Source organism: Salmo trutta, chromosome 8 (genome assembly GCF_901001165.1).
Source record: "Salmo trutta chromosome 8, fSalTru1.1, whole genome shotgun sequence".
NCBI lineage: Eukaryota > Metazoa > Chordata > Actinopteri > Salmoniformes > Salmonidae > Salmo > Salmo trutta.
The window spans coordinates 39,932,224-40,004,312 of NC_042964.1; the positions used below are offsets into that span (position 1 = coordinate 39,932,224).

The 72,089-nt window shown below is 42.1% G+C and overlaps 2 protein-coding genes across 2 annotated transcripts in view; one reads left to right on the top strand and one right to left on the bottom strand.

Moving 5' to 3' along the window:
• LOC115198910 (leucine-rich repeats and immunoglobulin-like domains protein 3) overlaps positions 1-1,008 on the bottom strand; it is a 20,656-nt gene extending 19,648 nt beyond the window's left edge. The window contains exon 1 of the mRNA XM_029761319.1: positions 535-1,008. Within this exon, the coding sequence (XP_029617179.1) occupies positions 535-737 (203 nt within the window). The 5' untranslated portion in view covers positions 738-1,008. The remainder of the gene's footprint in view (positions 1-534) is intronic.
• Positions 1,009-31,534: 30,526 nt separating this feature from the next.
• Positions 31,535-53,198, top strand: LOC115198911 (monocarboxylate transporter 2). Its single transcript, XM_029761320.1, has 5 exons — positions 31,535-31,751; positions 45,933-46,184; positions 50,196-50,339; positions 50,683-51,492; positions 51,952-53,198. Exons 2-5 carry the CDS (start codon positions 45,968-45,970, stop codon positions 52,224-52,226), a joined length of 1,446 nt encoding a protein of 481 aa, XP_029617180.1. The 5' UTR covers positions 31,535-31,751; positions 45,933-45,967; the 3' UTR covers positions 52,227-53,198.
• The last annotated feature ends 18,891 nt before the right edge of the window (positions 53,199-72,089 follow it).

Genomic DNA, 72,089 nt, shown 5'->3' on the forward strand with positions numbered 1-72,089 from the left:
ATGATGCTTGCAACGCCGGGGTTGTGGGTTCGAGTCCCACAGAGGAGCAGTACGGGAAAAAGTACAAAAATGTATCAAATCGCTCTGGATTACAGCGTCTGCTGAATTACAAAAAAAACGAAATGCTTGCACCTTGGAAAATGGAGTGGCCTAATCTGCGTCATTGCGAAATACTTTCTAAACTCCAAATCAATCTTTGGGAATAAAAAGTAAGGATTTAGGACTGATTTCCCTTCCTTGTCGATGTGAAGGGAAATAAACTTTGTTTTCAAACGGTTTCATTCTCTTCGAATCGTCAGTAAGCAACAATTTAACAAAGTTGGCAACAATGTAACAAATCACGTAATTCTCTGCATATGTGTAATTTATCTATTCAAGTATTCCATTCATACACTTGTTGTAACTATGTTAAACCCTGTATCTATCAAATTACTCATTTCAAACAGGTGTGAAAAGTAATTAAGATAGCTGTTCGTATACATGGGTAGTGAAGATAAAATGGCAAGTCAACAAAAGCTCTCTAAATTGACTTACAACTGTACGGTCCATTCGGGAAGATTTTCAGGAATTCCACGCCTTTTCAACCGACTGCAGTCCAACAGGTCTCCAAAACATGTGCATGGAGACGGACACGTCCTTGTGTTTTCATTATATCCAAGTATAAGTTCTATTCGGGAAAACAGTAAGAAAACGACCGCATACATCGCAGCGTTGAGAGGCTGCATAGATGCGGACATTTTAGCCACACTTTTAGCCACACAAGCCCTCCCCAAGTTTTAGAGAAAAGCGCGAGAAAAATCCAATATAGTAACAGTTACAACCCAAGGACAATGTTGTACGGTTTAGTCAGAGGTTAGTCCTTAAATCCAATTCATCGTCCGTATTCCTTTCACACTATGAACATGTAAAATATTTTTACGGGACCTAAACTTCTCCATACCTCCGTAAAAGTTGTTGCCTGTACTAGCCTACTTTTTTGCCTTGCCCACGCAGCAGCCACTACTTCCAAGGCTCCCAACAGCCTGCCTCTCTATTGGTTGTTGGAGTGATGCGCACCGGGAGGGGAGTGTAGATAGTAGGCCTATCTTTTTTTAAATGTATTTAACCTTTATTTAACTAGGCAAGTCAGTTAAGAACAAATTCTTATTTACAATGAAGGCCTACCAGGGAACAGTGGGTTAACTGCCTTGTTCAGGAGCAGAACGACAGATTTTTAACTTGTCAGTTCGGGGATTCGATCCAGCAACCATTTTACAATTGTTCCAGTTGAATTTTATTCAAATTTTACACCGTAATGTTGATGACACAAACAGACTGCTTATTGTTTAATGGAGACATTTCACAGAAATATTTGCTAGTGTGTGTCAAAGACAGTCTTACCACAGATAAAACTAAGGTTTTTGCGAATGCATGGCCAAAGGTCATTTGTTTTTATGACTTATTACTGGTTGTAAATTCGCGAAAGCTTAACAATGTGTAATCGCTGATAAATGATTACATCAGCAAGATGAAGGCTACTTTCCCCTCTCTTTGCTTATTACCATGTGAAATACAACAGTTGTAAAACAGTACAGTGAAATTCTCACCTTGAGAGCTCTTTCCAACAATGATAATAATGTAGATAATAGAAAATAGAACATAAAATAAAAGTACGAATAAAAACCACACAAGAACTACAATGAGAATTGAAGAAACTCCTGTGTCATTATTTATTACCATGTGAAAGACACATCATGACACTTCATGGCCCATTGTAATGTATCGAGCCTTTCTGTAAGCACAGTGTGAAAGAGCAGTTTCCTGTAAATTCTCTTTTCTGTTGTTTCTCTTCGGCTTATCATTCAATCTCCCATGTTATTAGGTGTAACTGTGGACATACTGTAGGTGTACTTTGGCTAGGGTCTGATACCAGTTGGTTACATTTCCATGAATTGCAGTTCACTCCGTGAGATCCTTGAGGCAAAACAACCTGAATAATGCATGCTTCTAATAAGTCCTGATTGCTTGCAGCATAACTGACTATTTCCTCCCCCATTTTTGCCCAATTACAAAAAAAAACCTCACCCCAATTTCGTCCGAAAATTGCACATCCTCTGGCTATCCCAAGCTGGCTCAATCTGTCCTTTTTCCCCAAAGTACCTCTTGTTTGGAAAAGACATTGTATTAGCTTTTCCTCTCCATCTCACAATGAAGGTCATTAAGTTGAGGCATGTGTATTGTTGTCTTTAAGCAGTCTCTTGACTGCTTTATTGCATCAATAATTGAAACGGCAAGGTGTGAGACTTGTCCTTCGGCCCAGTTGCCCCAATTAGCTTAGTCATTTGTATTCAAAATGGGTCACCTGGTCAATTGAAAATGAAATTGGCCTCTAGAATCCGAATACAAGCAAACTGGGGCACAGGAGAATCAATTCTCATTGCTGCCAGTACAGCCAGAGAGCAACTTCATTATTTTATTCTGTGCTAAAACTTCAGCAACAAATTAGGAGCTATCTTCTTGGACTGTCCTGTTAATTATTATTATGGAGTATGGAGACATACTCCAAATTCATAAATGTCTAAGGCACATTAGAGGTGTGGGTTGCCATTATGTAAGGTGCTTATATTCTGAATAGTTTGCAGTCAAATTGCACAAAATAAATGCTGCAATTTAAGTGAGTATCTTTTTGTAAGGTGTTAAGGTATGCACCTTGAATAAGATAGGATATACACATGGTGTGTTGGCAATTTAGAATGTGAGAAGCACAGATAAGACAGTATTGGTATACCAATCATACCAGTCAATCCAATGCATAGTCAAGTTTTCCATTAAAAACGATTGATCAACGATAATTATTGGATTGTACTAGAACTAGATATAATTATTGTCCCCTTTAACATATAATTAGAGACTCAACTCAGTTTCAACCATCTGTAAAAGTTTATTTGTGATCAGTATTGAACAAGTATGTAATAACCTGAAAAAAAACGGTCCTTTATCTAGAACCAGTAGTTGTTTTTCATCAATCTGTTATAGCCAATGCTCGAATAATGACAACAAAAGTATTGTTGTTCTGTGTCTATGTGTTATCTGTTATTTTACCAGCAGCAAAAACAGTCTTCAACACTTCATTCCAATACATTGAATTGGACTAAATCCACAGACAACCGCACATTTTCTAGAACGTCTGACTTAGTAATAGCACTCTGGAACAATCACAGTGTGGGAGTTTGGGGGTGGAAAGGCATGCCTATCTGCATGACCGCCGTGATTTATTAGGTCCCTGGGGACCCCTTCTGGATTAGGGGAAAGAGGGGAGGAGGGGGGGGGGGGGGGGGGGTAGGCCAGCCAGGCCTGGATGGTGGGTGAAATGCCCTAAGGGCCCTAGGAAGTCCAATCCCTGATCAGTTGATTGCTTCCTCATGCTTCACCAGCCTGCAGTGGTCTCACTCTCAGACTGAGAGCAAGGAGACGAGAGCAACAACAGCAGTTGTTAAACCAACCAACCCACACTCTTTAACATAAAAACCACTGGGTGAACACGAACCGATACATGTCTTTGCATGTCTCCACAAACCTTTATGAAAATCACCTGCCAGTGAGAGAGCAAAAGAACATTACAAAGACAGAACTTTGTTTGTAATCTGGCTGTGTGTCATGCGAGTGACATTTATTGTGACACATTCCCAAACAAACATTCGAGACACATTCAACAAAGTCGCACAATTTTCTGCTGTCTGGAGAAGCCCTGAAGCGGACCCTCGTTCAGCTAAAACACATGCCAGCTAAAGCATTCCCTACTTGGTGAAATCATATTTTCTCTTCTTTGCTGCTGAGTTGTTTGGCGCCCAGATGATGGATGCTTCGCTGGCCACGGAACATCCACCGCACCCCACACAGAGGATAGCTTTGAGGTACTCTTCTCTTACGTGAGAACTACAGGTCCATCAAGTGTGGTTTAATAAGACAAGTGTCTGGAATGTAAGAAAATAAAGGTGTTGAAGACCTGGTGAAGTCCTCGGAAGCACGTACAGAGGTTGGCAGTGGACCCTCCAAGTGGCTAGGTGCCAGTCATTATACTCAGAATAGTAACATAATTAAAACATGTCTACCCAGCATGCCTAGCTCCAGGTATCAACGTTGGCCAGTAAAAACATTGAGGAGGGTTGACGGGTGTGTGTGTTTGTGTGCGTGCATGGGAGGGAGGGGTCTCTTTACAAGCAACAGAAGGCAGACACTGTTTATACATATTTCTTTACCCAGAGTCAGAATGAGGTACTGTGTCTGTATAAACCTGCAGTCTACTCCATCTAAAATGTCAGACACAGTTGCACTTGATAAAACTTTAATTTGGGTTGGGGGAGGACATGGAAAATAGTTGATAGACAGCATCCAATGGAAATATAATAAACAGCAGTTAAAAACAGTCATGGGAAAATAAAACATTTTAGAAACAGTTTCACCTCATAATGTGACTGAGTGACTAAAATGTGACTGCATATGTTTGTGTCACATTGAAAACGGATCTTTAGCAAATGAGATTCTAACTGAAAACTGATGCATCATGCTTCTGAGAGTGAAACCAGCCATTGGAATGTGGAGCATCTAGACACACATCTAGACACATACCAGGTTTATGAGACCTCGTCTCACCTCAAAAGTCTTGACTACCAAAATGCACAAACAACATCACTTTTCCCAGACTCCTCGGCTCATCGACTCTTTACCACAGGCAAGTGTCAGAACAGAGTGGCCGTTGTCAAGGTTACACACACAAGCCTCCTATCCCCATGACTGTGTGAGGTTTCTGTTGATGGGTGGCTGAGTGGGTGCAAAAGTGGTCTGTGTTCAGGTCTGAGTTGTGTGGCCTTTGCCAATTACAGGTCGGATACCCCTAAACAAAATAAACTTTGTGCTGACTGGGACGTGGCATAAAGAGGGCAGTGTGCTGATGCATATTTCATGGTCAGGGATACATGCCTCTTATAATTAATGAGATGACACCCGTGGGCATTGAGTGTGGTCGCCAGTCGATCACCCAGCAATTTGTCAACAAGCCCTCGCTCACCCTATAACCCATAAAGCCATAGTACCACTTTCTCTGCATGCATAGAGGGGATCCGAGTTTGATCCCAGGTGAGGTGTTTTTAGTGGATAGAATTCCCACAACCTGTCCAATTTGGGACTCTAAAAAGAAGTGTACTACTGTTAAATTGTGGGTCCTAGTAGCTAATGTCTGTACATTGAAAGAACGCTAGTGGAAAATTGTATTAATGTTTTATGGTTCAATGATAAAAGTCCACAGCCTCATGTCACTATTGATTATAGATATGTAATTATCTAGTTGTCCTCTAAAGCAGTATTTCAGTAATTTATAACAACTAAAGTAGGTGGCATTACAGCAGTAAGTAAACACAAGTCATGAAGTTTGATATGGGGGACAGCTGTACTAAAAGTAGATATTGTCCAAATGTAGTCACTACTACACTGGGATTGCAGGATATAAGGCAATCACAGACACTGGGTGCGAGTACACATTATGACTACAGTATTGCTGGTGAAGGACTGCCCTAATTCCTGCCTCAATCAATACCTCACACTGTGGGAGACAAAATCTAATGACATTTCCACAGCTCACAATATGATGGTCACAAACTAACCCATTGTAATCACTCTTACTTGTGTGTGTGTGTGTGTGTGTGTGTGTGTGTGTGTGTGTGTGTACGTGTGTGTGTACGTACGTGTGCGTGTGTGTGTGTGTGTGTGTGAGTTGACAGGGCCTGGGTTTCTTATTAATTGTTCAAAAAGGCAATGAGAAGAACAGTGGAGACATGAGTTCCCCAGATGCTGAGTTTTCCCTCTTGAAAAACTGCTGAGCTGAATAAAGAGCTAAAGGACCCTGGCTGAACCTCTGCCAACGATGTTAACACTGAACGTCTGAATGGAATCCAGCATTATTAAAAGATGACTCGCGACATAATCTGAAGGAAAACGATGACGCATCGCTGATGCCTTCTCATATAGATGGGAAGAGCAGAGATAGTTTTACAGTGGAGCTCGGCATCTGCACCATTCATCACAAAACCATCTGTGTGTGAGTCCCTCACCATGACAGACAGGGCTGTGTGACAGTTGTCAGGCAGGATGTGGCTGTGTCTCATATCTCATTTAATTGTCCCCATAAGGCTTGCCTGTCCCCACGAACAACAACTGTCCCCACAAGTCAGTGTGAAATGTCCCACAGAGGTCATCTGTCCTGTTTACTGCCATATATGAGAGTACTGTTTTTCATAGTACCATGTAGAATAAGGTTGTAGACCTCTCCATGCTCTGGCAGCCCTACCTCTTATAACCACTGAACCCAGTAATAGGGATTGTCTCAAATGACCTATAATTACTCCAATAAAACATACCAAATTATATAACATTTTTGACGGTCATGACTTTTATTTCTTATAAATCCAGACCAGAGGCAGCAAACTTCTATGTTGACAACTCAAACAAGGACATTGATAGCCTAGATGGATGAAGACCCCCTGATTTTGTTTGCAGCTTATCTTAAATTACATTCCCTTGGTGTTGTTTATCTCCAAGTTAATAATTGTTTCACTCTCCCACTCACCAGTACAATGCAGTGGGTCATAGAATCACAATGTATTTGATACAGAATCAGGTACCTGACAGTTCATCCGTCTTATAATGATGGGTAATGCAATATTTTTAGTCACAGGAAATGAGCCTCTTTTTCTGACAAATAGCTTCTGGGACAGTCAGTGGCTGGAGACTACATTTATCATGTTTCAGACTAATACTTGTAGTGTGTAGACATGTATCCATCACCATGAGAAAATAGTCTTCAATGGTGGTGATCCATAAAAGCTGTCCTACTGTAGTTTGTTGTGTCTCCTGACAGATATGAAGTGAAAAGGTCCAACCCTTTTTTGTTTGTTGGTCAAATAAAGATAGAACAACGGCTACAGCAATTGTGAGCATTTTACAATATATAGGGGCTTATCCATAAACCAGAAAACAGCGGTGGTTTGTTTGTTTCTGGTGCACTTGGCCAAACAAGGAGGCGTCAGTCAAGTCAGACAAGATCTCTCTCCTGCTGGGCCATTCGCACATGAGGAAACCTCCCCTACCAGGAGAAATCAGTAGTGGAGTCAAACTCAATGATAAAGAAACACTAGCTGTTCCAACAGCACAGATGAATCCCCACTGGCGATCTGAGCCACACAGGGAAGAAAAAAAGGGGGTTGATTTCAATTGTAAATAGACAGCTAGTATTTTCTGTGAAATAAATAAAAATGCAGCCTCAACAGCTCAGGACAGACTCAAGAAACTACACACCAGCCCCACACCAGCCCACACCACCAGTTACTTTTTTTGTTCAAGCAAAGCACCTTTAATTATTCATTTTATTGTTAATTTATTTAAGTGAATATTTTTAACATTAACAGTATGACAAGAAAAAACTAAAATTAACCCCAAAAGGAATAATTTGGCGAAGGGTAGTAAGATCCTGACGTCCAAAACTAAATGCAGCAGAGCAACAAACAAAGAAATGATGATTGTATGACCGTTTAATAGGTATTTGACTAAAACCTGCATTACCATTATAGATTCCAGTATCATCGAAGACAACCCTGGTAGCCCATAGCTGTATGTAAACACTGTCTCCCACCTCCAGCTTCACTACGGCTGTGTTACTGTCGTTGTCACGATCTTTGGTGCTTTACCAGGTAGACGCAGGTAGCCTTTCTTCACCATAGACACGACAGATGGTTAACTTCCTTGGTTGTACATGGTGTAACGCTGTGTTTCCCAAACTCGGTCCTGGGGACACGAAGAGGTGCACATTTAGTTTTTTGCCCTAGTACTACACAGCTGATTCAAATAATCAAAGCTTGATGATGAGTTCATTATTTTAATCAGCTGTGTAGTGCTATGGCAAAAAAAACAAACGTACACCACTTGGGGTCCCCAGGACAGAGTTTGGGAAACGCTGGTGTAATGGAAGAAATATACCCCTTTCGCCATGGCTGTGAAGTCGCCTTTAGCAGAGTTGTAGCCACTGCCAATGTTGGAGAATACTCGCTTGTACTGTAAATGGATATCGCTGGAGATCGCTCCAAAGGCCCAGAACCACACTTTAAACCCTCCTTCAAAGTTTTCAGTTCTTCCTCTTGAACTTTGTTCACACGCCTCAGCTCCTCTACAGCTCCCAGTTTCTGGTCCATGGTTCCCAGTTTCTCCTTCAGCACAGCCAGCTCTCTGATCAAAGAGCAGGGGTCAGGCTGGCAGACAGACAAACTGGTTCCAGGCCTCTGGTGAGGCAAAGAGAAAGCATTAGTAGGACTAAAACTTCCTTCAATCTTACAATGGGCGGCAGGTAGCCTAGCAGTTAACGTGTGGGCCAGTGTCGATCTGCCCTTGAGCAAGGCACTTAATAACCCTTTGACGTCTTCAGGTACTCTGTGCAGTCCATTATGTATTTCTCTCTCTTATATAGGGATGTGAAAGGAGGAAACTAAAATAAGAAAAAATGGGAATTGTTATTGATTGGAAAATAGGTCAGTCCTCGCTTGGTTGTGGAAACTTTACCAAACTTCCCAGTCATCATCAGCAGTGATCAGCAGTGGGGTCGTTCCACCAAATTAGTACTTTTTGCATCCCTTTGATATGTTAAATTAATGTTCAAGCCTGTTATATTAAATGGAGTGCCCTTTAATATAGAACACATGGAAAATTCAACAAATATATCTTTTTTATATGAATAAAGACTTGCTAAAGTGCCAGAATTCAGCATTTTGATGTCCCTCTGTACACCCTCTGTGACTTCTAGGAAGATTTTAACCCACTTAAACCAAAATGTTCCGCTGTCTCCTAATTTTTCCTTGTTAGCCTAAGGTTGTTACATTGTAACCAAATAGTAATAATAAAGGTTATACCCCATGGGTTTCACTTTACATGAAGTTACATGCTCCTGGGTAGGTACATGATAATTAAGCAAGAAGGCCCTCGAGGGTGTTGTATATGGCCAATATACCACGGCTAAGGGCTGTTCTTACACACGACGCAACGTGCTTGGATATAGGCTTTAGCCATGGTATATTGGCCATATACCACAAACCCCCGAGGTGCCTTATTGCTATTATAAACTGATTACCAATGTAATTAGAGCAGTAAAAATGAATGTTTTGTCATACCCTTGGTATACGGTCTGATATACCATGGCTGTCAGCCAAACAGCATTCAGGACTCGAACCACCCAGTTTATAATTACAATTATATCCCACGTAACTACATTGTTCTTACTTTACTCTTGACTCGGTATAACCTTTGAGCCAGGTCATAACATAGAAATAAACAAATAGAAAATGACTGGAAGTTAATGACAAGGTGTGCCTTGTTACAATTGTTGTTGCCAGGTAGTTGCACCTTGTAGTTACATGTAACGAAGGTCACATTTTGTCTTGAGTTATTAACATGATAATTTTACAAGTGACTTTCAAACGTGTAATTAATGAATTACATAGTGGAACAACATTAATTACATAGTGGAATAAGAACATGTGTAATAACATCAGTAATTACACACGTGGAATAACCTTCACCAAGTGGATGTGTAATGACACAGTGCTTGTTCCAATTGTCTAATAACCCATAGCGCTACAACCTTATTACCATGTAATTACATAGTAACACCTATGTAATTAGTATGTCGTTATTACAGTAATTACTGTGTAGTTACATAGTAATAGGGCAAACTTAATGTAAGGTTTTGTGTTCTTTCTTACGAAGTTACACTACCCAAAGGATACTGATTTGGTGGAATGACCCAGTGATCAGTGAATTTTGAAAGTGTGCTGCATTATGGTTATAAAAGCCGCATGTCAACTGCATGAACTTTACCAGAACCGAAGGAAGGTCACGCAGTTTTTGATAGTCATAGCAAGTCCCTGCAGCCATCACATGCATTGTGGGAGGCAGAGTTGTATCATTAGGGTGTTTTTCTTGACACACGTGAACGTGACTGAAACAGGAGCAGACTTTCTGCCACAATCTTCAAGGTATGGCGGATTCAAATAAACAGGATATTTGAGAAACCTTTCTAACCTAGTGATTTGCCATAATCCATCCATCCATGTCACTATTTCGCCTATGCATGCCAGGATTCTGGAATATTGTTCCACAACCTAGTATAGAAAAGAATGTAACTGCGTCTATGTGAGTCAGATTATATTAACATGACAACAGAGATTTACATGAAATCATCCCTTTAGTCCTCTAACCAAACTGTATAGTCATGCACTGTTCCATACCATAGGTCTAGGAGGAATCATATCCCCTTTTCCATTGTGAGCACATATGTCCAATGGCGCAAACATGTGGCAAACACGCCTATGGTCAAAACAGGATGTGTGCTTCTATAGAAAATGTGATTCTTCATGTGCTGCTATAGAGGGCCTCCGTTCTAGAAAGTCTTTAATGTGAAGTAAAGTACAGTACCGCAGGGAACCTGACAGCCAGGATGGATCCACCAAAATCTCCAGCTAGCTGTCACAGCTGAGAAGGTCAATATTAGTACCATGACAGAGGTTTTGATCCTGACATACTGTACCTCCCTGTCTCAGTCCAGACTGATTCCAGGTCTGCCTATACAGTGGACCATTGGAGAACGTTTTTCAAAATCATTGGTCTCTAAGGTTTTTCCAAAACTATATCACCCTGATAAATTTGATACTATCTCCAGGTTTTCAAGACAAAATCAGTTAGATATTCGCTGTTTAGTATAATTTGCATTTCAAAGACTTGAAGACAGGCATGCAACCCCCTAACACTCAGGTCAGCATTGTTAAGGGTGATCAGCAGTGTTAAGGGTGATCAGCAGTGTTAAGGGATGTCAAAGAAAACAATGTAGAGTTAATAATATGTAACTGATTTCTAATTTGCAAGAGGACCTACAATAGGTATAGCTGATGCATTTCCTGTGAATGGCGACCACAAGGTGACACATAAGGAATGTGCTATCAATTACAATACATCATTAAATGGAAAGGGACAAAATAACCATGCATAACTCGTTTCACAGCCCAGTTCCCTGTGTAGGTCGAATACAAAGAAGATACAGGGAGCTTGGTGAATTGAGGGCAGGGAAAAAGACAAAAGGCCTTACCACCTCTGGAAAGCAAGGGGGAGAGGGGGTGAACTCCACAGCGACAACACCTATAGGGTTCCCTGTGGAGTGCTGATTATGCACCCTACCTCCCCCTCCTCTCTTCCTACCTCTCCTATCCCTCCCTCCATCCTGAGCCTTTGTTTGTAGGTCAACCGTGCAAGGCTAGTGTTGTTTATTCAGGGCAGCATGGGATACCTCAGTAGTAATCGCACTACTCTTTGTGTGAGGTACAAGGAACTTTAGCAAAGAGGAAATAGATTGAAGTTTGTCCGTAGAAGGACAGAAACTGTGTGTGTATATGTGTGCACATGAGTGTGTTCGTGTGCATGAATGTGTGTGTGCCTGCCCATTTCTGTCTGTGTTATGTGAAAGCATGGAAAGGCCCTGGTCAGAGGGCTTGGTAAGAATACACCTGCTCAAGACAAAGGAGATGATTGTGGATTACAGGAAAAAGAGGACCGAACACGCCCCCATTCTCATCGACGGGGCTGCAGTGGAGCAGGTTGAGAGCTTCAAGTTCCTTGGTGTCCACATCACCAACAAACTAACATGGTCCAAGCACACCAAGACTGTCGTGAAGAGGGCACGACAAAACCTATTCCTCCTCAGGAGACTGAAAAGATTTGTTATGGGTCCTCAGATCCTCAAAAGGTTCTACAGCTGCACCATCGAGAGCATCCTGACTGGTTGCATCACTGCCTGGTATGGCAATTGCTCGGCCTCCGACCGCAAGGCACTACAGAGGGTAGTGCGAATGACCCAGTACATCACTGGGGCCAAGCTTTCTGCCATCCAGGACCTCTAGTGGTGGTGTCAGAGGAAGGCCCTAAAAATTGTCAAAGACTCCAGCCACCCTAGTCATAGATTGTTCTCTCTGCTACCGCACGGTAAGCGGTACCGGAGCACCAAGTCTAGGTCCAAAAGGCTTCTAAACCGCTTCTACCCCAAAGCCATAAGACTCCCGAACATCTAATCAAATGGCCACCCAGACTATTTGTGTTGCCCCCCCCCCACCCACCCTTTTTACACCGCTGCTACTCTCTGTTGTTATCATCTATGCATAGTCACTTTAATAACTCTACCTACATGTACATATTACCTCAACTAACCTGTGCCCCAGGACATTGACTCTGTACCGGTACCCCCCTGTATATAGTCTTGCTGTTGTTATTTTACTGCTGCCCTTTAATTACTTACTGTTATTTTTTATTCTTTTTTTTTAGCTTCATTGTTGGATAGGGGCTAGTAAGTAAGCATTTCACTGTAAGGTCTACACCTGTTGTATTCGGCGCACGTGACTAATACAATTTGATTTGATTGTCTCCTCTCTTCCCCCACCATGTCACAGGGGGAGGCGGTGAGGTAAGAATGGGGGAAGGGGAAGCCCTCCATATCTCCATTCCACATATCAACACTATAATACCCCCAGCTGCAGCTTCTCAAAAGGGTCACCAAAACACCCAAGGTCTTTTACACAGGTACACCTGCCTTTGTGGAAACAACGTGACAACAGAAGTAAACATGAAGGTGTTGAGAGAACCGCTTCCTACGGTGGTCTTATCAGTCACTGGATCAAATGGTGTCTAAATAAAGCTTAAATTAGAAGTACAGTGCACTTAAGCAGTACTCTAGCAGGCTTGCATATTTTGAGTTGATACAGTAGATGGTACAGGCTGAGAACATTTGTCATGAGTAGCACTGTTGCTTTAATACTGTCTATGTAAAGTTGTAAGCAACAATTGAACAGAAGATGACGCCGATAGACATGGCAGCTATGCTTCTAGCTCCCTGGGAACTTTGCAGTAATACATTTCTTTGTGTTTGTTATATATTTTTTACAAGCATTTCGCTTCACCTGCAATAACATCTGCTAAATATGTGTATGTGACCAATGAAATTTGATTTGATTGGGATCTTGATTTTCTTCCTGGTTAGTTGAAGCCCCCATGGGATGTTTCTAGTGACTAGTGACCTCTAGGGGCAGAAGTTAGAGATGAATTGACTTGAAAGTCTTGGGACAGTAGTACACTACCATAAAATCAACCAAGAGTGATATCATCTAACATCTGAACTGATTAGTAGATTGAAAGATAGAATGGATGGGGCAAGTAAAAAGAGAAGTTATCTACAGTCAATATGAAGCACAGCCATTAAGAATTTTCTTTAGGGGTATGTGCTTAGCACAGCAAGCACTGTGGTTCAGCAATCAATTTGCTAAAAAAGCAGCACAGACCAACTTGCAAAAACATCTTGGTTTGGAAACTTCAAGACAGAAAAACTACAAGAGGAGAGTATGAATATGGATATGTAGTATGAATTCTACATGTCAAAACAAATATAAGTACAACCAACGCAATAAAACTCACATATTGCATGTTGACCTCACAAAACCTGCTCCTTTAATAATAGGTATTCAGTTAACACAGAACCCAAGTTGGTAACTTACTATAATTTACTCTTATACATTTGTTATTACATGGTTATTACTAGTAACAACATTGTATTCCAGCATTTACTACACATCAGCAGACCCTTCATGTGCTGGGCAACACACATATTCATTGACAATATTGCCACCTGGTGGTAATCAGTTGGCATCAGTCATACAAAGAACAGTGCCCATGGCAACATGGCCCATGGCAATACATACTATTACATAGATTAGCCAATATTGATTATTTAAATAATTCATTTCAGTGTGCCTTTAGTCTATTTTCACACAGTCTTTGAATATACACTGAACAAAATATATACTCAACATGTAAAAAGTGTTTCCATGTTTCTTGAGCTGAAATAAAAGATCCCAGAAATGTTGCATAAGCGCAAAAGCTTATTTCTCTCAAGTGTTGAGGGAGTGTGCAATTGGCATGCTGACAGCAGGGTTATGGTATGGGCAGGCATAAGCTACGGACAACAAACACAATTTCATTTTATCGATGGCAATTTGAATGCACAGAGATACCGTGATGAGCTCTTGAGGTCCATTGTCGTGCCATTCATCCGCCGCCATCACCTCATGTTTCAGCATGATAACGCACGGCCCCATGTCGCAAGGATCTTTACACAATTCATGGAAGCTGAAAATGTCAGAGTTCTCACCAGACATGTCACCAATTGAGCCTGTTTGGGATGCTCTGGATCGACGTGTACGACAGCATGTTCCAGATCCAGACAATATACAGCAACTTCGCACAGCCATTGAAGAGGAGTGGTGCAACATTTCACAGGCCACAATCAACAACATCCTGATCAACTCTATGGGAATAAGATCTGTTGCGCTGCATGAGGCAAATGGTGGTCACACTAGATACTGACTGGTTTCTGATCCACACCCCTACTTTTTTTAAGGTATCTGTCACCAACAGATGCATATCTGTATTCCCAGTCATGTCAAATCCATAGATTAGGGCCTAAAGAATTTACTTAATTTTATTATATGAACCGTAACTCAGTAAAATATTTGAAATTGTTGCATGTTGCGTTTATATGTTTGTTCTGTGAATTTCACTTTCTGTTTATTTTCTGATTGCATGCACCATGGCGACTAGTTTACTGTATATTATGATGGTGTTTTCCCATCAAAGAAGGTGCTTATCTTGAACGTTTTTCTGGTATTTTTCTATCTTGGTCCAGTTTAAAATACACAGCCCTTTGTTGTAACTATACTTACTACAGCAGTGAAAACCTCATTTATTTTTTGGGGCTTTCACTTGAAACTTCTCCTATACTTCATAGAAAGCACATACTAGTTGGATGTTTTTGTTTGGCTTTTGCTACAGCATACAATGACATTCAAGACGTTTCTGTGCTTCCAACTTTGTGGCAACAGTTTGGGGAAGGCCCTTTCCTGTTTCAGCATGACAATGCCCCCGTGCACAAAGTGAAGTCCATACAGAAATGGTTTGTTGAGGTCGGTGTGGAAGAACTTGACTGAACAACACAGAGCCCTGACCTCAACCCCATCAAACACCTTTGGGATGAATTGGTACGCCGACTTCAAGCCAGGCCTAATCGCCCAACATCAGTGCCCGACCTAACAAATGCTCTTGTGACTGAATGGAAGCAATTTTCCAACTACTAGTGGAATGCCTTTCCAGAAAAGTGGAGGCTTTTATAGCAGCAAAGGGGGGACCAACTCCATATTAATGCCCATGATTTTTTAATTAGATGTTCGACGAGCAGGTGTCCACATACTTTTGGTCATGTAGTGTATAACATCTTCAATAATAGGGCAAGTCCAAAAATGATGTTTGATGGGCTGTCTCGAAAGACAATGTGGATGACTGAAAATAATAATTATGTAACAATATTGATTATAGAAACATTGGGTATAATACAAGACAAGGTGGGCAAATATTTGTTTTCTGATACGGTGAAACTTTTAAACTGCTGTGAAGAAACAATGTTTTGTGGTATTTACCATCTATCATGAAATTGGGAACCAAACTAATAATTGCTGACTGGCTTATGGCACACGAGAGACTGGTTTCAGTTCAAGATACAGAAAAAGAAAATATATCTGTGACAAATATCATTTCCTGAAGAACGATATCACATAGATTTGTATCAGTGACTGCAATGTTTCCTGCCTGTTCATACTCTTGCAATTTTACCACTGTCTATGTAGCCTAACGTATAGCTCCAGTGATGATGGAAGCAATGCACTCAATGAATTTAATCTATCCTGCCATGACACTGGTGCTACAGAGAGCAAACATCAATCACCATAAGATGCTAGGCTATTTATATCACCCACCACCACCAACTGTAACTCTCTTTCTCCCCACACACAGTGACACCTGGGCCTGTGCAGGAAGCATCTCTTTGTCACTGACATGTCATGCACCAGTAGCTCTCTATTCGAGTGAATACATGACTCCGTTTGTGGGATACTTCTGTAAAAAAACAGCCTGGTTATTACAAGAAACTAGAGTTCATTGCCTTCAGAAATGTATCCTGCTCAGTGAGAATTCACCCGTGCAGAAGCCTACAGGCTAAGCAATGTGCGTGGAATATTCCTATGTCTAATATAATAGTGGGAACAATGACAATAGATTTTGATTGGATGGACATTTGAGAGTGATTATGAGGCCTAAGGGGGTTCCCCAAGTCAGAGACAGAAAGATAGACCCTTTAGGCTTATCCAGAATCTATCAGAGTACCAAGCGTGTACGTGTACACACAGCAGTGTTTTAGAATATTGGACCATTGGCTTTCATATTTTTCTAATTCTCAGCGCCGCTCAAGCAATTTCTCCAACTGTCAACATATTCAAATGAATAGAGGATGTGTCACCTGAGAGAGCCTTTTTATGTCTCTATTTAGGTTTGGTCAGGGTGTGATTTGGGTGGGCATTCTATGTCCTTTTTCTATGTTTTTGTATTTCTTTGTTTTGGCCTGGTATGGCTCTCAATCAGGGACAGCTGTACATTGTTGTCGCTGATTGGGAGTCATACTTAGGCAGCCTGTTTTCCTTTGGGGTTTTGTGGGTAGTTGTTTTCTGTCTTGTGTGTGTTCACCTGGCAGAACTGTTGGCTTTCGTTTTCTTGTTTGTTTTAAAGTGTTTCATTAAATATAATTATGACCACTTACCACGCTGCATCTTGGTCCCCTCTTCCAGACGATCGTTACATGATGTGTACCAGAGACATGTTGGTTGGGAATTGTAGGGAGGTGCGCCTCTGTCTGTGTCCCCTGGGGATGGTGCTCTCAGAGCCGCTTAACTATGTCACAATGGGACGCCTGACTATCACTTCTCAGGATGGATGAATAAAATGTACTTTTATGTCCATGTGCACAGTGTAAAATTTGTGCTTGGATTAATGTAGGCCTAATTACAGTTTGAGACAAGCGCTGTGTGTCACGTTCTGACCATAGAAAGCTTTTATTTTCTATGGTAGAGTAGGTCAGGGTGTGACAGGGGGTTTTGTGTAGTTTATTTATTTCTGTTGGTTCTAGTCTCTTTTTTCTATGTCAGTCGGGCCACTCTGGCTGATCCTGGCCGCTGGGGCAGTCTGGCAGCTCTGGGCAGTCTGGCAGCTCTGGCAGCTCCGGGCAGTCTGGCCACTCTGGCTGATCCTGGCCGCTGGGGCAGTCTGGCGGCTCCGGGCAGTCTGGCCACTCGGGCGGCTCCGGGCAGTCTGGCCACTCGGGCGGCTCCGGGCAGTCTGGCCGGCTCGGGCGGCTCCGGGCAGTTTGGCCGGCTCGGGCGGCTCCGGGCAGTCTGGCCGGCTCGGGCGGCTCCGGGCAGTCTGGCCGGCTCTGGCGGCTCCGGGCAGTCTGGCCGGCTCTGGCGGCTCCGGGCAGTCTGGCCGGCTCTGGCGGCTCCTGACTAGTGGGTGGCTCTGGCGACTCCTGACTAGTGGGTGGCTCTGGCGACTCCTGACTAGTGGGCGGCTCTGGCGACTCCTCACTGACGGGCGGCTCTGGCGACTCCTCACTGACGGGCGGCTCTGGCGACTCCTCACTGACGGGCGGCTCTGGCGACTCCTCACTGACGGGCGGCTCTGGCGACTCCTCACTGACGGGCGGCTCTGGCGACTCCTCACTGACGGGCGGCTCTGGCGACTCTTCACTGACGGGCGGCTCTGGCGACTCTTCACTGACGGGCGGCTCTGGCGACTCTTGACTGACGGGCGGCTCTGGCGACTCTTGACTGACGGGCGGCTCTGGCGACTCTTGATTGACGGGCGGTTCTGGCGACACTTGACTGACGGGCAGTTCTGGCGACTCTTGACTGACGGGCAGTTCTGGCGACGTCGGACTGGGATGACGCACTTGAAGCCTGGTGCGTGGTGCTGGTACTGGACGTATCAGCCTGGGAACATGCACCTCAGAGCTAGTGCGGGGAGCGGGAACAGGACGAGTCAGACTGGGCTGACGCACTAAAAGCCCGATGCGTGGCGCTGGTACTGGAGGTATCGGCTTGGGAACACGCACCTCCAGGCTAGTGCGGGGAGCGGGAACAGGACGAGTCGGACTGGGCTGACGAACTGGATGCCTGGTGCGTGGTGCTGGTATTATCTTCACCGGACAGCTAGCACGCACCTCAGGACTATTAATAAACGCTACTCCAGGTGATAACATTAGGACACACTCTGTAGGGCGAATGTCGTGCCTAAAACACCAACACAGTAGCTCTCTCATCCTTTTCTCCTCAAATTTTCCCATCAACTCCCTTATAGTCTCTGTTTCTCTTTCCTCCACTTTTCCCCTCACTAGCTCTGGTTCCATCCTCGGCTCCGCCGATCTGTCCGTGTGCCCCCCCAAAAACAATTATTGGGGCTGCCTCTCCGGTTTAAACGCCAGTCGCGTTCCTCGGTAGCGTTCCCGGTCCTCACCGAATTCCCCTTGCTCCTTCCTCTGCTGCTTGGTCCATTTTTGGTGGGAGATTCTGTCACGGTTGTCGTTGGTTAATGAGGACCAAAATGCCGCAGGTATGTGTATGCTCATCTTGACTTTTAATACATTTCAAAACGAACACCAAAATAACAAAAAAAGAGAACGAACGATCAACAAACAGTCTGGCAAGGCACAAGGCTAAACACAGAACAATCTCGCACAAATACACAGACAAACACACCCAACTAATATAGGACTTCCAATCAAAGGCAACACCACACAGCTGCCTTCAATTGGAAGTCCACCCCAATTAACTCAACATAGAAACAGACTACCTAGACTAAACATAGAATACATGAATCTCAAACAGTGCCCAAAAACCCCCGGAATACTAAATCAAATGCCCTTACTACAAAAACACCACCCTGAACCACATAAAACAAATACCCTCTGCCACGTCCTGACCAAACTACAATAACAATTAACCCTTATACTGGCCAGGACGTGACACATCAGGGGTTTTGTCATTATCTGGCATGTGTAGTGGTGCCTGGAGAAGTGGGTATACAGTACCGTAATTATGCAGTTTCATGAGTTACTATAGTTTTTTCAGATTTAACTTTCAAAATCACACTTATTTATAGAAAAACTACTGTCATACGCGTCGTTGTAGGGAGCAGACCAAACTGCAGCAGGTATAGTGAACATCTTTTTATTAGAAGGAAAAACCAATATTTTGGTACACAAAACAAACGACGAAAAACAGTCCCGTAAGGTGCTCAGACTATACAGGGAAACAACCACCCACAAACACAAGAGAAAACTAACCCACTTAAATATGGCCTCCAATTAGAGTCAACGACAACCAGCTGCCTCTAATTGGAGGTCTTCCAAAACCCCAACAATGAAATAGAAAAACTAGAAAAACCACATAGAAATAGAAAACATAGAACATAAACCAAAAACCCCAAAACACACTAAACAAACACCCCCTGCCACGCCCTGACCAAACTACAATAACAAAAAAACCCTTTTACTGGTCAGGACGTGACAACTACAAAAATGTGATGTTCTAAGTCCACAACAATGCCCAAACTACATCAGGAGACCATTTGTTATGACTGGGAAAAATCTATAAAAATGTTTTGGGACGGTGTAGTTGCTCTTTAATTCAGTTGTGTAGATGTTTGGCAAGTGATGTTTCTGTACTGTGCAATGTAGTCCTACAGTGCACATGTGATGGCAGAGTTTGCAAAGCAAATGCCCTCACGATTGATACAAATAATCATAATATCATTCTGCCAGGTAGACTTTGTAGTCAACATTTAATTGGGAAGGTTTTTTGGAATAGCCTTCAAACATGCATGATGACTGAATTGCGCATGACAAAGATCAACCAAGACTTGGCAAATTTGATGTGTTGTATTGTCTCCTGACTATTATTTTTTTTTGAAAAGGCAGTAGGTAGTTCCTGGGATCTAATTGGTTGATCTAACGTGCCTACTAGCTAGCTAACTGTGTGTAAATTGTTTTGACCCTCTGCAATGATTTGCTAATGTCAATGGCAGCCCACGAGGAGATTAGCATGGCTACTACTTCGACTTCCACAGCCAAGCTAGCTCACCATCGCCCCACCTCGTGAGCATGTCATCACAAGTCCAAGACATGCGAGTGTTCCCCACTACAGTGATCGATGGAAAGTGTGGTGTTTCTCATGGAAGTGGTATGGACAGTTTTATTTGCAGTTCGAAAAGGGACGCTGTTTTCTGTAACGTGTAGACATTTCCCAGAGGCCACTATGGAAGGCTAATTTGTTAGAGACGGATATAATGATTGGAAGTACCTTCGCGAGGCATGCGTCAAGCACCAGGCTAGCCAACCCCACTCTTTTGCACTGGATCAGTTTGAAGGCTACAGCGCAAATCATCGCAATCAAACCAGGAGTAAATCAACTTTTAAATCAATTTAACCGGGAGGTCATGGACTATTCATTTGTAGAAAGGAATTGTGATCATTCCAAAGCAAACAGGACATAACACTATGTGGACATTAGGAGAGTGAAGAAGCCCTTAATTAATAAGGGCAGTAACTTTTGGAATTATTTTAAATATATAAATATGATTAAAAAATATATAAATCATCTGACTGAGCTCCAGACCCGATTCCAGGAGGATAAATATGGAATAATGAGAGCAGCAACTGCCTGTCTGCCAGGGTCTAGGACTTTTGCATTGAAATAATCACTGTTGGCTCCATGTAATCACTATGTAGAGTTACAGGCTGAATTCAAAATGGATGAAATATATATTTCTTTTTACCCATCTACACACAATCCTCCGGAATGACAATTTGAAAACATGTTTTTAGAAATGTTTGTAAGTTTATTGAAAATGAAATACAGAAATATCTAATTTACATAAGTATTCACACCCCTGAGTCAACATTTTGTAGAAGCACCTTTGGCAGTGGTTACAGCTATGAGTCTCTAAGAGCTTTCCACACCTGGATTATGCAACATTTGCCCATTTTATTATTTTCAAAATTCTTCAAGCTCTGTCAAATTGGTTGTTGATCATTGCTAGACAACCATATTCAGGTCTTGTCATAGATTTTCAAGTAGATTTAAGTCAAAACTAACACTCAGCAACATTCACTATCTTCTTGGTAATCAACTCCAGTGTAGATTTGGCTTTGTGTTTTAGGTTATTGTCCTGCTCTAAGGTGAATTAATCTCCCAGTGTTTGGTGCAAAGCAGACAAACAGATTTTCCTCTAGTATTTTGCCTGTGCTTAGCTCTATTCGGTTTCTTTTTTATCCTGAAAAACTCCTCAGTCCTTAACAATTACAAGCATACCCATAACATGATGCAGCTACCACTATGTTTTTAAATATGGAGAGTGGTACTCGGTAATGTATTGTATTTGCCACAAACATAACACTTTGTATTCAGGACAAAAAGTGAATTGCTTTGCCAATTTATTTGTAGTATTACTTTAGCGCCTTGTTGCAAATAGGATGCATGTTTTTGGAATATCCTTCTTTTCACTCTGTCAATTAGGTTATTATTTCTCCTAATACAGGCATTCAACTCTGTAACTGTTTTAAAGTCACCATTGGCTAGGGTTGAATATTTCTCCGGTATTTTACAAATGTTCCATGCCGAGAATAAATCACTTAACCCGGTATTTCCCGCCAAAACTGTAAGTGTCATTCAAAAGCATTATAATGCATATAAATGTCTGGATTTGATAAGAGCTTTGATCATCATGAAAATTTCAAACCTGATACTACCTTAGCCTGATGAGCCCTATATTAAAAACATTTCATGAGCCCTACGTTAACAACATTTAATGAACCCAATGTAACGTCTGCTTCCAACTCACCCTCAAACACGTAAATCCCCTGAACGCAGCTCACTTTCCAGCCCACACTCTCAAACGCCTAGATCCCCTGAACGCAGCTCACTCTCCAGATCCCAATCACATGAATTCTAATTTTTATTTAATTTTTATTTTATGTTTATTTAACCAGGTAGGCTAGTTGAGAACAAGTTCTCATTTACAACTGCGACCTGGACAAGATAAAGCAAAGCACTGCGACACAAACAACAACACAGAGTTACACATGGAATAAACAAACATACAGTCAATAATACAATAGAAAAAGTCTATATACAGTGTGTGCAAATGAGGTAGGATAAGGGAGGTAAGGCAATACATAGGCCATAGTGGCTAAATAATTACAATATAGCAATTAAACACCGGAGTGATAGATGTGCTGAAGGTGAGTGTGCAAGTAGAGATACTAGGGTGCAAAGGAGCAAAATAAATTAAATAAATAACAGTATGGGGATGAGGTGGTTGGATGGGCTATTTACAGATGGGCTATGTATAGGTGCAGTGATCTGTGAGCTGCTCTGACAGCTGGTGCTTAAAGTTAATGAGGGAGATATGAGTCTCCAGCTTCAGTGATTTTTGCAGTTCGTTCCAGTCATTGGCAGCAAAGAACTGGAAGGAAAGGCAGCCAAAGGAGGAATTGGCTTTGGGGGTGACAAGTGAAATATACCTGCTGGAGCGCGTTCTATGGGTGGGTGCTGCTATGATGACCAGTGAGCTGAGATAAGGCGGGGCTTTCCCTAGCAAAGACTTATAGAGGACCTTGATCCAGTGGGTTTGGGACGAATATGAAGCGAGGGCCAGCCAACGAGAGCATACAGGTCGCAGTGGTGGGTAGTATATGAGGCATTGGTGACAAAACGGATGGCACTGTGATAGACTGCATCCAATTTGCTGAGTAGAGTGTTGGAGGCTATTTTGTAAATAACATCGCCGAAGTCAAGGATTGGTAGGATAGTCAGTTTTACGAGGGTATGTTTGGCAGCATGAGTGAAGGATGCTTTGTTACGAAATAGGAAGCCGATTCTAGATTTCATTTTGGATTGGAGATGCTTAATGTGAGTCTGGAAGGAGAGTTTACAGTCTAATCAGACACCTAGGTATTTGTAGTTGTCCACATATTCTAAGTCAGAATCGTCCAGACTAGTGATGCTGGACGGGCGGGCAGGTGTGGGCAGCGATCGGTTGAAGAGCATGCATTTAGTTTTACTTGCATTTAAGAGCAGTTGAAGGTCACGGAAGGAGAGTTGTATGGCATTGAAGCTCATCTGGAGGTTAGTTAACACAGTGTCCAAAGAAGGGCCAGAAGTATACAGAATGGTGTTGTCTGCGTATAGGTGGATCAGAGAATTACCAGCAGCAAGAGCGACATCATTGATGGATACAGAGAAAAGAGTCGGCCTGAGAATTGAACCCTGTGGCACCCCCATAGAGAATGCCAGAGGTCCGGACAATAGGCCCTCCGATTTGAAACACTGAACTCTGTCTGTGAAGTAGTTGGTGAACCAGGCGAGGCAGTCATTTGAGAAACCAAGGCTGTTGAGTCTGCCACTAAGAATGTGGTGATTGACAGAGTCGAAAGCTTTGGCCAGGTGGATGAATACAGCTGCACAGTATTGTCTCTTATCGATGGCGGTTATGATATCGTTTAGGACCTTGAGCGTGGCTGAGGTGCACCCATGACCAGCTCGGAAACCAGATTGCATAGCGGAGAAGGTACGGTGGGATTCGAAATGGTCGGTGATCTGTTTGTTAACTTGGCTTTCGAAGACCTTAGAAAGGCAGGGTAGGATAGATATAGGTCTGTAACAGTTTGGGTCGACAGTGTCTCCCGCGGCAGCTTTCAAATCTTTGGGGATCTCAGACGATATGAAAGAGAGGTTGAACAGGCTAGAAATGGGTGTTGCAACAATTTCAGCGGATAATTTTAGAAAGAGAGGGTCCAGATTGTCTAGCCCGGCTGATTTGTAGGGGTCCAGGTTTTGCAGCTCTTTCAGAATATCAGCTATCTGAATTTGGGTGAAGGAGAAATGGGGGAGGCTTGGGCAAGTTGCTGTGGGGGGTGCAGGGCTGTTGACCGGGGTAGGGGTAGCCAGGTGGAAAGCATGGCCAGCCATAAAAAAATGCTTAATGAAATTCTCAATTATCATAGATTTATCGGTGTTGACAGTGTTTCCTAGCCTCAGTGCAGTGGGCAGCTGGGAGGAGGTTCTCTTGTTCTCCATGGACTTTACAGTGTCCCAGAACTTTTTGGAGTTTGTGCTACAGGATGCAAATTTCTGTTTGAAAAAGCTAGTATTTGCTTTCCTAACAACATTTGTATATTGGTTCCTGACTTCCCTGAAAAGTTGCATATCGCACGGGCTATTCGATGCTAATGCAGTACACCACAGGATGTTTTTGTGCTGGTCAAGGGCAGTCAGGTCTGGAGTGAACCAAGGGCTATATCCGTTCCTGGTTCTACATTTTTTGAATGGGGCATGCTTATTTAAGATGGGGAGGAAAGCACTTTTAAAGAATAACCAGGCATCCTCTACTGACGGAATGAGGTCAATATCCTTCCAGGATACCCAGGCCAGGTCGATTAGAAAGGCGTGCTCGCTGAAGTGTTTTAGGGAGCGTTTGATAGTGATGAGGGGTGGTTGTTTGACCGCAGACCCATTACGGACGCAGACAATGAATCAGTGATCGCTGAGATCCTGGTTGAAGACAGCAGAGGTGCTAGCGAATTTAATTTTGAAATATAATAAGGCCTATTTGTCGAATTACTAGGCTGACGCATATATACAGTTGAAGTCAGAAGTTTACATACACCTTAGCCAAATACATTTAAACTCAGTTTTTCACAATTCCTGGCATTTAATCCTAGTAAAAATTCCCTGTTGTAGGTCAGTTAGGATCATCACTTTATTTTAAGAATGTGAAATGTCATAATAATAGTAGAGAAATTTCTTTCAGCTTTTTTTTCTTTCATCAAACTCCCAGTGGGTCAGAAGTTTACATTCACTTAATTAGTATTTGGTAGCATTGCCTTTAAATTGTTACCTTTTGTTTAACTTTTCAGGTAGCCTTCCAAAAGCTTCCCACAATAAGTTGGGTGAATTTTGGCCCACTCCTCCTGACAGAGCTGGTGTAACTGAGTCAGGTTTGTTGGCCTCCTTGCTCGCACACACTTTTTCAGTTCTGCCCACAAATTTTCTGTAGAATTGAGGTCAGGGCTTTGTGATGGCCACTCCAATACCTTGACTTTGTTGTCCTTAAGCCATTTTGCCACAACTTTGGAAGTATGCTTGGGGTCATTGTCCATTTGGAAGACCCATTTGCAACCAAGCTTTAACTTCCTGACTGATGTCTTGAGATGTTGCTTCAATATAGCCACAATTTTCCTCCCTCATGACGCCATCTATTTTGTGAAGTGCACCAGTCCCTCCTGCAGCAAGGCACCCCACAACATGATGCTGCCACCCCTGTGCTTCATGGTTAGGATGGTGTTCTTCGGCTTGTAGGCCTCCCCCTTTTTCCTCCAAACATAACAATGGTTATTATGACCAAACAGTTCTATATTTGTTTCATCAGACCAGAGGACATTTCTCCAAAAAGTACAATCTTTGCCCCCATGTGCAGTTGCAAACCGCAGTCTGGCTTTTTTATGGCGGTTTTGGAGCAGTGGCTTCTTCCTTGCTGAGCGTCCTTTCAGGTTATGTCGATATAGGACTCGTTTTACTGTGGATATAGATACTTTTGTACCCGTTTCTATCTTCACAAGGTCCTTTTCTGTTGTTCTGGGATTGATTTGCACTTTTCGCACCAAAGTGCGTTGTCCCATGGTGTTTAAACTTATCTACTATTGTTTGTACAGATGAACATGGTACCTTCAGGCGTTTGGAAATTGCTCTCATGGATGAACCAGACTTGTGGAGGTCTACAATTTTTTTCTGAGGTCTTGGTTGATTTCTTTTAATTTTCCCATGATGTCAAGCAAAGAGGCACTGAGTTTGAAGGTAGGCCTTGAAATACATCCACAGGTACACCTCCAATTGACTCAAATGATGTCAATTAGCCTATCAGAAGCTTCTAAAGCCATTACATAATTTTCTGTTTAAAGGCACAGTCAACTTAGTGTATGTAAACTTCTGACGCACTGGAATTGTGATACAGTGAATTATAAGTGAAATGATCTGTCTGTAAACAATTGTTGGAAAAATTACTTGTGTCATGCACAAAGTAGATGTCCTAATGAACTTGCCAAAACTATAGTTTGTTAACAAGAAATTTGTGGAGTGGTTGAAAAACGAGTTTTAATAACTCCAACCTAAGTGTTTGTAAACTTCTGACTTCAACTGTACTTTTCATAATATTTCCACTGTTATTAGCCTACCTCCTCTTTCTCTATTGTTGCTTCATTCCTTCCTCGCTTTCAACAGTTAAACTAAATATGTTTCATTGTCCTTATCTTAATCATTCGAATGACTTCTCTTCACGAAGATTGAATGGTTATGGGTTTGAATAAATAACTGCTATGGCCTACCGCCATCGAGTGTTCACTCTTCTTTCAAACTACACGCGTGTTCTATTGGCTGCTGTATTTAACATTCAGCAAAAAGAGCTTGTGCAACAAAAAAATAATGCCCAGCAAGCTATTCCAGTCTAGCTTTTCTTGCATGGGACTCCAAGCGCTAAGGAGCGTTTTTTAAGGAGAGGCCAGAGGCAGAGACTATAAGTTAGAATCTTATTATGCATAACCCATCATTAATTAGTAAAATATAAGGCAAATACTGCATTGAATTTATTACCTGGAAGAGGTAGGCAAGGACGTCTACAGTGCATTCGGAAAGCATTTAGAACCCTTGACTTTTTAAACATTTTGTTACGTTACAGCCTTATTCCAAAATGGATTAAACTGTATTTTCCCCCCTCATCAATCTACACACAATACCCCATAATGACAAAGCAAAAACTGTTTGCAAATGTATTAAAAAAACGGAGATATCACATTTACATAAGTTTCATACCCTTTACTCAGTACTTTGTTGAAGCACCTTTGGCAGCGATTACAGCCTCGAGTCTTCTTGGGTATGACGCTACAAGCTTGGCACACCTGTTTTTGGGGAGTTTCTCCCATTCTTCTCTGCAGATCCTCTCAAGCTCTGTCAGGTTGGATGGAGAGCGTCGCTGCACAGCTATTTTCAGGTCTCTCCAAAGGTGTTAGATTGGGTTCAAGTCCAGGCTCTGGCTGGGCCACTACAGGACATTCAGAAATTTGTCCCGAAGCCACTCCTGCGTTGTCTTGGCTGTGTGCTTTGGGTTGTTGTCCTGTTGGAAGGTGAACCTTCGCCCCAGTCTGAGGTACTGAGCACTCTGGAGCAGGTTTTCATCAAGGATCTCTCTGTACTTTGCTCCGTTCATTTTTCCCCTCGATCCTGACTAGTCTCCCATTCCTTGCCGCTTAAAAATAACCCCAGAGCATGATGCTGCCACCGCTATGCTTCACTGTAGGGAACGTGCCAGGTTTCCTCCAGACGTGACGCTTGGCATTCAGGCCGAAGAGTTTCATCAGACCAGAGAATCTTGTTTGTCATGGTCAGAGTCCTTTAGCTGTCCAAGCGGGCTGGCATGTGCTTTTTACTGAGGAGTGGTTCCGTCTGGCCAATCTACCATAAAGGCCTGATTGTTGGAGTGCTGCAGAGATGGTTGTCCTTCTGGAAGCTTCTCCCATCTCCACAGAGGAACTCTGGAGCTCTGGAAGAGTGACCATCAGGTTCTTGGTCACCTCCCTGATCAAGGCCTTTCTCCGCCGATTGCTCAGTTTAGCCAGGTGGCCAGCTCTAGGAAGAGTTCCAAACTTCTTCCATTTAAGAATGATGGAGGCCATTGTGTTCGTGGGGACCTTCAATGCTACATAAATGTTTTGATACCCTTCCCTAGATCTGTGCCTCGACACAATCCTGTCTCGGAGCTCTACGAACAGTTCCTTCGACATCATGACTTGGTTTTTGCTCTGACATGCACTGTCAACTGTGGGACCTTATAAACTGTAGACAGGTGTTTGCCTTTCCAAATCATGTCCAACCAAGTTGTAGACACAACTCAAGGATGATCAATGGAAACAGGATGCACTGGAGCTCAATATATTTTATATTTGAGATTCTTCAAAGTAGCCATCAATTGCCTTAAAAGACAGCTTTGAACAATCTTGGCATTCTCTCAACCAGCTTCATGATCTAGTCACCTGGTGTGTTAATTGAAATGTGGAATATTTGGTGGCATTTATTTCCTTCTTAATGCGTTTGAGCCAATCAGTTGTGTTGTGACAAAGTAGGGGTGGTATACAGAAGATAGCCTTATTTGGTAAAAGACCAAGTCCAGATTATGGCAAGAACAGCTCAAATAAGCAAAGAGAAATGACAGTCCATCATTACTTTAAGGCATGAAGGTCAGTCAATCTCGAAAATGTCAAGAACTTCAAAGATTCTTCAAGTGCAGTCGCAAAAACCATCAAGCGCTATGATGAAACTGGCTCTCATGAGGACCACCACAGGAATGGAAGACCCAGAGTTACCTCTGCTGCAGAGGATAAGTTCATTAGAGTTACCAGCCTCAGAAATTGCAGCCCAAATAAATGTTTCAGAGATCAAGTAACAAACACATCTCAACAATTTTTCAGAAGTGACTGCGTGAATCTGGTCTGATGAGATCAAATTTGAGATTGTTGGTTCCATCAGCCGTGTCTTTGTGAGACGCAGAGTAGGTGAACGGATGATCTCTGCATGTGTGGTTCCCACTGTGAAGCATGGAGGAGGAGGTGTGATGGTGTGGGGGTGATTTGCTAGTGACACTGTCAGTGATGTATTTAGAATTCAAGGCACACTTAACTAGCATGGCTACCACAGCATTCTGCAGTGATATGCCATCCCATTTGGTTTGAGCTTAGTGGAACTACAATTTGTTTTTCAACAGGACAATGACCCAACACACCTTCAGGCTGTGTCAGGGCTATTTGACCAAGAAGGAGAGTGATGTAGTTCTGCATCAGATGACCTGGCCTCCACAATCACCCAACCTCAACCCAATTGAGATGGTTTGGGTTGAGTTGGACAACAGAGGGAAGGAAAAGCAGCCAACAAGTGCTCAGCATATGTGGGAACTCCTTCAAGACTGTTGGAAAAGCATTCCAGGTGAAGCTGGTTGAGAGAATGCCAAGAGTGTGCAAAGCTGTCATCAAGGCAAAGGGTGGCTACTTTGAAGAATCTCAAATATATTTTGATTTGTTTAACACTTTTTTGGTTACTACATGATTCCATATGTGTTATTTCATAGTTTTGATGTCTTCACTATTATTCTACAATGTAGAAAATAGTAAAAATAAAGAAAAACCCTTCATTGAGTAGGTGTGTCCAAACTTTTGACTGGTACTGTACATATCTCCCTGGCATATTACATAATTTATGCAGCAGCATACGATATATTTTTGGACTTTGTTGTACTGTGCTCACTTCCTTCCAACCACTCATTGTTGAATTTGCGATTTCCAACTTGTGTAATGTTTACGTCCAATGGCCGATGAGCACCGATACGTTTTATCTATAATTTCTCTACATTATTTATCTTCATATGACAAGGATTGAAAAGGATTTGCCAGTAGATTGTCAACTTGATTCATGATGAAAGCTACTGTACATATAATGTGATTTGATGTTATCTTATCTGTGGCCAATGACCTTGAGCCTTCTTGGATGGGCACTTCTAATGTAACTCTATGTCAGCACCCAAATGGCTAGAATTTTCGAGGTCTCCCCTTAGACTTCGCAGTGACGTAGTTTCCCCATGAGTGACAGAACACTGAGCCAATCACAGCGCAATGCTACGTATTTTCTGCTGGCTTGCCCCACCACCACAGAAAGCACTGAGCTGGGCTGAAGCACCTGCATTTTGGAGCTGCCTTACTCAAGAAAACAAAAAAGAGACCATGTTTGTATGCGGCTTTATTAACTCAATGATATACACTACCGTTCAAAAGTTTGGGTTCATTTAGAAATGTCCTTGTTTTTGAAAGAAAAGCACATTTTTTGTCCATTAAAATAACATCAAATTGATCAGAAATACAGTGTAGACATTGTTAATGTTGTAAATGATGTAGCTGGAAACTATCTACATAGGTGTACAGAGGCCCATTATCAGCAACCATCACTCCTGTGTCCCAATAGCATGTTGTGTTAGCTAATCTAAGTTTATCATTTTAAAAGGCTAATTGATAATTAGAAAACCCTTTTGCAATTATTTTAGCACAGCTGAAAACTGTTGTGCTAATTAAAGAAGCAATAAAACTGTCCTTCTTTAGATGAGTTGAGTATCTGGAGCATCAGCATTTGTGGGTTCGATTACAGGCTCAAAATGGCCAGAAACAAAGAACTTTCTTCTGAAACTCGTCAGTCTATTCTTGTTCTAAGAAATGAAGGCTATTCCATGCGAGAAATTGGCAAGAAACTTAAGATCTGGTAAAACGCTATGTACTAGTCCCTTGGGCGAGCAGTTTGCTGATGGGCGAGTGGTTTGCTGATGTCAATGTTGTGAACAGAGTGCCCCATGGTGTCGGTGGGGTTCGGTATGGGTAGGCATAAGCTCCGGGCAACAAACACAATTGCATTTTATGATGGTAATTTGAACGCACAGAGATACCGTGACGAGATCCTGAGGCCCATTATCGTGCCATTCTCTGCCATCGCCTCATGTTTCAGCATGATAATGCACAGCCCAATGTCACCAGGATTTTTACACAATTCCTGGAAGTTGAAAATGTCCCAGTTCTTCCATGACCTGCATACTCACCAGACATCTCACCCACTGAGTGTGTTTGGGATGCTCTGGATCAACATGTACGATACCCAGCAACTTCGCATAGCCATTGAAGAGGAGTGGGACAACATTCCACAGGCCACAATCAACAACCTGATCAACTCTATGCAAATGAAATGTGTGGTGCTGCATGAGGCAAATCATGGTCACACCAGATACTGACTGGTTTTCTGATTCACGACCCTACCTTTTTTTTTAAAGGTAAAGATATCTGTGACCAACAGATCCAACAGATGCATATGTGTATTCCCAGTCCATAGATTAGGCCCTAATGATTTCTTTTCGGTTGACTGATTTCCATATATCAACTGTAACTCAGTAAAACCTTTGAAATTGTTGCATGTTGCGTTTATATTTTTTGTGCTGTGTATATGTAAATGTCTATCACAAGTTGAGCGTGGCGCCTAACGCCTTTATGGGCGATTGGCGCTCTAGGATTCAATTGCTCTTCAAACAGATAAGCTGGTCAATTGGAAAACATAAGTGATGTGACATTATATTCGCTACAATATTTTGATGCATAGTTTACTAGCATGAAACAAACGTTTTGACAACTCTCTAATTACACGGCTGTTTAAATGAATCCCTGTGATAAAACGGATGACCTACTTCGAGCTTGTTTTGAAGTGTTGAATGGGGGCACAACACGCGGAGCGTTCTCCAGTGGAAAGCTAAACCACATAAGGTTTCAATAACAAAAGAATGAGAAACTCCCTCAAACAAATTGTCAAACGCCCCCCTCTCCTCCCAACGCAAGCCGGCTGGTTTTACTTGATGCTCTGGCCGGTCTCTTGTCTCCAGCGCTAGGCTACCCGGTGGTCAAGAATAGCAACAGTAGCAGCAGGATGGGCCGCCTTCTTTCAACGCTCTACGTCACGTTCAGCTTCCTAGTAAGCGAATTCAAATAGAATACAGCCCCATCTTCCCGCAACACTGACAAGGTCAGCGACCAAGGACCACATACCACATTTGGGGATAGACCGCGCCTATATTCGCAAAAGGTAATATGCGTTTCCTGAAAGTTATGCGTGATGGAATAACACTTACGTGCGTTCGCGATGATTTGTTTGTCCTACAATGAAACGCTTTGCTTCGGCATTTAGAGAGCAGCTTGGTCATCGGGGCAAGAATATCCTACACCACGTAGGCTTAATGCTTTATAAAACAAACAATAGGCTGGATTTTGAATTACATTATGTTTCAGTTTGAAATTCACATATATTGTGCGTAATCACGGAGTTAACCCAATGTGGCACCGACAGACATGTTCCTCGTTACTCTTAGAATACTCCCAAAATTGTGCAAATGATGCTTATAGACTACAGTAGCCTAGAGAATTCTGAGTACTTTTTTATGTAGGCCCAGTGTAGATTATGATATGCATATTTGGCTGGTTCCATCCGGTTTGTATCAGCAGCACACGCACACTATCTGACCACACGGATTAGGATCTACACGCGCGTATTGCATCATAGTTTGAGTCATCACTGATCAATCAGTAGGTCTATTGTACATCTCTCTTCTCATCGCGTGCGTCTCGATACCTAATGTGAAGTAGCCATTTTCCCACTGAGAGATGACACAGTTACTAAATCCTACTAGTCTATTATTATCTAAGGATCTGATCTGAAGGTCTTTCCGTAAGCAGGTTTGGGCCAAGCAGAGGATGTTTCACTCTCCGGGTCAACTGGTGGGCTTTAAATATAACACCGGCCAGTCACATTTGGCCTGTCTTGTTTCCACCTTGACTTGATATAGGAAAGGGAAAGGGAAAGGGGGATATATAGCACGAGACAACCATGCTTTTTACAAAATGACCGGCGAAGTCTGCCTGGTTCTTGGGTAATGCGAGGAATTATGGGAAATTGGGCAATATATGGCTTGCATTGTTGAAAGAAATGTAGACAAAGAACAATGGGCCATAGATTTGGCTATGTGCACATATTGATTATGAATTACTAATGCACTTGAGGGGTTTTCACGTTCCTCCCCAGGTCATTACTTTGCTCTATGGTAGGTAGGCCTATTGGAGAAGTTTTGGTACTGGCGTAGGCTGGTTCTGTCTCTGGTACTGGACTACTTTCTTTGGGTTACTAAAGGCAGGGTAATATGTAGACATTGCAGACATGATAATCCTTTGTAACATTGGTGTACTGTAATCCACATAGGGGCCTCTCCACTTTGTTGAGCCACCACTTCATAGTTGACCTGACAGATGGCTAGGAACCATTAAAATCCCAATAGAAATGGTGCATGCTAGTGCACTAGTCTATGTAGCTAAATAATACATGGATGGTTAGCTTCAAGCTTAGCTGACTCATCTCCACAGCCCTTTGTCATCAGCCTCACCATCCATCTCCATCTGGAGATGGAATTGGATGGTTTTATAGACAGCCAACTCACAGGGGAAAGGGTTTGTAATCTGGACTAAAACAAGCAGTGACCAGCCAGCCATCGTCAGCAGCCCGTCATTCACTGGTGTGATTAGGGTAATATGACTTCTGACTCGATCCTAAATACTGGACAGTTGTCATAGCCCTCAAGCCACATTCATTGTCCTCTGCACTAATGTGGTTCACTGTTTTCATGTCAACTAAAAGCAGTGTTCCCCCTGAGCATGTGGGTAGAAAATCCCTTAGGGCTGCTGAGTTGCTGAGGTTTTAGCCCTTATGTGTTACAATAATTCCCAAACAAGTTTATGGTGTTGACGTAGTATTTACAAGCAGTAGTTATGATTATTGTTGCGCACACAATAGTGATGGGGGAAAAAATCCAGAGTTACATTTCACAATATTGTTTTGGACAAATATATAGACATAATAATGATTTTCTAATCAGCGTTAGCTAGCACTAGTCAGCTGTCCCTGCGCCAAAACTCTGGTATTGTTCATCCTTAAGCTTGTTCTCCATCTTATTTTTAAATATTGAAACAACATGTTTCCAGCACTTTTATTTCCATGACTAATCAAACCTCATTTTCTCATGCTCTCCCTTGTCTCTGCAGCAGATTTAGTGAGCAATATGCTCCCACATGTTTGACAATTTGGAACATCAAATCACAATAAAAAAAAAATCGCAGTATCGAATCGCAATACATATAGAATTGTGAGAATCACAATGCATATCATATAAGCAGCTTAAATAGCGTGATAATATTTCGTGAGCTCTCTGGCAATTTCCAGCCCTAGTATACATGATGTTTAATAAGTGCTTGCAAGATTCAATAGGAAACAATTTCCAGTATCCTACACCACAGAATATTTGGCATACAAATGCCTTTGATGTATACCCTGTAATATGTCAACTGGAGTCAGGTATGTATTAGGTTGCATACCTTCAGTAAGTCACTAGCCTGGCACAAGAACCCTTGATCAACAACGTGGCTTAGGTGCTGCGTCCAGCGCTCCAGTCCCATGGTGCTGTAGTAGAAAACAAGGAGGGAAGTGGAGCTCAGACTCTAATCCCCTGTGAGTGGTTGAGCAGTCCTCTACAGCCGTAGCTTATCAAAAGAAGTTGTAAGAGACAGTTCATGTTCGGTCAGAGCCCAGTTTGATTCTGCTTTTTCTCCAGTTATGAATGTCCTGTTTGGCGTTCACGTAGCCTAACACTTACTCAGTGGTCCCCTTTGACCCCCTCTCAAACAAATACTTGGATTAAATGTCCCTCAAATCAATGTAAGCTAATTCAAAAGTGTTTGTTGTAGAAGAATTTAGAAGAATCATCTACACACCGTTATCAAACTACTAAAACTTTACACTTAAAATGTGTGGTGTAATATGTAATGTTTTCCCATACCATTACTTAGGCGTTGACGCTGCAGCAAATATTGGATATTGGATTAACAGGTTGGTTCTTGGCACTGGCAGCACTGGATGTTGCTCCAGGGGCCATGACACTCTGCCTAGACAGAAATCACCACTTGATTTAGCTCGCCCTGTGCGCCAGGAGGGCAGGGTTGGCACTTAACCACACCCACTTAGACTACTTATTAGACATGTCTTCAGCTGCTAAGTAAGTACCTTTAATTATCATGGAAGGCCTTGAGCGGTGTTTGTGCGTAGTCAGCAGGTGCAATTGATTTAGCTCACCAGCTCGCCAGGTAGGTGGAGTTAACTTTTGGAACCGTTCCATTGGTCTTTAACTGGTAGATGGTAGATAAGCCACCACCCATGCATTTGAACAAAATCAGCTCGGTAATGGGTTAAGAGAAACTGTAGGTAAAGGTATCTGGTAACACTTTACACCAAGTTGTTCTCATACCTGTGTAGTAACTTGGTATTTACTCTTGTAATGCCATTATATTAACAGGTATATTGTTGCTCAAAATGTCTCCTTATAGCCCTAAATGTGATAGATAGACTTATTGTGTGCTTTGCCATTACCAGTTGTTCATGTAAGACTACTTTCTGGGTGTGTTGCCATAGAAAGCAGAAACTGCAATAATAAGGTATCAAACACCTTTTGATTATTTTCATGGAAAGACCCCTGACTGCTGGGCAGGGTATGTCTACTCTGGCTGTCAATGTCCCCATTGTCTCTCAGTAGTCTTTCTTCTATTGAGAAATCATTCAGGTTGATGTTCCTGTTGCGTCTTTACTATACAGGTCTTCAAAGAGGAAACTGTATACTGGATCACTGTTTCTGGTATATTACTGTCCATCTTGATGAATGTTTATGTCAACATTGAATCGTTTTGTGTGAAATGAGAGTTGGCAGTTGTGGTTAATGATGAACTAGTTGTAAGAATACACTTTAGCTACAGTACATATATTACTTTAAGGTGACCTCGAGGTCAGGTGCCTGCTATCGAAAAGGCTACAAGCCCCTTCAACACCACCCTGGCTTACACTTTTGACATGCCAAGTCCTAGAATTAATGTATTGAGAGAATGAGAGTTCATTTGTTTCAACAGTTTGCTTTCATTATTTCATTGAAACTGAAATATGTAACTTTTTGGGCCACCTGACCAAATTCACATAGAAATGTGAGTTATAGGTCTGTCATTCGCATTGAAAGCAAGTCTAAGAAGTGTTAAATCTGTTCTAGGTGTGCTATTTCTATGCTCATCATTAAACGCACTCACTATGTGGTAGTGATACAGTGAATAGACCTGAGGGTCTAAGAAATTATACTCTGCTGGGTGGAATTTTAATTCCTGTGTCACCATTTTCCACTGCCACTTTGACCTCAACCAAAGCATGTTTTGGGTGTTGAACCAGAATGGTTTGGTTTTCTACTTGAGAAGAACAAATCAGGAATTCCAGAAACAGTCTGAGTTTTGGGAAAACATGTGAACACGGTGGTAATAGTAACGTTTTGGAGCCTCTTCTTGAAAAAGGAAATGTCTGCAAATTATACAACGAGGCCAATATTTGAGCCTTTATTTAACTAGGCAAGTCAGTTAAGAACAAATTCTTATTTACAATGACGGCCTACCGGGGAACAGTGGGTTAACTGCCTTGATCAGGGGCAGAACGACAGATTTTTATCTTGTCAGCTCAGGGATTCAATCCAGCAACCTTTCGGTTACTGGCCCAACACTCAAACCACTAGGCTACCTGCCTCCCCAATAAGCCAACAAGTATGGAAAGCATGTTGTATAGGAAAATGTTTTGACTGGGGCGGGGCTGGGCACCTGCAGTATGGTCTGACATATGGCAATGTTCAATGAAAATGGCTTCTGAAGACAACACAGAGTTGTATAGAGCACTGTAATGGGGAATATTTCAGATGAATAAAGTTAATATTCAGTTAAGAGTAATTAACACAATACTTATCATATTTATTCATTTCTCTTTATGTAATACACATGATTTCCAGTGTTCTATTTGTGACACTCATTTGTGTCACAGGTTGATGGTCACTAGACTCCTCGCTGTATGTTGTGTATTAAACTCATATCTGTTGATAGTGAAGGACGTCAGACTGGAGGTACACTGAGCCGAGGGCACACTGATATTGTATTGATGACCTTATGAGCTTTGTATGAATTCATCACCCAGTGTCTGGTGGAAAGCAGCCGGCAAAGTTACTGTCTTTTGTCGTGACTTTGTACAAGACTCGCTGGCTGTTGTTTAGAGAACATTGGTGCTGTGAGATAAAATAAAAAGGGGGTGGGGGGAATATGTTTAATCGTCACATACAGGGAAATGTGTTGCTTTAATAGGGTCAGCCATAGTAGTACGGCGCCCCTGGAGCAAATTAGGGTTAAGTGCTTGGTCAAGGGCGCATCGACAGGTTTTACACCTTTGTCAGCTCAGGTATTCGAGCCAGCGACATTTAGAGAAGGCGGATTACACATTTCTTTTGGCTTCTGCTCTGGAGATGTTCTCCTCGAATTCTTATAATCAATCAACATGATTTTGATTGATGTGATCAATAACCGCTCTCCATTTTGTTCACCTGGAAAGTTCCCTTTACAAGCACTCATTTTCTCCCTCTCGGTCAATCTATTTGCTCTCCATCTCTTCCTCATGTCTTCCTCTCCCACAGGCTATTCAGACCACATAATCAGGTAGTGTATGATGCTAATGAATCTTCTTGTCAGTTTCACCCAAGGTGACACAAGATTCCTTGAGGACTAGACTGTCACAGGAGTGGCCTGTACCTGCCTGAAGGCCTGTGGATACACAAACCAGAGTACAGCATGGTGATGTTAGTTAGCAATGCCTGAATGCCATTAATACCTCTGTGCAAGGGCCCAACAAGAAACTTCTACACTGCCTGTTTTACATTTAGGCAGTGACTAGATATGAGAAAAATTGAAGTGTTTTTTTTTAATCATTGTTCTGCTTCAACTCTATGACCGTGGCAAATGGAGTAGCTGCTATTTATAAAACCAAAATTATAACACAATGTCAATGGAAAAAAAGGGTGATTATCCTGTAAATTGCACAGCTCAAAACCGCAACCAGCCTCAGAGTGGCTCTATATTTACTAAACTCGTTCTGTCAGCGCGGCGCCAAGATAGCTCTGAGTAGGTTACCTATCCATTTTCATTTTCGCTCTGCACACTCTATCCCACATAATCCTGTTGGGTGTACCAAGAGACACAAAGCCACCAACCCTGCTCAGCATGTGGCTCATGGGACGTCAGTCATGTTGCTGCAGGTGGTGCATTGTGTCCGTTAATTCAGTTACACGTCTTCTCTGTGTCAGGCTCCATGGTTACTCAACGTAGCTCACCTGAAACAGAACGCAGACACACACACACTATTGTGTTACATGCTCTGATCAGCTTGTCATTGAGATAATTCAATTAGAGGAATGCTGTTGTAGTGGTTGGCTGCCTGCCTCTGCATTCTAATTCTAAGGCTCCATTGTCCATTTAACCTTCCCTGAAGTTTAAGATAACAGGAGTGTTTCGAGCACATGTAGACCTAAGGTAGACACACTGTTTTCTCAGTTCAACAACGGTCAAGGACAGGCATCTGAAGTGTCTTGTGATTGGCTTAGAAGGGACACATCCCTCTGGTTGGGTGGGACTGTGCTTGGTTGTCTCTGGCTGTGCAAGCATCTGCCCATCCCTATGTGTCAGCTGCTATTCTGAGACACCAAACAGAGGAAAGACACATTACAGAGGACACATGATGACATCATGGGGAGAGGGGAGAAACTACTGTGGAGCACAAAGAATGAATAAACTTCTCTTGAAAAAGACAAGTAGGCTCATGTAAGTCAATTAGCCTAAACAAACTTGTTTTGTTTACTCACAGAAAGTTTTTTGTGCGTGACTGCACATTTTTGTGTGACTGTTATCATCGCTTACGCTGTGTGTTTTGGTATTTTCACTATACTATTCAGATTTATAAACCTAAGCAGCTTATGAGTCCTGAGACCATGTTATGCATTGTCGTCACGTTTAATCAATCAACCCCACTATCAACCCCAGCCAATAATCAGATTAGACTTTATTACCGTATGGATGTTTGAAAAATAGACAATCTCTTGAGTTTAATTAAAAGAGCAACACATGGAAATATGCACAGAGGATTATATATTTGAGTGATTAACATTTTTTTTGTTGCTTAAGTTAGAAATGTAAAAAAAAAAAAAGTAAGTCAAGCACCTGAACAGAGTGACGTGAAGATGCCCAGAATGCCTGTAAGAATACATTTTCTGTACCACTTCACCCTCCGTTAAGCCCACATAATACAGGTCACAAATACTCATGGTGTCTGTTAAATAACAACCGTGTTTACATAGTCGTGATGAAACAACGCCTTTATTTAGAAAAGCTAGGCTGGAGGTATTCCTTACCTAAACAATGTTGTGTGTGTGTGTGTGTGTGTGTGTGTGTGTGTGTGTGTCAGAAGTCGTGTAGTAGTTATAAACCGGCTGATAAAATAAAAAATGTCAACTACTATCAGTTTTAGCATAAAATTTAAATATACTTTTTAATGTCTTTATAGTGACGTTGAGCATGCGTGGACCAACTGTCAAGTGTCTTCACTGACATTTTCAACCTCTCCCTGACCGAGTCTGTAATACCTACATGTTTCAAGCAGACCACCATAGTCCCTGTGCCCAAAGAAGCGAAGGTAACCTGCCTAAATGATTACTGCCCCGTGGCATTCACGTCGGTAACCATGAAGTGCTTTGAAAGGCTGGTCACGGCTCACATCAACAGCATCCTCCCGGACACCCAAGACCCACTCCAATTCACATACCGCCCCAACAGATCCACAGATGACGCAATCTCAATCACACTCCACACTGCCCTTTCTCACCTGGACAAAAGGAACACCTATGTGAGAATTCTGTTCATTGACTACAGCTCAGTGTTCAATACCATAGTGCCCACGAAGCTCAACACTAAGCTAAAGACTCTGGGACTAAACACCTCCCTCTGCAACTGGATCCTGGACTTTCTGACGGGCCGCCCCCAGGTGGTAAGAGTAGGGAACAACATGTCTGCCACGCTGATCCTTAACACTGGGGCCCCTCAGGGGTGTATACTTAGTCCCCTCCTGTATTCCCTGTTCACCCACGACTGTGTGGCCAAACACGACTCCAACACCATCATTAAGTTTGCTGACGACACAACAGTGGTAGGCCTGATCACCGACAACGATGAGATGGCCTATAGGTAGGAGGTCAGACAACTGTCAGTGTGGTGCCAGGACAACAACCTCTCCCTCAATGTGAGCAAGACAAAGGAGCTGATCGTGGACTACAGGAAAAGGCGGGCCGAACAGGCCCCCATTAACAGGGCTGTAGTGGAGCAGGTCAAGAGTTTTAAGTTCCTTAGTGTCCACATCACCAATGGACTGTCGTGGTCCAAACATTTTTAGTCATTTAGCAGACGCTCTTATCCAGAGCAACTTACAGTAGTGAATGCATACATTTCATACATTTTTTTTTCCTGTACTGGTCCCCCATGGGATTTGAACCCACAACCCTGGTGTTGCAAACACCATGCTCTACCAACTGAGCCACACGGGACCACCAAACATACCAAGGCAGTCGTGAAGAGGGCACGACAAAACCTTTTCCCCCTCAGGAGACTGAAAAGATTTGGCAAGGGCCCCCAGATTCTCAAAAGGTTCTACAGCTGCACCATCGAGAGGATCCTGACCGGTTGCGTCACCGTCTGGTATGGCAACTGCTTGGCATCTGACCGTAAGGCGCCACACAGGGTAGTGCATCACTGGGGCCATCCAGGACCTATATAATAGGCGGTGTCAGAGGAAAGCCATAAAATTGTCAGAGACTCCAGTCACCCAAGTTATAGACTGTTTTCTCTGCTACCGCACGGCAAGCGGTACCAGAGCGCCAAGTCTAGGACCAAAAGGTTCCTCAACAGCTTCTACCCCCAAGCCATAAGACTGCTGAAGAATTCATAATATCGCCACCGGACAATTTACATTGACACCCCCCCCCCCCCCCCCCTCCCTTTTGTACACTGCTGCTACTCACTGTTTGTTTGTTATCTATGCATAGTCACTTCGCCCCCACCTGCATGTACAGATTACCTCAACAAGCCTGTACCCCCTCACACTGACTCGGTACCGGTGCCCCCTGTATATAGCCTCGTTAATGTTATTCTTATTGTGTTACTTTTTATTTTAGTCTACTTGGTAAATATTTTCTTCTTCTTGAACTGCACTGTTGGTTAAGGGCTTGTAAGTAAGCATTTCACGGGAAAGTATACACTTGTTGTATTCGGGACATGTGACAAAGTTTGATTTGATTTGAGTAACTGTCTTCATTCACGTTTTCCTTTTTCCTTCTGAGAGGTCAACCAATCACAGCACATGGCGACTAGTTTAGCTAATTGCCTGCCGTTGACAGCTGAGACAGGGCGGAATATGAATGAGGCTCCACAGCAGTGCAATCTGATCTGGCCACGTCTTGATGAGAGACAGAGACGATATAATTAATTGATGCCACTGACTTCAGTGCACCCTGTTGTTGTCATGGACCCTGTTTTACAGCCACTCTTGAGATTGAAATGGAAGGTTCTAGTTTGTAAGTCGCTCTGGATAAGAGCGTCTGCTAAATGACTTAAATGTAAATGTAAATGTAGTTTTAGTGTTTTTGTGCCCTTCTGATTTGGTTGGAACTTCAACCACTTTCCTCAACACTTTACCTTGATTTTTTTTGTAATTTTTTATTGTTGTAATTTTACCTTTGTTTAACTAGGCAAGTCAGTTAAGAACAAATTCTTATTTTGAGTAGAGTTAGGTCTAAAGGCGACCCGTAGCACACTATGTGTCTACCTTCAATCTTCTAACCCCCCTAATCAAAGCCATGCCATACCCCTGTTAAGCTTTATCATCTCTAGAGTATGGCTGAGCATGTTTTGCTAAACTACGATAATCCCATTTGAATAAGCTTTTACTTGTGATGTTGAAATGCCTTCATAAGCCAGTGGTTCGTTGTGTCATGTCAACGTATGTGAGATCAGAATTATAGAATTTATACAATATTGTTGTTGTTGTTGATTAAGCTCATTGGATCACCAAGGCACATATTAACATCACTCATCAGGTGTTGTAGATTGTGTGCCTGGAACTAAGCAGCTGCCTCTTACCCATGATATCTCTTGAACAATTTAGAAAGTGTGTATGTGTTTATATACGATCAGAGACATGTTTGCTTTGTCAATAAAGACAAGTGATCTTGGTCACTGCTGCCCGTACACCTCTCCCCTGTCACGCCAGGGGGCTACCCTCAAGGTGAAAAGTGGGTGGGGCGAGGGCTGGTCTGGTTTCAGGTAGAAACTCAACCTTGTGACAAGGGTGATTAACTCTGTTAGTGTGTGCGCTCACGTGCATTCTGGAGCTGAGATTTGGTCTTATGACCCAACAGTCAAGAGTTTAAATGACAAAAGGGACATGGCCTCAACCGGTGAGAAACAGTAGGGCATACACTTAAAACATGCCATTGTCAATGTGGTATTGGTGTTAGCTACAATTGTCTCCAAACAACCTTTAACCTCTGAATATTGTGCCTAATGGTCCACATAAGTGGTCCACCTAATGTTGGAGAGAATAGTCCACAAGTAGTCCACATATGAGAGCTTTTTTAATTAGATTTTTTTTTATATCTTACATTTTTTATTTGTTTTTCAAGCCTAAGTTTACAGTACAGAAATTAATCTTAGAAGGAATGGAGACGTCATTATCGTCATTATTGTCCAGCTCCCCTACCAAGAGAGCTTTTCAACGGTTTCTCTTTCCTCTTCATATTTCCCCTGTACTGAAGGTTGTACAATGTAACAGCAATATTTAGACTTAGGGATGCCATCCGTTAAATAAAATACGGAACGGTTCCGTATTTCACTGAAAGAATAAACGTTTTGTTTTCGAAATGATAGTTTCCGTATTCGGCCATTTTTAATGACCAAAGGCTCATATTTCTGTGTGTTATTATGTTATAATTAAGTCTATGATTTGATAGAGCAGTCTGACTGAGCGATGGTAGGCACCAGCAGGCTCGTAAGCATTCATTCAAACAGCACTTTCGTGCGTTTGCCAGCAGCTCTTCTCAATGCTTCAAGCATTGTGCTGTTTATGACTTCAAGCCTATCAACTCCCGAGATTAGGCTGGTGTAACCGATGTGAAATGGCTAGCTAGTTAGCGGGGTGCGCGCTAATAGCGTTTCAAACGTCACTCGCTCTGAGACTTGGAGTAGCTGTTCCCCTTGCTCCGCATGGGTAACGCTGCTTCGAGGGTGGCTGTCGTCGATGTGTTCCTGGTTCGAGCCCAGGTAGGAGCGAGGAGAGGGACGGAAGCTATACTGTTACACTGGCAATACTAAAGTGCCTATAAGAACATCCAATAGTCAAAAGTATATGAAATACAAATCGTATAGAGAGAAATAGTCCTATAATTCCTATAATAACTACAACCTAAAACTTCTTACCTGGGAATATTGAAGACTCATGTTAAAAGGAACCACCAGCTTTCATATGCTCTCATGTTCTGAGCAAGGAACATAAATGTTAGCTTTTTTACATGGCACATACACTGCTCAAAAAAATAAAGGGAACACTAAAATAACACATCCTAGATCTGAATGAATGAAATAATCTTATTAAATACTTTTTTCTTTACATAGTTGAATGTGCTGACAACAAAATCACACAAAAATAATCAATGGAAATCCAATTTATCAACCCATGGAGGTCTGGATTTTGGAGTCACACTCAAAATTAAAGTGGAAAACCACACTACAGGCTGATCCAACTTTGATGTAATGTCCTTAAAACAAGTCAAAATGAGGCTCATTAGTGTGTGTGGCCTCCACATGCCTGTATGACCTCCTTACAACGCCTGGGCATGCTCCTGATGAGGTGACGGATGGTCTCCTGAGGGATCTCCTCCCAGACCTGGACTAAAGCATCCGCGAACTTCTGGACAGTCTGTGGTGCAACGTGGCGTTGGTGGATGGAGCGAGACATGATGTCCCAGATGTGCTCAATTGGATTCAGGTCTGGGGAACGGGCGGGCCAGTCCATAGCATCAATGCCTTCCTCTTGCAGGAACTGCTGACACACTCCAGCCACATGAGGTCTAGCATTGTCTTGCATTAGGAGGAACCCAGGGCCAACCGCACCAGCATATGGTCTCACAAGGGGTCTGAGGATCTCATCTCGGTACCTAATGGCAGTCAGGCTACCTCTGGCGAGCACATGGAGGGCTGTGCGGCCCCCCAAAGAAATGCCACCCTACACCATGACTGACCCACCGCCAAACCGGTCATGCTGGAGGATGTTGCAGGCAGCAGAACGTTCTCCACTGCGTCTCCAGACTCACGTCTGTCACGTGCTCAGTGTGAACCTGCTTTCATCTGTGAAGAGCACAGGGCGCCAGTGGCGAATTTGCCAATCTTGGTGTTCTCTGGCAAATGCCAAACGTCCTGCACGGTGTTGGGCTGTAAGCACAACCCCCACCTGTGGACGTCGGGCCCTCATACCACCCTCATGGAGTCTGTTTCTGACCGTTTGAGCAGACACATGCACATTTGTGGCCTGCTGGAGGTCATTTTGCAGGGCACTGGCAGTGCTCCTCCTGTTCCTCCTTGCACAAAGGCGCAGGTAACGGTCCTGCTGCTGGGTTGTTGCCCTCCTACGGCCTCCTCCATGTCTCCTGATGTACTGGCCTGTCTCCTGGTAGCGCCTCCATGCTCTGGACACTACGCTGACAGACACAGCAAACCTTCTTGCCACAGCTCGCATTGATGTGCCATCCTGGATGAGCTGCACTACCTGAGCCACTTGTGTGGGTTGTAGACTCCGTCTCATGCTACCACTAGAGTGAAAGCACCGCCAGCATTCAAAAGTGACCAAAACATCAGCCAGGAAGCATAGGAACTGAGAAGTGGTCTGTGGTTACCACCCGCAGAACCACTCCTTTATTGTGGGTGTCTTGCTAATTGCCTATAATTTCCACCTGTTGTCTATTCCATTTGCACAACAGCATGTGAAATGTATTGTCAATCAGTGTTGCTTCCTAAGTGGACAGTTTGATTTCACAGACGTGTGATTGACTTGGAGTTACATTGTGTTGTTTAAGTGTTACCTTTATTTTTTTGAGCAGTATATTTCACATTTACTTTCTTCTCCAACATTTTTGCATTATTTAAACCAAATTGAACATGTTTCATTATTTATTTGAGGCTAAATTGATTTTATTCATATATTATATTAAGTTAAAATAAGTGTTCATTCAGTATTGTTGTAATTGTCATTATTACAAACCCCCAAAAATTGGCCGATTTAATCGGCAGCGGCTTTTTTTGGGGCCCCCCAATAATCGGTATCGGTATCGAAAAATCATAATCGGTCGACCTCTAGTACTGACCCTCTCTTTCCCCTTCATATCTCCCCTGTACTGACCCTCTCTTTCCCCTTCATATCTCCCCTGTACTGACCCTCTCTTTCCTCTTCATATTTCCCCTGTACTGACCCTCTCTTTCCTCTTCATATTTCCCCTGTACTGACCCTCTCTTTCCCCTTCATATCTCCCCTGTACTGACCCTCTCTTTCCTCTTCATATTTCCCCTGTACTGACCCTCTCTTTCCTCTTCATATTTCCCCTGTACTGACCCTCTCTTTCCTCTTCATATTTCCCCTGTACTGACCCTCTCTTTCCTCTTCATATTTCCCCTGTACTGACCCTCTCTTTCCCCTTCATATCTCCCCTGTACTGACCCTCTCTTTCCTCTTCATATTTCCCCTGTACTGACCCTCTCTTTCCTCTTCATATTTCCCCTGTACTGACCCTCTCTTTCCTCTTCATATTTCCCCTGTACTGACCCTCTCTTTCCTCTTCATATTTCCCCTGTACTGACCCTCTCTTTCCTCTTCATATTTCCCCTGTACTGACCCTCTCTTTCCTCTTCATATCTCCCCTGTACTGACCCTCTCTTTCCTCTTCATATTTCCCCTGTACTGACCCTCTCTTTCCTCTTCCTCTTTCCCCTGTACTGACCCTCTCTTTCCTCTTCCTCTTTCCCCTGTACTGACCCTCTCTTTCCTCTTCCTCTTTCCCCTGTACTGACCCTCTCTTTCCTCTTCATATTTCCCCTGTACTGACCCTCTCTTTCCTCTTCCTCTTTCCCCTGTACTGACCCTCTCTTTCCTCTTCCTCTTTCCCCTGTACTGACCCTCTCTTTCCTCTTCATATTTCCCCTGTACTGACCCTCTCTTTCCTCTTCCTCTTTCCCCCTCCAGTAAACAGTGAGCGCTGAGAGCCAGCCGGGCCAGAGATGCCACCCCCTGCCGCAGGCCCCCCAGCAGTGACCCCTCCGGACGGGGGCTGGGGCTGGGCCGTGGTGCTGGGATCCTTCATCTCTATCGGCTTCTCCTACGCCTTCCCCAAGGCCATCACCGTCTACTTCAAGGACATCCAGAAGATCTTCGATTGCTCCTACAGCCAGATAGCATGGATCTCCTCCATCATGCTGGCCGTCATGTACGCAGGCGGTAAGACCAAGACATTAAGTTGGTGTCCAGGTAGTCTCTTTATGCAGTCGTTTGTCTGATTTGTTAAGAATAGTTGGGTTTCTGTATATGTAGTGCCCCGAGTTTATCTTCACCATGTGACCTGTCCAGGGAAAACTCAGGCCCTAAGTATGCGGCAAGGTACCTGTAATGATCTGATTGTGTGTCTCCTATGAGAACCTGTGACCATATTTAAATTGACATTCAAGAAGAACACATAGTTTCTGTGACTAGTCATACGCGTTTTGTAGTAGTAATGCATCACGTTCTCCTTCTCAGCATGACTTTACCCCTCACTTGGTTAGCCAGTAGGCACCTTGCTTGGCAATGCCACGCTGGCCATCTGTTAGCGGATGCCTTCCTATCCAGTCATTTCTAATTGTTGCTGTCAACAGGGTTTGTTGTATCCTAGACCGTTGTTGTGATGACGGTGGCCAATTGGCCATAGAGAGCCAAGGACACCCAATACCATCCTCTATATGTGACAAGCCTGTACAAGGCACTTGTCCCTCATTAAAATGTTTAGTGTAATTCATTCATATTGATCTCTGAGCAAAAGGGGAGAACAGAGCTTCATCAGCTATTCATTAAACACCTGCTCTCTTGTCCTATGTGTTTGCACCAGCTGTAGGCTGATAAAGCAATTGTCCTTTCAGTGTTTAATGCATTCTTTATTTCTACAAGCAACGGACAGCCAGTGCGGTATATGCTGCTCTCTGGAATAACATGGCGGAAAAACAAATCACGCATCACCAAATATTTACCCCCACCAGAGAGCTGCATATTGAGGGTGTTTATCCTCTTGGAAGAGAAAGGAGACTCGTGGCTCTTTTACAACACACCTGTTGTTTTCACACTGCCTGCCGTCTGTGCTGTTGACGCAACTGGCACCTCCACCACGGGTTCAGAGGTCAGACACTTACTGAATTCTCCAGGGCAGTCATCAGGCAGACTCCCTAACTGATAAGAGAGCAGTGCCACTTATGATGCTGATTGGACGCAATCACAGAGCAAACAAACTGGAAATGCTTGCCATATCCTCAAACATCAGGATATGCCAATGTGTGGCTCTTGCTGATTTCAAACAGCAGCCAACCTATTTTTATGATGAACGGCCTCACACACATATTAGATACGACCACAAATGCGCAACAACTGGAAGTGAAGGCAACTATTTCATATCTTCCTGGATGTTTGTCTCTATAACCCAGGGTGTAACACAGACACTGAGATGAATGATAAGTAATGATGATGATGGGTGCAGAAAAGAGCCCAAAGGGAAATATTGTGAAATATTGCACACTATTGCATCATCTATATGGACGCCTACTGCAGATGTCCTGTTCTCCCGTCCCTCCCTTCTAGCCTGGCTGAGTGTCGCTCTGCAGTGACGTGCTAATATGGAGGCTGTGTGTGTGTCAGTGTTGGATCAATGTCACTAATCCACACAGAGAGAGGGAGAGTTGACCTTCACTAGGCTAGGCAGCATGGCTACATACAGTACCTTCCTCTGTTGACAGTCAGCACAGCAGAGCTCTCTCACAGCCAGGCACATTAGCCTCAATGCTAACTGAACTGTCCAGAAGAAATATGGCTAGCTAAGCTATGTTATTAGTCGATCAACCACTGATAGAACTCATGTTTGCGTCCTTGTACGACTGCTCTGGAAAACAACTCTAAGCTTCATATATCAGCGCTTTATTCTGTAATGAGAGAGACATTAATAGTATGATGGATTGCAAACATCAGTTTCCTGCATAGTCAGCTATCTTGACGGTTTATCAACCTTTTCTTTTCCAACCTCACAAATCAGGGAGTGGGAGAAAAATGTGTTACACAAACTTCCATCTTTCTGCTGTCAAACTAGCTTTTAGGTCCTGTGAAATAAATCACAGCTGGAAGGGTAAATGACAGGTGTACCCATCCTTTTGTAGGTATTTGTTTCCATGATTGAGCCCATATTTTGCCTCAAGTCTAGACACAAGCAACATTAAGTTATGGTATCTGATCATGCTTCAATAAAATGTTTTATTAATGAGCCCAAGCATGTTGGTAGGGGCTGAGATACAGTATGTTCAAAGATGGCATGTTGAATGTCAATAGTAGTCACATTTTTTTGTCCTTAAAGTTACTGTCAAAACAAACTCCTAATTTGCTTTTGGTAACCTGGAAAGTGTGTCCAGCTATTGCAGCAATTAAACTTCACTTATGAATTCCTTTTTAAAAGGAGCTAATATGAACCCTCAAGGTCTCCCTCCACTTGGCCTATCCAGGTTTCACCACCAGACTCAGGAGAATGCTGATAAGTGCTCTGTATGCAAATGAGGAGGGCTCCTCTCCTCAAGGTTGAAAAAATATTCACGCAGAGAAAATGAAGTCAGGCGACTTCTTCCCCAACCTGCTTTTTAAATAGCACCGCTCCCCGAGTCCGACACAGATACGGCACATCTTCTGCTTGCTAATAGGGGCATTATTCAAAAAAGGGAAAAATCTTTCATTACTCTTATCGTTTCTTATTCAATTTACTCTTCCTTTTGTTTAACGTCTGTCATGAAAGGGGACATTGTGACATGCCATAGAAGCAGAGTCATTCCTCACCCTATCAAGTAATGGAGACCAGAGGTTCAAACACAACAGGACTTTAGAAATACAAAGGATAAAGTTTCCCTCAACAACAACTTTTAGAAATTTGACAAGGACACAATTTAAAAGGAATTGTTTGAACCTTTCAGATTGATGTACTATCAATGACCATAGAGAGGGTTCAATAACACGGGTTGACCCACTAAAACCACAATCTGCTAAGATTCACTTCCTGCCTGTTGTCTTGTGTTGTATGCCTCTAAGAAGAAGTTGTGTGGCAAGCCCTTATTGAAGGTAACAAGGAAATGGAATGTGCATTGTGGCATAGTAGCGTGATGCTGGTCGGCCCACACAACTCATCTGTGCGTTTACTACCAATATCAAGTGCTTACTGTTACTCAAGGAAAATTGTGAATTGCTGAGGGACAAATGGGCCATGGAGCCAAGGTCTTCAGCTCACTTCAAGGTGTGTGTGTATCATAGTTCATGATTCCCCCTCTTTTCAGATATGAAACACTGCATTGCAGTGCACTTTCAGCAAATACATCTGGTGATGCTCCAATTCAAAGGAGTCCATTTACGTTAACCAGCGTTCTCTCGCTGTCACATATGAAACCTATCTATGCCCATACAGTGTGTATTCATACAGTCAGTTTCTATTATCCATTTCATAAGATAACTGGTTGCCACATTGGGTCTCTGTTTTGCATTAGCATGGCAGCTGTGCTTTGAAAGCTTATGAAACGGAGAGACCCATTGCGTGTCCAACTAGAGCTCAGTTCAATGTCTTCACTCAGCATGTCGATGATGCTTGACGGACCTAATCGATTCTGACTCATTCCGTTTGACTAACACTCTATTAGTTTGGCCCTCAGCTCTCAGTGCAGCCTGTCCAAGGCTGACAGGCACCCAATGGTTAATTGTCTAGGTCCTGAGTTATGTCCAAGACCTCACCTGCGCTCTGTGTCATTGGTCTTGTTGGTCCAACAGTACATTTATTGCTTGTCGTGATGGGATCTCTGATACATATGTAGCAAAGCTGGAAAATAACAGATGTTTTGTCAATGTGCTCTGTACTTATTGGCAATAAGGCCATTTGTTTGTTTGACTACTAAGATAATGATGTGTTATACCCATGCCTGTTTGTTACTGATCTCTCAATGCAGCCCTCATCCCCTTAAGAATACATGCAGAACACACAACACGATGTTGTACATTGTTTACCAGTATCAACAAGGTCTTGTTACAGTACTTCTATTTCCAGAGCCGGGAAGTTTCACGCTGTCTTTCAACGCTAACAAGCTTAAATCGTTAAGTAATCACTACATGATTACCCTAGTCTATTACAGGCTGAATGTTTGGGTTGGATGAAAGACCATGTTTTTAGTATCTCATTTGTTTCTCTTCCAGGTCCCATAAGCAGTGTACTGGTAAACACATATGGCTGCAGACCTGTCATGATCATGGGTGGAGTACTGTCTTCTATCGGGTTGATATCTGCTTCCTTCTGCAACAGCGTGGTGGAGCTTTATGTTTGCATCGGTCTTATAGGAGGTAATTCCGATGAAATCCATTTCAACTCATTCAGAGTTAATTTGATTATAGTGTCAAACTCCTTAAGTGGCTGGTTGAAAAAACTGATTTGGAGTTTTCCATTCTGTGTTTCACAAAGATCATAGTAAAAGACTATAGATGCATTACAAGAGTACAGTTAAGCTTGATTTGTCAAATCATTTAATGACCACAGTCTGGCTACTTGAAGAAAATGTATATTATTCCGAATGTGTACTTCATGCTCACTGTCATATATGCCTGAATTATCTTATCAGATAATTATCTTGTTAGAAATGTATGATCTTTTTAATTCTAAATCATATTATCCTCTCTCCTCACAAAGGCCTGGGCCTAGCCTTTAACCTTCAGCCAGCACTGACTATGATTGGCAAGTACTTCTATAAGAAGCGTCCCATCGCTAACGGAATAGCCATGGCCGGTAGCCCAGTATTCCTGAGCAGCCTAGCCCCTTTCAACCAGTACCTGTTCAACTCCTTCGGCTGGAGGGGCAGCTTCCTCATCCTGGGGGGCATACTGCTCAATTGCTGTGTGGCTGGCTCCCTGATGAGGCCCCTGGGGCCACCGCTGGGCAAGATCAAGAAGGATGAGGAGTTGGTCGTTGCCAAAGCTGCCACCAAGAAGAAGGAGACGACCACTTGTTTGGGAACTGTCAACAAGTTCATTGACCTGTCGCTTTTCAAGCACCGCGGTTTCCTCATCTACCTGTCGGGCAACGTCATCATGTTCTTGGGCTTTTTCTCGCCAATAGTCTTCCTGACGGCCTACGCCAAGGACATAGGCGTGGACGAGTACTCGGCCGCCTTCCTGCTCTCCATCCTGGCCTTCGTGGACATGTTTGCCCGGCCCTCCATGGGGCTCCTGGCCAACTCCAAGTGGATCCGGCCCAGGATCCAGTACTTCTTCAGCTTCGCCGTGCTCTACAACGGGGTGTGCCACATCCTCTGCCCCCTGGTTGAGAGCTACACAGGCCTGGTGGTGTACGCCGTGTTCTTTGGCTTTGCCTTCGGCATGGTCAGCTCGGTGCTGTTTGAGACCCTGATGGACCTGGTGGGGGCTCAGAGGTTCTCCAGCGCTGTGGGGCTCACCACCATTGTGGAGTGCTGCCCTGTCCTCATTGGTCCACCTCTGGCAGGTATGTCACTGATCTCTCAACTCATTAGTACTTAATTCAGTTGTGAGACATTGCTTACTTTTTAAGCAGATATGCCAAAGGAATAAATTAAAGTCACTTAGTTATTGTTTTAAGGAGTGCTATTGCTTAGTAATCATTCACTTGGTTTGACCTTGGTTATAGAGTTTGCTGATTTAGAGTGGAAAAGCAATATTTCATTTTGGCATTCTTATAAAATGTGCTTATTTGTCTAATTACAATAACAACAAATGGAAAGTTAATTCTGTGATTATTGGTCCTTGACAAAATGCTTCATTTATTTGAGATAATGTCCTCGTTAAAGATCAGTAGACATGAAGAAACTGATAAAGGCATATTTGGAAATACCGAAAATAGCGATATGACAGACCTTCATCACTCCAAAAAAAAAATGTTTTGAAAATGGAATAACATTTACCCTGTCTATGTTCTTATTTCCAGGTAAACTGGTGGACATCACCAAAAACTACAAGTACATGTATTTCTGCTGTGGGGCTGTGGTGATCATGGCCAGTATTTGGCTGTTCATCGGAAACTTCATCAACTACAGACTCCTGGCTAAGGAGCGCAAGCAGGAGGAGATGTACAAACGGACTGAAACCGAAGACCCTGACCGGGACCAGGACCAAAAGGAGACAGACGGGGACGCCCAGGCCTTGGAGGACATGGTAGACCCCAAAGATGAGGACGCCATGCAGAGGGAGACCAACATCTAGAGCCCCTCCCTACTGCCAACCACACCCCCCTTCACCACCACCCTCATGTCCCCCTCTGCCACTATCAAACTGCAGACTGAGCTCAAGGGGGGTGCCTCCTGGTCTTTCACTCTCCAGGGTTCCGCTCGGGGGCCTCCCCGCAGGGGGCCCTCTGTTTCAGAGACACTCAAACTGCCAGAGTAACAACGACAACCATGTCGTGGGATACTGCGAGGTGTATTGCCGGAGGAAGGGGTGTCTGCCCTGACTACTACTCAAACATCAGACTAGCCGGAGATAATGGTGTAAGATACAGAACGCATGTTAGGAGGCCACAAGGCTTGGAATATGAGAAAGAAGCTTTTGTCGCATATCTAGGAATCTGTGAAATGCGACCCGTCGACAGAAATCTAGTACTGCTCATGTATTTAGCCTGTGCCACTAAACCTACCACACCAGCAGCCCAATTCAACTGTTCTGATTGAAATCAATACAGGTTAATATCCCAGCTTCCTATGCTGGGAGCTGACATGCGAGGACACATAATGTATGTTAGTACCAGGGTTATGGTGAGAGACAGATATCATTGCAACACAGGAACAGAGATGAGTTCATGATTTGGTGGCTCCAGTGACCATGTGTTATACTGTCCTTTAGCGCACTGTGTCCGTTGTGTTCGTTAGCTAAACCTGCAAAACTGCCATGCTTCTAATCTAACGATAAGACACCCACTGTTTTATTCACTATTGCATATTGCACATGGAGTCCGTATACGCTGCACTACTTCTAATCTGGCCATGTTTAGGCCTCATCCAAAACAACAATGAAACAAATGCAATTTAATCATATTTTATGAGGTTGGATGTAAATTTGTTTTATTGGCTGTATTTCCAAGGGCCTTATTAAGAATACTTGATATTCACGATCAATATCATCTATAAATGTGCATATTGTTGGTTTATACCAAATAAAGAATCCATGAGCAATATAACCTATTCCTAGTCATTGTATTGATGTACGTATATACAGGGATATTCATTTTTGTAGTCAATGGTCATTTCTGGGAGTAGCTGTTTAACTTTCACCAATGATACATTGCCTTACGTAAAGAATGCAACTAAGTTGAGTCATATATACAGTACCAGTCAAAAGTTTGGACACACCTACTCAATGAAGGGTTTTTCTTTATTTTCTACATTGTAGAATAAGAGTGAAGACATCACAACTATGAAATAACACATGGAATCATGTAGTAACCAAAAAAGGGTTAAACAAATCAAAATATATTTGAGATTCTTCAAAGTAGCTACCCTTTGCCTTGATGACAGGTTTTCACACTCTTGGCATTCTCTCAACCAGCTTCACCTGGAATGCTTTTCCAACAGTCTTGAAGTAGTTCCCACATATGCTGAGCACTTGTTTGCTGCTTTTCCTTCACTCTGCGGTCCAACCATCCCAAAACATCTCATTTGGGTTGAGGTCGGGTGATTGTGGAGGCCAGGTCATCTGATGCAGCATTCCATCACTCTCCTTCTTGTTCAAATAGGTCTTACACAGCCTGGAGGTGTGCTGGGTCATAGTCCTGTTGAAAACAAATGATAGTCCCACTAAGCGCAAACCAGATGGGATGGCGTATCGCTGCAGAATGCTGTGGTAGCCATGCTGGTTAAATGTGCCTTGAAACCATTTTTGGTGGTTGGAACCAAAAATCTCAAATTTGGACTCATCAGACCAAAGGACAGTTTTCCACCGGTCTGATGTCCATTGCTCGTGTTTCTTGGCGCAAGCAAGTGTCTTCTTCTTATTGGTGTCCTTTAGTAGTGGTTTCTTTGCAGCAATTTGGCCTGATTTATGCAGTCTGAACAGTTGATGTTGAGATGTGTCTGTTTCTTGAACTCTGTGAAACATTTATTTGGGCTGCAATTTCTGAGGCTGGTAACTCTAATTAACTTATCCTCTGCAGCAGAGGTAACTCTGGGTCTTCCTTTCCTGTGGCGGTCCTCATGAGAGACATTTTCATCATAGCGCTTGATGGTTTTCGTGACTGCACTTGAAGAAACGTTCAAAGTTCTTGACATTTTCTGCATTGACTGACCTTCATGTCTTAAAATAATGATGGATTGTAATTTCTCTTTGCCTATTTCAGTTGTTCTTGCCATAAGATGAACTCGGTCTTTTACCAAATAGGGCTATCTTCTGTATACCCCCCTACCTTGTGACAACACAACTGATTGGCTCAAAAGCATTAAGAAGGAAAGAAATTCCATAAATGAACTTTTAACAAGGCACAACTGTTAATTGAAATGCATTATAGGATACTACCTCATGAAGCTGGTTTGGAGAATGTCAAGAGTGTGCTTAGGTGTCATCAAGGCAAAGGGTGGCTACTTTGAAGAATCTCAAATGTAAAATCTATTTTGATTTGTTTAACACATTTTTGTTTACTACATGATTCCATATGTGTTATTTCATAGTTTTGATGTCTTCACTATTATCCTACAATGTAGAAAATAGTGAAAATATTGAAAAATCCTTGAATGAGTAGGTGTGTCCAAACTTTTGACTGGTACTATATATATATATATATATATATATATATATATATATATATATATATATATATTTGAAAAAGTATTTATTGAAGTGTTATAGAAATTAACATGCCTATTGTGAAACGTTTAAACAGCTTCTTGTGTGACCTTCATTTTTAAGCACAGTATTTCTTCCTTTCAACTCGAACTCTCTGAGGGAAGTTGTAGTAAGCATAATGTTTGCTTGAAGAATTTTGTCAGCAATTTCTATTAACATAGTAATGAACAACGATCATGTGCAGTACCGTATTTACACAATTCAAAGTAAGCTTCACTTAATTAATAATATCTCTTTCATTGCACCACAAAAGTTATATATGTCAATATGATTTAATATATGTTTAATTATAATTTGTGCAAATAATTACCTAAATTAACAGTAATTAACTATATTATGTTATATGCAATATATTTTAATGTGCAATATACCATAACATTGTTTGACATTGATTCTAAATCCTCCGTTGGCTGGATGCCATCTACAGAGAACATTATTCATTTTTTTTTTTAAATTCTTAACATCCATCACTTCTTGTGTTCTGGTTTAATAGCTCAACACAGCTTGAAACAGACTTATGCACTTGTTAGATTGTGGTAATTTGCTTACCGTCCCAATTTATTTAGAAATATATTTTTTTATATCATTATGTGGTTTCTGGTAGTTTTTAACTTGACTGTGGGCTCGATTACATTGGCAAGTGTCACTTGTTATCTGGCCTACTTTTTGCTTGCGGCTGCAGGGTCTCTATTCCCGGTCACTGACAACAGGGGTCAGTATGCAGTAGTTCTTAAAGGATGAATGTACTGTACAATCATTTTTATATATCAAATAGCACTGCCCCCTACTGGTTTCAAAAGACCCAGACCAAATGTAACAATCTGAGCTGCCCTCAAACAGCAGAACAACACATTGTTCTCAGTGGCTGCTCTTTTGTGATGTCAAAAGATAAGAAATTCCAAAATGAAATAAGTAATTAAAAAAAGTATCTCTTTAGTTTCGATGTTCTGTATTTTAAGTTTGACGTTTTTATTTTATTTTTATGGTCATTGAATATATTTTCTTTGTACTTTTATCTCCCTCTATAGCTTCAACAGGTGTGTATATACTAGTATTTCACAGGGTGTACTTTAACGGTAGATTGACTTCATAAACACACTGCATTCATGTGCTGCTGTGGCAAAGCCATTTGTAGGCAATTATGTTTGTTCTGGAGCAAAATCATGTTCATTTCCATTTTCAGCCATGTGTAGTATGAGTATGATTTGAGTTTGTGTTTTGTATAATCAGAAGCATTATTTCTAAAATAATAAAATCAGTGTTGCTTTTCCCTTAAGTTACCATATCAATTGCTTATTGTCAGTCCATAGACAATGTGGATGAGCTTAATTGAAGGATGTGTTGTGCTGTTTTTGGAATTATTTAACTCTTCAGTATTCAGCAGTTTCTTTCCTTTTCTTATAAGTTATATCCTGTTTTTATTGTGAAGGTTACATAATCAAATACGGTTGTAACACTTTCACTTATATAGTCTATTATTCTTTATTCCAATGCAGCACAGTATAACGATCAGGCTGTAACTTTGATTTGTGCCACAATTAAGTATTATATATATATGACTTATATTGAAAAAAAATAATACTTCACTATACTCATTATATACAATGAATCTACTGTATTCAGATTGTTCTGTACATAGTAATGTGAAGGCGATGTGATGCGTTTTTAAATGTGTCATGCTGAAATTATTTGCATATTACTTAAGGACCAAAAGGAAATTATATTTATTCAGACTATTATTAATGTCAACATTTACATTTGGGTCAATTGAATAACAATTATGCACCATTAGCCTTATCAAATACACTTGGCTCCTATGTATGAAGGATTCTGTATTATAATGTTGTGTTTTGGGCATGTTTGGTATGTCGGTGACTTCTAAATCTATTTTTTTCTGTACAGGTTAATCTGATCAAAATGCTAAGCCTAAATAGTTATACATGGTATCAGATGATCAAACAGCATCTGATACATCACAAGGAACCTCAATGAATGTTTCTACTTTTTATTTTTGTTAATGCATTTTCAGTTTTTATCTCTTATACGCACATGTTTATTACCCTGCTGTAGCAATTGAAAATATTGCCTACTATGATAAGGTTGTAACTCTAGTAATTATGTATTTAAAGATGGATTTCTCTTGATGCGCTGACTCTGGACATAATGTAATCGACTCGGGTTGTGTCATAGCGTAACGGAAATTGTTTTTGGAAGTAAAACAATCCTCGTTTGATTAATTCACAGCTTACACTGTATCTCAATTATGACTCATACAGGACTTGTGACAAAACACTTTAATTGCCATTCTTTTTTAATCAGAAGGGCTGAAAAACACTTAGCAGCTTAACCGTGCAATGGACATTGTTGGTGTGGCAAGGAAAACACTCTAGAAGTATGAAAATACATATTTAGTCGCAATCAATTTTTATTTCACACATCTGTTTTCACAGATGGTTCTGGATATCAACATGGCGATTAAACATCTAAAGGAGCTGCAGATGATTTGCAATTGCAGAAATGTCTTGCTGTACTAGGAGGCTGAAGCTGTCATTCATTTCACGCTATTGAAAAGGTATTATAAATAAATGTTTAAGTTAACAAGTTACCGTGCCTTATTAGGCCCTGATGAATATTGCATTTAAATATTATCCATCCATAAACAAGTAAGGATTTGGCTATAAACAACATTGTTTAATTGGTGTTGACACTGCATTTTGCGAGAATCAGCTGTGACAGTATTTTCTATAGAATTTGTCTATTTTTTTCTCAGTTTACTCCTTGATGTTTACAAATCCTTATCCATCATCTGATCTAATGTGAGTAATTCATTTGGAGAAATGAATGTGACATTTATTTTTATTTTCAGTCTTCCACAGTTGTTATATTCAGCACATTTTGAGACCATACCCTTGGATTTATGTGGTAGGGAACCCAGCCACAGTGACAAACAAAAATCCTAACATTTCAGTACTTGAATGTCTGCCTTACATAAGGGCTCCCGATTGGCACAGCGGTCTAAGGCACTGCAAGAGGTGTCACTGCAGTTCCTGGTTCAAATCCAGGCTGCATCATGTCTGGCTGTGATTGGGAATCCCATAGGGCGGTGCAGAATTGGCCCAGCGTGGTCCGTGGTAGGCTGTCATTGTAAATAAGAATTTGTTCTTAACTGATTTGCCTAGTTAAATAAAAAAATAAGGACACAAAGAAGTCAATGAGCATAACACCTCGGTGATAACACCTCTTAAACATGAATATAAAAGGTCATGTTTTCAACTACGTTGGTTGTAGGCACAACAACACATACATTACCATACTAGTCTAAGGATGCAAGCACGTAGGAAAGTTTAATGCACCGATTCTGAGCGAATGATGTATATTAAATGGATTTGTGTACCCACTTCAACGATTTCACTTAAGGAGTACAAACATTAGCTCCTGTCAGTAGCTGAGTCCTAGTGTTGTAATAGAATAGACAGTCATACTATATGTCAGATTGTGTCAATTATTCTCCTGCAATTGTCAGTTCAAGGCAAGGATAAGTGGGTACGCATATGACCAATTACATTTTTGCAATTGTAATATAAAGAAGTTGCATCACAATAGTCAAATAAAAGATTATGGGAACACATCCTCTGTTCACTGCACAGTGTTTTATTTATTCTGTCTGTATAATTGGTGTGAATCTCTGATTGATCGTTTGGGCATGATTTTCTTACTGAAAATGCTAATATTGGCTACATTGACTTTCATTGTTTGTTGTTCGAAAATGCTCATGTTAGCGACTTGTAGAAGTGGCTAGATGTACAAAACGAAAGCATGGATTACTGCCTCTCCTTGTCCATAGACTGCGTTCAGGGTAAGGGAATAAATAAGCAATTAAGAAATGTTGATGAACTATCCCTTTAAACCTATAGTTTTGACAGACGCCTTATGATGATCCCAATATCAAAATGTGAAGTGGGCTTTTGAGAGAGGCAAATCAGCTGTCACCCTTCTAGGGCCTGAAACATTCTAAACCATCAACCACCTGATAACCCTACCAGTGAACAGTGTGTTTGTGGAGTAGCATTGACTTTTATTCCCTAACATTCACCATACAGGTAGCTTTACATTTGTATTCTATCAATAGTCAATGTGCAAGTGCATAAAAGCTTTAAACATGCCAGTCCCCAGTTCTGATTCAGCATTTGCTCGTTTTTTTATTGTCACATTTTAGGATGCAAGCCACAGTCTCCTCCAACTCTGCGCATACCCTCTCGTTAGTATGCAACACTGTTTACCAAGGCATGCGTGCCGATGATGGCTGAAGACCCTCAGGCTGGGTTTCAGGCTAGATTTTAATGGGGCGGTAAGGGTCAACAGGAGAGGGGAGAACAATGAGCCTCTCTAGTTTCCTGTGATAGGCATTTTAACAGGGCAGGGGACCCCAAGGGAATGGTATGGGGTTTGAATGCAGGAGGGATTGACCTTCAAAACAGTGTCAAACTATTCCCTGGTAAACTGCAGAGCCTCAGTTCAACACCATTCCCCCATGGCTTCATTTAGTCCTCATAGTTTGCAGTTAATTGTCCCCATTGTGTTTCGACGTAGACACAGAACCTATTTTCTTGACATTGTTGTGATACGTTGATGTACTAAAGGGGGCCCCCTGGCACATTAGGGGCAAGTTACACATTTCTTTAATGTGTCACAGAAAGGACAGGGTTTTTACAATGACTCGGCTCCCCTTATCTCATGTAACAATTGCGTAGCAGTCAATTGCTCCATATTCCCAAGCAAAACACTTAAATTGCATACTCATTTTCAGATTCATTCTGGATGTGCCAAATATAGCAAGTGCATGAAAAGGGCCCATCTGTCTATGTCTTAATTATTGATAAGAATACACAGATCATTGAAGTACTGTACATATATCTAATACTCTACACCACTATATGTATCTAATACCCCTACATCTACCTAATACCCCTACACCACTACATCTACCTATTACTCCTACACCACTACATCTACCTAATACCCCTACACCACTACATCTACCTAATACCCCTACACCACTACATCTACCTATTACTCCTACACCACTACATCTACCTAATACCCCTACACCACTACATCTACCTAATACCCCTACACCACTACATCTACCTATTACTCCTACACCACTACATCTACCTATTACCCCTATACCATTACATCTACCTAAGACCCCTACACCACTACATCTACCTATTACTAATACACCACTACATCTACCTAATACCCCTACACCACTACATCTACCTAATACCCCTATACCACTACATCTACCTATTACTCCTACACCACTACATCTACCTAATACCCCTACACCACTACATCTACCTAATACCCCTACACCACTACATCTACCTATTACTCCTACACCACTACATCTACCTATTACCCCTATACCATTACATCTACCTAAGACCCCTACACCACTACATCTACCTATTACTAATACACCACTACATCTACCTAATACCCCTACACCACTACATCTACCTAATACCCCTACACCAGTACATCTACCTAATACCCCTACACCACTACATCTACCTATTACCCCTATACCATTACATCTACCTAATACCCCTACACCACTACATCTACCTAATACCCCTACACTACTACATCTACCTAATACCCCTACACCAGTACATCTACCTAATACCCCTACACCACTACATCTACCTAATACCCCTACACCAGTACATCTACCTAATACCCCTACACTACTACATCTACCTAATACCCCTACACCAGTACATCTACCTAATACCCCTACACCACTACATCTACCTATTACCCCTACACCACTACATCTACCTAATACCCCTACACCACTACATCTACCTATTACTCCTACACCACTACATCTACCTAATACCCCATATACCACTATATTTACCCAATACCCCTACACCACTACATCTACCTAATACCCCTACACCACTACATCTACCTATTACCCCTACACCACTACATCTACCTAATAGCCCTACACCACTACATCTACCTATTACCCCTATACCATTACATCTACCTAATACCCCTACACCACTACATCTACCTAATACCCCATATACCACTATATTTACCCAATACCCCTACACCACTACATCTACCTAATACCCCTACACCACTACATCTACCTATTACCCCTACACCACTACATCTACCTAATAGCCCTACACCACTACATCTACCTAATACCCCTACACCACTACATCTACCTAATACCCCTACACCACTACATCTACCTATTACTCCTACACCACTACATCTACCTAATACCCCATATACCACTATATTTACCCAATACCCCTACACCACTACATCTACCTAATACCCCTATACCATTACATCTACCTATTACCCCTACACCACTACATCTACCTAATACCCCTACACTACTACATCTACCTAATACTCCTACACCACTACATCTACCTAATACCCCTACACCACTACATCTACCTAATACCCCTACACCACTACATCTACCTATTACCCCTACACCACTACATCTACCTAATACCCCTACACCACTACATCTACCTATTACTCCTACACCACTACATCTACCTAATACCCCATATACCACTATATTTACCCAATACCCCTACACCACTACATCTACCTATTACTAATACACCACTACATCTACCTATTACCCCTACACCACTACATCTACCTAATACCCCTACACCACTACATCTACCTATTACCCCTACACCACTACATCTACCTAATACCCCTACATCTACCTATTACCCCTACACCACTAAATCTACCTAATACCCCTACACCACTACATCTACCTAATACCCCTACACCACTACATCTACCTAATACCCCTACACCACTACATCTACCTATTACCCCTATACCACTACATCTCCTAATACACCTACACCACTACATCTCCTAATACCCCTACACCACTACATCTACCTAATACCCCTACACCACTACATCTACCTATTACCCCTACACCACTACATCTACCTAATACCCCTACACCACTACATCTACCTAATACCCCTACACCACTACATCTACCTATTACTCCTACACCACTACATCTACCTAATACCCCTACACCACTACATCTACCTAATATCCCTACACCCCTATATCTACCTAATAGCCCTACATCTACCTAATACCCCTACACCACTACATCTCCTAATACCCCTACACCACTCTATCTACCTAATACTCTACACTACTACATCTACCTAATACCTCTATATCTACCTAATAGCCTTACATATACCTAATACCCCATACACCATTACATCTACCTAATACTCTACACCACTATATCTCCTAATACACCTACACCACTACATCTCCTAATACCCCTACACCACTACATCTACCTAATACCCCTACACCACTACATCTACCTATTACCCCTACACCACTACATCTACCTAATACCCCTACACCACTACATCTACCTAATACCCCTACACCACTACATCTACCTATTACTCCTACACCACTACATCTACCTAATACCCCTACACCACTACATCTACCTAATATCCCTACACCCCTATATCTACCTAATAGCCCTACATCTACCTAATACCCCTACACCACTACATCTCCTAATACCCCTACACCACTCTATCTACCTAATACTCTACACTACTACATCTACCTAATACCTCTATATCTACCTAATAGCCTTACATATACCTAATACCCCATACACCATTACATCTACCTAATACTCTACACCACTATATCTACCTAATACTCTACACTACTACATCTACCCAATACCCCTACACCACTACATCTCCTAATATCCCTACAACACTATATCAACCTAATACCCCTACACCACTACATCTACCTAATACCCCTACACCACTACATCTACCTAATACCCCATATACCACTATATTTACCCAATATCCCTACACCACTACATCTATCTAATACCCCTACACCACTACATCTACCTAATACCCCTACACCACTACATCTACCTAATACCCCTACACCAGTACATCTACCTAATATCCCTACACCACTACATCTACCTAATACCCCATATACCACTATATTTACCTAATATCCCTACACCACTACATCTACCTAATACCCCTACACCACTACATCTACCTAATACCCCTACACCACTACATCTACCTAATACCCCTACACCACTACATCTACCTAATACCCCTACACCACTACATCTACCTAATACCCCATATACCACTATATTTACCTAATACCCCTACACCAGTACATCTACCTACTACCTCTAATCCAACATCATCCCTTCCTCTTTTCCCACCTGATAGTGACAGGTCAGTATCACCAGCAGCAGAAGGGGATGTTGGACACATAAGGTAGAACAGGCTGTGTGACCATCCCTCCGTGCTGCTGAGTTATCATCCCAGGTTTTGAGGCATTGAAGTAGTTGCAGCATCAACCAAGAGGGGATTGGGTGAAAACTGCCATCTCAAGCCATTTGTGAAAAACCCTATTTGTGTGCTAGTCGTCGTTGTTACTGGGTAAATGAAACCTGTATTGCCAGGCCCTGAGGCAGTCGGCCCAAACTGGACCTCAGACTTGCCATACCCAAAAGCTACAAGCTGCTCGGCTGTCTCAACAACACACACATTAACCTTTTTTGTTATTTTTCTGTGGAGGATCTCCCACTTTGAAGTGCTTCCATTTAACCTTCATTTAACTTTTGTGTTGTGGGCTCCCCGGTGCTTCGTTTCTGACAGTGGAAGCCTTTAGAACTGTTGAAAATGCCTGGGGGCAATTGATGGCATATTCCGCTGCACATCTGTCTCCTCTGCGGCACCAGGTTCCAACTCGGAACTGGAAGCACCACATTATTCTGCTATTGGTCTACACTCCTGATCCTTTTATTAATCTCAATCCTGTTCTTGAGTCGAACTGTTGAAGTCTTTACTCTTTCAATAGGATGTTTACTGCATGCCTGGGGTTCACCTACATTTGAACATATTTTGTTCACATTTTGTTTACTTGCTAATACTTCTGCATTAAATGCAAATGCTGGCAATGTTATTTGTTTGCTTGATCAGGTTTTGAGCATCATGTGCTCCCTACTAGTATTAACTACCCAGTGTGCATTTTAATTTGGCTCAACTTCTATGTGAAAAAGGGAATGTTTAATTAAAGGTGATACGTGTATTTGGAGCCGTTTGATAGCCCTCTAGAGACTACATGACAAAAGCACTCAAAATCACATCGTGGTCTGCACATTACACTGTGTATAACACAACACAGACCATATGTTCTCAGCAAACCATTATTACCTTATCATGATCATTATGCTTTTCAAGAAGATCCCTGGTAATACTGTATAACCCAAGAAGATCCCTGGTAATACTGTATAACCCAAGAAGATCCCTGGTAATACTGTATAACCCAAGAAGATCCCTGGTAATACTATATAACCCAAGAAGATCCCTAGTAATGCAATGTAACCCAAGAAGATCCCTGGTAATGCTGTATAACCCAAGAAGATCCCTGGTAATACTGTATAACCCAAGAAGATCCCTGGTAATACTATATAACCCAAGAAGATCCCTGGTAATGCAATGTAACCCAAGAAGATCCCTGGTAATACTGTATAACCCAAGAAGTTCCCTGGTAATACTATATAACCCAAGAAGATCCCTGGTAATGCAATGTAACCCAAGAAGATCCCTGGTAATACTGCATAACCCAAGAAGTTCCCTGGTAATACTATATAACCCAAGAAGATCCCTGGTAATACTATATAACCCAAGAAGATCCCTGGTAATGCAATGTAACCCAAGAAGATCCCTGGTAATACTGTATAACCCAAGAAGTTCCCTGGTAATACTATATAACCCAAGAAGATCCCTGGTAATGCAATGTAACCCAAGAAGATCCCTGGTAATACTGCATAACCCAAGAAGTTCCCTGGTAATACTATATAACCCAAGAAGATCCCTGGTAATACTATATAACCCAAGAAGATCCCTGGTAATGCAATGTAACCCAAGAAGATCCCTGGTAATACTATATAACCCAATTTGGGAATCCACTTATGTGCGTTATTGGATACACCTGACTGGTTTCTTAGAGACATTTTTATCAGCCATTTGTTGAATTATTGATCATTCTACTGTATTATATAAACACATATAAAATAGCCTGCATGTGATGGGACTATGTATATCTGGGTTACTCAGGCATGATATAAATATAAAATGCAATAATACTGATTGAGCATTTCTTACAAAGATAAGGGCACCTATTGTAGACACACTGAATGGTTAACGAGTTAATTTCTAACCTATATTAGGAATATGTGATTTATCTTAGCAGGCACGTCGTGGATGAGGTCTTGACAGGGTCTCTCTTGGTATAGTGGATAAGACAGTGAAGATCTGCTGGCGGAGCTCTTTGATCTGACCTGTCTCTTCATTTAACTCCATTTGACACTGCTCTTAGAAAGGGCATTTTGAATGGGAACGTTTGTGATGTATCTTTCACCTTAGATACACCCTTATATCTGAGGGGAAGACCAAAATATGTTTCATTTTAAACTGAGTATCTGGTCTATTGGTTATTGGCTGTTGGTTTAAGCAAGAAATGTCAGGAAGTGCATAAAATAAAAACCCTTGTCTGAGTAAAAGTGATTGTGTTGTTATTTGATTGTTTAGAATCAATTGTAATAGGATGTATGGAACCAGTTTGATTATTGCAGAACTAAATACCAATCAGAAATAAAACCGAGGAGGAAAACATAGCCTGCATACAGGGGGCACTCTTCTCTTGTTTATTTAGTCTCTCTGTAAGCTCAGCCTGCAGATGCTCAGGATGTCATCCAGAGAGTCCACACTTAGCTTTGAACGGAGAAAAAGTAAAAATATATATATATTTAGGGAGGTGAGTTTTCTTCATGTCAGCAGAGCTACAAAGCATTTCTTATAGTTCCCCTGAGTACTGTCTTACATTATAAACTTCATCAGCACAGATGACTATAAATAGCCCATATGATGAGAAACTAATGGTGCTCATACTGATCAGTGGCAAGACAGAGTATTTAAAGTGTTTGAAGTTCTGTAAAAGGATTTCAAAGGCTGTCTTTGGGAGAGATGTTCTGAAAGTGCAAACACCTTTTCTCTTGTTAAACTGTTGCATGGGGATAATTGAAATTTGCCATAACAAACGGTCAATCAAAATATGTACCTGGAAAAATAATAAATGGGTACAGGAATGATAGAGTTATATTTGGATAATTATTTGGGGAATGAGTTGCGCTTTGTGCTGTATAGAGTCAGACTAGTTGGTACAGTACGTCTGGATCATTTAGACATTACTCCTATAACAATACACTATTCTCATGCAGATAGATGACACATATTTGTATTTACATTTCCATATCATTAATTATGTCCTTCAACTCAGCTGTGCACTGATTACTCACCGGCTGCCAAAGTTGGATAAAACTGGGACACCTCCATTCAGTTCTGCAATTTAATTACATTCAAACTGCTGACTTCAAACTAACATGCTGCAAGTCCCAGCACATTCTGTGACATTTCTGCACCATCCAAAAGAGAGACAAAAACACCTTACTGTTGTTTGCACTGGGTCATTTGTAATTCTACCCTATTTTACCCACATAGGAATTATCCACATACATGTATTATGCAAGCTACCTACCCAGAGAACAGAATTGTTGTCACAAAAGCTATCAGATAACCTTGACTCGTCTAATCACACATTTTATTTCCCGTAGATATGCTTGTTAGAGAGGTCTGCTATTCTAATTATGAAGACGCATGCAGAACTTAAAAAGCTACAGTATTAGTTGTGAATAGTTATAAGCTGGCAGATTTGAATAGAAACCTAACCAGGATATTGGCAATGTGAGGCTTGTTGGAAGCTCTGAGCTGAATTTTGATCTTCAATCAAACACTCCCTGGTAATTATCTATGGCTGCACTGTAGGGGGCGTTACCTTGGGCTAGCAGAATCCACAGGATAGGGTCACTCCAGACTCAAGCACCAGCGTGTCTCCACCCCCCCCCCCATGATGCAAGGTAAAAAGGCTATCTCCATTGCTGCACCTCTCGAAACAGTCTCAACTAAGTTAATGATGATTCGTTCACTCCTTCCAAGCTATAACAGATATTCCTCCTAAAATATTTTAGCCTCATTCAATAGCTGCATTTGGCAACTTAATATTCCAAGGTAGGAGCTCTGAATTAAATTGGGGAGAATCTTCAGATGTTCCAAGTATTCTCCAAGTGAAAACACAGCAAGTGATTGGGTTTACAAAAATCAGAGGACATCTAAATCAAAGATGGCCTGTTTTTCTGACGAGGTAACCCAGACAGGCTACCCGCCGACCTGCTATCACACTGCAGGTGGCTACACTTAAGCATGTCCTCTCCGCAGGGCGAGGTTTCTCTGGATTCATCTAGCAGCAGGTTCTGGCTCTCTCCCCATGTCATTAGGTAGAAAGGTTATACCTCTATCTGCAGTCACCTCTCTGGGAGGTGTCACTGCTCTGTTGACTATTGGATGAAGCTGGAATTAAACCCAGGGTACGTCCTAAATTGAACCCTGTTCACTATATAGTGCACTGCTTTTGACCAGGGCTGATAGGGCTCTGGTCAAAGTAGTGCCTATTTAGGGAATAGGGTGCCATTTTGGACACAACTCCAGAGCTGCAAATATAAAATGTGATGGGTAATATTGTAGAGTAGGACACACTGTAGACTTACATGGGAATCATTAAACACTTCCTAAATGCTAATTAACCAGTAGGAAATTGTGGATAACAGCAGCATAGCAACTACAACCTTGTTTATGCAAACTCGGTTCGGCAGAATTGACCCTCTGGTGCCTACTTGATAGCACACTAGGCTATAACACTTTGTCATCATCCCTAGGGTGAGAGACAAGACGGCACATCATTAGCTCAATGTCATCATGCCTTATCAGAATTCTGTGATATGTACAGTGTCTGTCTATACAGAAGATATCTACATTTAGTGATATTTTACTGGGGTTTATATGGTATATCTTATGAACGAACACAGAGAGAGAAGCTAGTCCTCTCCACCTCCAGCACCTGCCATGCTACCTCATCATTAAAACAGCTGAAGGATCTCGACCATTTTAGCTACAAGCCATCAGTTAGTCTTAAGTGTCTGCAAAAGCCCTTTGCCAACCCAGGCATGAGAGTTGCACTGTTCCTCATCCATCCACATTTATGTCCACAGGGGCATGACTAAAATACACTATGTCCCACAAACCTTACAAACCCACCCTGAAGTCCCCCCAACCCTCCTCCAACTCCATTCATTTTAGCTTCATGTTGTCACACAGGATGTATAGTGCTGTAGTACCAATGATCTTGATGACATAGTGAACGTGCACAAGCTACTCTAGAGATGGTTGAGGTAAGGTCAGTATCCATGCTTTTCCCTGACTCAGGCCAGAGCCCATGCTAACAGCTCCTCTATGGTTCTGCTGGTGGTTTTCGTGGATTCACCGTGCTCCTCTTCTGGAAGGAGCTCACCCATTGTTAATATGGCCTCCCAGGAGAATGTCCATGCACTCAGCTCAGCAAGGAACGCTCTTCTTCGATGCCTCACTAAGCATTATCTGGCTATGATGCACACCATGCATTCAAATGGATTTATCTTCAAATGGAGCTGAACCGTTGCCTGTCCTCAGCAGTGTAAGAACAACGTGCGAGTAGGGATTAAGGGATGTCTGGAGGGTATACAGTACATCCTTCAAAAGTCAACCTTTCGTTTTCTGGAAATACATGTTTCTCAGACGGTGCTCAATTCTTGTCCATTTGGAATGTCTACAGCTACATCTTCTTAAAATTTTTATTTAACTTCCATTTAGCACTAGTTTCCACTAGACACAGGTTCTCGGTTTAAAGTTTGTTATCTGAACACTTGGCCTTTGCTTACACTGTGACCAATGTGTTGATAGCCTCTCCTTGAAGGGGAGCTGAACTGACAGTGAGGTAAATCTGGTGTGACCAGAGACTATAGAAGGGAGTCTTGTTAGTGCCATTGCCCTAGGACATGAGACAGACCCAAAGGAGAGGCAAACACGGAAGGTGAAGACAGTACAGAGAAGACATTTAATGTATGCTGTTTGAAAAGCTTCTCTCTCTCCTCCTCGGCTCTCTTTCTCTTCTTGTTGAGGCAGAACTTGATGTGTCCACAGGCCAAAATAAAGTTGCACTCCAAACAGGTTCCCTGAAGCGAGCAGAACAGAGGCCTCCACTCTATTCCACAAGGAAAATCGGACTTCCACTCAAAGACTCTGACTTGGGAGTACGGGAGTACGGCATGGAAATAACTTCTTCCCTTGCACTTTCCGTATTCCGTCTTTTTTCCTTCAGTGTTCAGAGTGGTTTGTTGATTTTGGGGGAACATATGCTGTTACCTACGGTGGTCCACTAGGGATTCAATGTTTTCTGTTAGTCTGGGCTCGTCATCCCAAATCTGCTGCCATCTAAGTGAAACATTCAGAGGCTCATGTAAATTCTGCCATTACTGTGTTGCATTGGTCAGCTAAAAGGGTCATGTCATCTATGGTTCACAGTTCAACGACTCTGCCTGTGCTATCTCATCCTTTCCTGTCCCTGTTTCTGCCTTAAGTGACATTTCTACGTTATATTTGGTGAACATTTTTAATGTGTACTTGAGAGGCATGCTCAGTGTTACCTAGGCCTATATAAGATTGTTTTCGTGCAGCTGTGTAAGACAAACGGCTCACCATATTTCAACGCTAATTCATGCTAATGTTATTCTTATGAGCTAGTCATGCTAGATTAGCTTTTGTTTGTTATCGCAGGGGCATGCTTATATCCTAAATGTACAATCATTTCAGGTCAAAATAAATGTATGCTATTATCCACATGTGAGTGATGTCATATAGGCCTACGCTCAGCTCATGTGTCGTAAATGATGCATTAGCTAATGAATGATAATTTACTAGCTAATAACATATGATAATCACAGGGAGCATGATGTATATGATATTATGTGTGTAGAATAGCAAGTGAACGCTGTGTTTGTGTTTTGATGTCACATAAAGCCATTCCACTTGTCTGAGACTTCCAGTTCTTCATTGTTGGTCCATGTGTTCAGCTATTCATCTCTCAAATAGAGCTAGACAGAGTCAGGGAAAATGTACTGCATTTATTAAAGCTTATGGGAGTGTTACCGACTGGCATTGAACCCTGGTTTTCAGTGTTCCACTTGTCAGAATTGACTGTACATAACAATAGACTGTAAAGCTAGCTTTGCATTGGAGGATGCTTCTTGACATCCTAGTGGCCTACAGTACCACCTCAGGTCAGCTACATCTTTTAAAGCACGGAAAGTTCTCTAATCAATTCAGAGTGCATATGATATCACACCACTGGCCATTAATCAAATATTACCCTCTCCTATCTATTACAGAAATATAATGAAGTTTTGGACTGTGTCGGATTAACGGGGACAATAACTTTTTCCACATGAAGACTGTCTGTCCACCAGCTCATTTCAACTCTTTCAGGCTCCTTTTCCAATTTCAATTTCTAAGTGAATGACATCTCTATATTTAGATAGTGGCGTGTGATCCTGATCCCTAATGAACATATGATAAGACAGTCTCTGCACTAGATCTCTCTGGATCATTTCTTCAGAGTGTGTGGTGAGTGTACGGAGGTTGAGCCATGACTTACACACCTGTCCATCATTCAATACAAACCAGTTGTTCAAAACTAAATCAGTATTGAAATCATATAAAATAATTTCAAATAATTGTGTTTTCTGGAAAATAGTTCTTTAAGGAAAACTGACTGCAATTAATGATATCTGTAGGCCTACATTCACTTAGGTGAATTTGCCTAAGGCTAATGTTAACATTGGCCTTTGGAAACCCTTGCCTTAACGACTTGCCTCACAAATAGGAATATATTAGCCTGGTTGCTTCACCAATTTGTTTTTCAAACAGAGATCGTCTGAAAATAGCGCCCATGCATGAAAACATTTACATAAATAAAACGTACTGTAGGCTGTGGATAATTATTACTCAAGCCAAATTAATCTGCATGCATTCATAATCTGTACAAACTGTGACTATGCTGATGATTTCGGAAACACAGATTTGTAAGACCTCTCTGGTTATTATTGTCCATTTGTGTGTGCATATATAACTGTTAATTAGCAAAACACTGTCAGAGTCATAAAGAAGTAATGTTCCAGAGAGACCTCAATATGTACAGCATAATATCAAACTGGATGTTGTGTTGTCTGTGGGCCTCCAAATATAGATCTATAACCCCTCTTTGTCCCTTCACTCAAGGATGGCGAGGAAACAACCTGTCAAGGTCATGTAGAGTATGAACGTGTTAGACAGAGGGATACTATGTCACACATACACACACACACACACACACACAGACCACACACACCGAGACCTCACACACACTCACACTAGTGGCGGTGCAACTTAATTTCATCTCTCACTTTGTCCTGTCTGCTGCAGTATCCATTTTTCATATATGCTGCTTTGGCGCTATATTAGGCATCAATCAATGGGAGCCAAGGGCTGCTGTTACATAGAGAGGTCCTCTCTTAATTAAGGGCTGCAATTGAAACCATGAACATTTATTTTATCGAAGGGCCCGCGAAGCAGTCAGATAAACAAGGTGACTCATTCTTGTAATCGTTGTAATTCGTTTTGTTCAGAGCCCCTCATAATACATGTGAACCTGATCAGAGAGTAAGGATTCTCCTCTACAACTACTGCCTCTAAAAAGCCAATTGTCCAGAATATTGTCATGCACTTGTTCATCTCAGACCTATTTGTCCACTGTAATCCCAGGACAACGTGGTATGATCAATCAAAATGGCATTCTTAGTTACTGTGAGACAGTTTTGTGACTGCCTTGGAATGTGCAATGTGTACTGTTTGAATCCTTCAGCTTTTACTGTGGTCATGAAATGTAATTTGTGTCCGTGTTGTTTATAGGAACTCGCTCCTGTAGCTCTAGAACTAACCCAAAGTGAAGTGTGTATGAGTGTGTGTGTGTTCCCATCCTGGGAATTACCTGGCGTGAAAGAAATACTTGCTAAGACCAGCTGCAAGAGTATGGAGGTCACAGTCGCCCAACGCCAACTGCGCTGGCTCGGGCATGTCTTCA

Bases quoted from the DNA above. Each gene is read 5' to 3' on its own strand.
- LOC115198911 (XM_029761320.1), top strand. From the start codon at position 45,968: ATGCCACCCCCTGCCGCAGGCCCCCCAGCAGTGACCCCTCCGGACGGG. The intron at 46,185-50,195 runs GTAAGACCAAGA...TTTCTCTTCCAG, and splicing joins GGCCGTCATGTACGCAGGCG to GTCCCATAAGCAGTGTACTG. The intron at 51,493-51,951 runs GTATGTCACTGA...TCTTATTTCCAG, and splicing joins CATTGGTCCACCTCTGGCAG to GTAAACTGGTGGACATCACC.